The sequence below is a fragment of the Triticum urartu genome, chromosome 6A (genome assembly GCF_056163025.1).
Source record: "Triticum urartu cultivar PI428250 chromosome 6A, HENAU_Tu73, whole genome shotgun sequence".
NCBI lineage: Eukaryota > Viridiplantae > Streptophyta > Magnoliopsida > Poales > Poaceae > Triticum > Triticum urartu.
The window spans coordinates 375,732,386-375,804,474 of NC_141878.1; the positions used below are offsets into that span (position 1 = coordinate 375,732,386).

The 72,089-nt window shown below is 48.2% G+C and overlaps 1 protein-coding gene across 1 annotated transcript; it reads right to left on the bottom strand.

The window, feature by feature from the left end:
- Nucleotides 1-30,405: 30,405 nt before the first annotated feature.
- On the bottom strand, nt 30,406-33,373 carry LOC147965311 (uncharacterized; the record flags this gene model as incomplete). The annotated part of the gene is made up of 1 exon (XM_087527657.1): nt 30,406-33,373. A coding segment is annotated over one exon (909 nt), but the record flags the coding sequence as incomplete, so codon positions are not given.
- Nucleotides 33,374-72,089: the final 38,716 nt, after the last annotated feature.

Sequence of the window (72,089 nt, forward strand, 5' to 3'; positions counted from 1 at the left end):
GCGGGGGCCGGATCTGGGCCTGGCGGGCTTCGGCGGCGTGCGGGACGGCGGCGGTGACGTGGTGATACGCGATACGCCGGTGGCGGCGGCGCGGACGTGTCCGGCGGTGGAGTGGGTAGATCTAGGGTTTCGAGACCCGAATTTGGAGGAGGGGTGCACATATTTATAGGTAGGAGGAGGTAGGAGTGTCCAAATGGGGTGTAGTTTTCGCCCACACGATCGTGATCCGACGATGGAGGACATGGAAGTGGTTTGGATGGGTTATTGGGCCATTTTGGAGGGGTGTTGGGTTGCAACACACAAGAGGCTTTCGCGGTTACCCGGTTAACCGTTGGAGTATCAAACGCACTCCAAATGGAACGAAATTTGATAGGAGGTCTACTGGTGGTGTACCAAGGCCAGTTGACAAATCTCGGTCCATTCCGAGAACGTTTAACACCCGCTCACGAAAAGAGACAAGAGGGGTGCGTCGATGCACGTAGGAGTGTCGGATTGCAAAACGGTCAACGGGGAAAAAGCTCGGATGCATGAGACAAACACGTATGCAAATGAGATGCACATGATGACATGATATGAAATGCATGACATGAACAAAATGCAAAACGAAGACAAAACCCAACCACGAATGGAATCTCATAACTTAAAGCCACAAATGGCAGAGTCGGAGTTACAAATATGGCAAGTTACATCCGGGGTGTTACAACACTCCACCGCTACGAAAAGATCTTGTCCCGAGATCTAGGACTGAAAGAACTCCGGATATTCGAAATAGAGGTGGTCCCCGCGTTCCCAGGTGGCTTCTCGGTCGGAATGGTGTGACCACTTCACTTTCAAGAATTTAATCGACTTGTTGCGAGTCTTGCGCTCGGTTTCTTCAAGAATAGAAACGGGATGCTCATGATAAGATAGGTCTTCTTGGAGATCAATCTCTTCAAATTTGATGGTGCGCTCAGGAGTCTTGACGCACTTGCGAAATTGTGACACGTGAAACACATCGTGCACATTTGCGAAGTTGGACGGAAGCTCAAGTTGATAGGCGAGATCGTCTCTTTTACCAATGATCTTAAAAGGACCCACCTATCTAGGGGCAAGCTTCCCTTTGATACCGAAGCGACAAGTGCCTTTCATTGGAGAGACGCGGAGGTAGACATGGTCTCCGATCTCGAAAGCCAATTCACGGTGTTTTCTATCATAGTAACTCTTCTGGCGTGATTGCGTGGCTTTGAGATTTTCACGGATGACTTTACACATTTCTTCAGCTTCTGTGATTAAGTCATTGCCAAGAAGTTGGCGTTCACCAGTCCCTAACCAATTAAGAGGAGTACGGCACTTTCTGCCATATAGAATCTCGAATGGGGCCTTGCCCGAGCTCGCTTGGAAGCTATTGTTGTAGGAGAACTCGGCATATGGAAGACAATCTTCCCACTTCATACCGAAGGAAATGACACAAGCCCTGAGCATATCTTCCAGTATTTGATTGACTCGCTCGACTTGGCCACTAGTTTGAGGATGGAAGGATGTGCTGAAGCGCATGTTGGTGCCCATGGCCTTCTGGAAGGAGTCCTAGAACTTAGAAGTGAAAATGCTTCCACGATCTGAAGATATAATTGCGGAATGTCGTGCAAAGAGACAATCCTGGAGGTGTATAGCTCTGCCAGCTGAGCTGCTGTGATAGATTCTTTGATTGGCAGGAAATGAGACACTTTAGTAAGCTTGTCGCTGACACCAAAGATAGCATCATTTCCACATTTGGACTTGGGAAATCCAGTCACAAAGTCCATCTCAATATGGTCAAACTTCCATTCTAGAATAGCAAGAGGTTGGAGGAGACCAGCTAGCCGTTGGCGTTCTGCTTTCACCCTTCTGCAGACATCACATTTGTTCACGAACTGAGCGATCTCTCCCTTCATTCGAGTCCACCAATACGACTACTTGAGATCATGGTACATCTTCGTACTTCCAGGATGAATGGATAGGAGGGAATTGTGCGCCTCGTTCATAATGACTTTCCTTAGATCACCTTTAGGAACCACAATTCGATCCTCGAATAAAAGAGTGTCTTTGTCATCAATGCGATAGCACTTGTACTTGGATTGGCTCTTGGCAATCCCATGTTTCACCTTCTTCACCATGGAATCCAGGAGTTATGCCTCACGAATTTGATCTTCCAAAGTAGGAGAGACTTGGAGGTTGGCAAGAAAGCCTTGAGGAACAACTTGGAGATTCAGTTTGCGGAAAGCTTCACAAAAGTCCGGTTGGAAGGGCTTGAGAATTAAGCTGTTGCAGTAAGCCTTCCTGCTCAAAGCATCTGCAATGACATTGGCCTTGCCTGGAGTATATTCTATACTCGGATTGTATTCTTGAATCATTTCGACCCAACGAGTCTTCCTGAGGTTGAGGTTGGGTTGAGTGAAGATGTACTTGAGGCTCTTATGATCTGTGAAGATGTCAACTTTCCTTCCCAACAAGAGATGTCTCCACGTTAATATTGCATGGACAACTGCCGCCAACCCAAGGTCGTGAGTGGGGTAGTTCCTTTCGTTGGTCTTCAACTGGCGAGAGGTATAGGCCACAACTTTCTTCTCTTGCATTAACACAACACCGATACCTTGCAGGGAAGCATCACAGAAAACTTTGAATGGTTTGGATTCATCAGGAGGAGTCAAGACATGAGCTGTGACTAACTTCTCTTTGAGGGTGTTGAAAGCAACGTCACATTCAGGCGTCCAGGCGTACTTGACGTGCTTCTGGAGGAGGTTGGAAAGAGGCTTTGCAATCTTAGAGAAATTCTCAATGGATCTTCGACAATAACTTGCAAGCCCAAGAAAACTGCGGAGCTGCTTGACATTCTGAGGCGGTTCCCAATTCACAATTGCAGACACCTTCTCAGGATTAACAGTGATGCCCTTGGCAGAGATGATATGACCAAGGTAGAGAACTTCGTCAAGCTAGAACTCACACTTGGAAAACTTCGCATAGAATTTATGCTCTCTGAGTTTATCGAGTACAAATCTCAAATGATTGGCATGATCCTCCTTATTCTTGGAAAAGACCAAAATATCATCGAGATACACCAAGACGAAATCATTTGTGTAAGGGTTGAAGATGAAGTTCATCATGCGAGAGAACGTTGGAGGAGCATTGACAAGGCCGAAAGACATGACAGTATATTCATAAGAACCATAGCTTGTTCTGAATGCTGTCTTGGGAATATCTTGTTCACGAATGCGAGTCTGATGATAACCCATACGGAGGTCAAGCTTGGAGAAAACTTGAGCACCTTTAAGTTGCTTGAATAGCTCATTGATGTTGGGAAGTGGATACTTGTTCTTTATTGTCTTCGTGTTCAATGGACGGTAGTCGACGCAGAGTCGTTCCGTTCCATCCTTCTTTTTGACAAAAAGAACACCACAACCCCATGGAGATGAACTCGGTCTGATCAGACCCATGCGCTCTTGTTCATCGAGTTGTTTCTTCAACTCCTTCAACTCCTCTGGTCCAAGCTTGTAAGGACGTTTGCAAACAGGTTCCGTGACAAGCTCAAGATCGATAACGAATTCAACTGGCTGGTGAGGAGGCATTCCTGGAAGCTCTTCTGGAAAGACGTCTTGATATTTGCAAACGACTGGAATCTGAGAGATGGCATTCAACTCGCCCTTCTCATTGAGAGAAACAGTAGAATGGTATCATCACGAGCGGCATAGATGATCACATCCTCAGAAGAGTGTGTCAATTGAATCTGCCTGGCAGCACAATCAAGTTGACCCTTGTGCTTAGAAAGCCAGTCCATGCCGAGAATTAGATCAATATCCGAATCACCAAGAGCAATTGGAGAAGACATAAATTTATAGTCACCCATCTTGATAGAAACATCCGGAACCATGGAGTTAGCGTTCATGCATTTACCCGGAGAGACAACTAATAACGGACTAGGAAAACTTGGAAAGCCAACTCATGCTTTGATGCAAATGGTCTTGAGATGAAACTAAGCGATGCACCAGTGTCAAAAAGAACTTTTGCAGGAAAATCATTAACAGGAAGATTACCCATGATTACTTCTGAAGAGTCCTCTGCTTGAGCTGCATTCATCATGTTGACCTTTGCAAACTTGGAATTATGCTTGACCACTGCATTGCTGGAAGATCTCATAGGGGGAGGAGGCAGAATGCGCCTTTGTTTGAAGCATTTGTTTGCATAGTGCCCTTTCTGCTGACACTTGTTGCAAGTAACCTCTGAGAGCGTAAAGTGATAAGGAGCACTTGACCTTGGAGTATGAGACTGAGCTTTATTTTAATAGCCTGGGTTGGGTGGGTGGGAAGATCCATTGCCACCTTTGCTCTTCTGCTGGTAGGGCTGACGAAACGGAGGAGGAGGCAACCAGAACTTTTGTTGCTTAGCTGCCACTTGTGAAGAAGAAGATTGAACTGCATCCCACCTCTTCTTAGATGCCTCACACTTGAGCTGAGCAGCTTCTTGCTTTAGTGCCATGTTGTAACGCCCCGAGACCGATGTGCCACGGGTCTTCCAGTTATTCGCTGTTGTTGCCTTGTCATTGCTTGCATGTCATGCATCATCATGTCATCATGTGCATTTCATTTGCATACATGTTCGTCTCATGCATCCGAGCATTCTCCCGTTGTCCGTTTTGCAATCCGGCGCTCTTATGTCATCCAGTGTCCCTTTCTACCTCTTTTCGTGTGCGGGTGTTAAACGTTTTCGGATTGGACCGAGACTTGTTATGCGGCCTTGGTTTACTACCGGTAGACCGCCTGTCAAGTTTCGTGCCATTTGGACTTCGTTTGATACTCCAGCGGTTAACCGAGGGACCGAAAAGGCCTCGTGTGTGTTGCAGCCCAACACCTCTCCAAAGTGGCCCAAAACCCACCTAAATCTCCTCCATCATCTCGGTCGTTCGATCATGATCGCGTGGCCGAAAACCGCACCTCATTTGGAGCTTCCTAGCTCCCTCTACCTATATAAATAGGGCACCCCCGAAATTTTCGGGCAAATCCTAGATATTTCCCTCTCCTCGCGCGCCGGACAAAAACCTCGCCGCCCGGACATGTCCGCCCGCCGCCGCGCGCCCAACCGCTGCGCGCCACGTGTCCGCCGCCGTCCCACCTCCACCGCGGCCCTCTGGGTCCAGATCTGGCCCGCGCGGCCCACACCGCGTCTGCCGCCCGCCGCTCCGCTCCCCGTTGCCCTCGCGATCCGGTCGCCGCTCTCCGCCGCCGCGGGCCGGCGTGCCCCAGATCTACGCCGCCCCAGGACCCGACCTGGCCGCCGCCACAGCTGCGCATGCCGAGGCGGGTGGCTCCTTCCCCGCTGCCAGGCCGGAGCGCCGGCGCCCCGTTCCTTCGTTCCGGCTCGACCCTCCTCAGGTGACCTCCCCGAGCTTCTCCGGCCGTCTTCCTCTACTCCGGCAAGAGATCCGGCGAACCTCGAAGTTTGCGCCCGGCTGGATCTGGATCTGGACGTTTTCGGTTGACTTTTTCCTCCCTAACCCTAATTTTTATGCCATTTTCATCATGCCATAACTCTGCATCCGTAGCTCCGATTCGTGCATGTAGCATATCAAAATGTTCGTCTTGACGAGTACATCATTTCATCTCATTGCATCATTTTCATTTGAGCTCATCTTGATGCCCGAAATGCTGTTGGAAGAGGGCTATGTGATGAATTTGTCAGATCTGTTTCAGCAAATAGCCTTTTGTCATTTTTGCCATGATTAATGTGTGCATGCTATGATCCTGAGCTCTACATGTGTTTTGTTATATGCCATGCCATCTTTACAGGGGTTTATGCCATGTATTTTTGTGATCTTTGTGGTGACTAGCACAAGCTTGCAAAGTAGCGTAATCGGTAATGCTGATTTCAGGGACTTAGAATTTCACTAAGTCCTTGTCCTGATTTTGTTGTTATGCCATATGTTCATGTTGTTTCCTAGTGATCCGTGCCTCTTTTGAGGATGATCAGTAAGGATGTTTCGTTAACATTGTGGTGCTCTATCCATCCATGTATTTGTTTGCATTTATGGAGCACCCTAGCTTGAGTTAATCGAGCTCTACTTTTGCTATAAAATGATCCTGGCAGATTGTTGACATGTTTAGCGATTTTGCCGAGGATGTTGTTATTGATCCGTGCATGCTATGCTATTGTTCTTAGCATGTCTAGCTTCTATGTCATATCTTATTGATGGGTGTATGCTTAGTTTGTCATGCCATGCTCTGTAGTGAGTGCATCGAGTTCGTAAACATGCCTACTCGTTAACTGTTTTGCATGCTCCAGTTTATCACTAAGTCTGAATCTGTTTATGTTTTTGCCATGTTCACATGCTTGCAATTGTATTTTATGATCCCTTTTGGCTCAAGGTCACTAAGGGACTTTTGTTAAGTGCTTTGAGTAGCTTCATGTCATGCCTTGCTTTGCCATGTTAAGTTCCTGTAGCATGTAGTTTTCATGCTCTAAAGATTGCTACCTGATGATAAATTCCAGACTTGTGTTAATTTCACCAAGTCTGAAACATGTTATCATTTGCACTTTTGCCATGCTTGTTTGAACCTGTTAATGGATGAATTAGCCGTAGCTCAGTGTTCATATTTTGTCAAGCATCTTTAGTGGATACCTGCCATGTATTTTGTTGTCATGTTTGAGTGCTGTAGCATATTTATCTTGTTGCATTTAGTTGGTCACTTGCTGATTATCGCAGACCGGTGCCATATTTGTTTTGCTTGCCATTTCCAAACCGTGCATCCGATTCCGGTGATCTTTATATCGATTTCAACCGAAATCATCTCACCTTTCCAGTGGAACTCTTGGATTTCCAAGTTGAGGTTAGGTTCAATCATTCCTTTGCAAATCATGCATATGCATCACATACCGCATCCCGCATATCATACCATGTTCGTGTGTTGGTTATATACTATGTTGTGTGCTTCTTTCCAGTGTTGCTTCTTCGGGTTGGTTCCGATAACGTCGTGATTATGAGGACCCGTTCGTCTACGTCCGTTTGTCTTCTTCATGGACTCGTTCTTCTTCCTTGCGGGATTTCAGGCAAGATGACCATACCCTCGAAATCACTTCTATCTTTGCTTGCTAGTTGCTCGCTCTTTTGCTATGCCTATGCTGCGATACCTACCACTTGCTTATCATGCCTCCCATATTGTTAAACCAAGCCTCTAACCCACCTTGTCCTAGCAAACCGTTGTTTGGCTATGTTACCGCTTTGCGCAGCCCCTCTTATAGCGTTGATAGTTGCAGGTGAAGATTGAAGTTTGTTCCTTGTTGGAACATGGATATGTTGTTCCTTGTTGGAACATGTTTACTTGTTGGGATATCATAATATCACTTATATAATTAATGCATCTATATACTTGGTAAAGGGTGGAAGGCTCGGCCTTATGCCTGGTGTTTTGTTCCACTTTTGCCGCCCTAGTTTCCCTCATATCGGTGTTATGTTCCTGGATTTTGCGTTCCTTACGCGGTTGGGTTATAATGGGAACCCCTTGACAGATCGCCTTGAATAAAACTCTTCCAGCAAGGCCCAACATTGGTTTTACCATTCGCCACCTAGCCTTTTCTTTCCCTTGGGTAGGCCTGCCCAAGGGTCATCTTTATTAAACCCCCGGGCCAGTGCTTCTCTAAGTGTTGGTCCAACCCAGAGCACCGTGCGGGGCCGTCCCTTGGCAACTTGGGTTACGTTGGCTCCCGTATGCTTAGCTTATCCGGTGTGCCCTGAGAACGAGATATGTGCAGCTCCTATCGGGATTTGTCGGCACAGCGGGTGGTCTTGCTGGACTTGTTTTACCATTGTCGAGGATGTCTTGTAACCGGGATTCCGAGCCTGATCGAGTCTTCCCGCTAGAAGGAATATCCTTCGTTGACCGTGAGAGCTTGTGATGGGCTAAGTTGGGACACCCCTGCAGGGTTTTGAACTTTCGAAAGCCGTGCTCGCGGTTATGGGCAGACGGGAATTTGTTAATGTCCGGTTGTAGAAAAACTGAAGTTGACCTTAATTAAAATACATCAACCGCATGTGTAACCATGATGGTCTCTTTCCGGCGGTGTCCGGGAAGGTGTTGGAGTTATGCTTGACGTAGGTTGTTCTAGGATCACTTCTTGATCATAGATTTCTCGAACATGCTTTGCCTTCTCTTCGCGCTCTCTTTTGCGAATATGTTAGCCACCATATATGCTAGTCGCTTGCTGCAGCTCCATCTCATACCTTTTACCTACCCATAAGCTTAAATAGTCTTGATCGCGAGGGTGTGAGATTGCTGAGTCCCCGTGACTCACAGATAGTTCCAAAACCAGCTTGCAGGTGCCGTTGAACCGTGCAGAGGACGCAGCCAAGCTCAAGGAGGAGCTCGAGGAAGATCTTGTCCTTTATGTTGTTTCATTCTAGTTGATCAGTAGTGGAGCCCAGTCGGGTCGATCGGGGATCTGTGTAGCATTTGGGGTAGTCTTCTTTTATTTTGGTTCCGTAGTCGGACCTTGATTGTATCTGGATGATGTAATGCTTTATTCATGTAATTGCGTGAAGTGGCGAGTGTGAGCCAACTATGTATCTCTTTCCCTTAGGTATTACATGGGTTGTGTGAAGATTACCTCACTTGCGACATTGCTTTCAATGCGGTTATGCCTCTAAGTCGTGCTTCGACACGTGGGAGATATAGCCGCATTGAGGGCGTTACACATGTTGTAGAATTCATCAAACTTGGTCGGTTCAAGAAGCATGAGAGCTAATTGCAGATCTTCTCTGAGGCCACCTCTGAATTGATAAATCATACTCTTTTCATCAGGGACGTCTTGTTTAGCAAAGCAAGCAAGTTTCTGAAACTGGATATTGTATTGATACACGGACATGCTGCCTTGCTTGGGATTGCGGAACTCCTCACGCTTTCTCTCAGCAACACTTTGTGAAATGTGATGAGCTTTGAAGTCTCGTCGAAAATCATCCCAGGTAATCACACGACCTCCTATGGAATCTATGTATTGTTGAAACCACTTAGCAGCTTGGTCCTTGAGTTGAAACGAAGCAAACTTGACAAAGTCCTCAGGCCTGACATTGCTACACTCAAAATGTTTGCAGATATCCATGAGCCAGTCATCGGTGTCTGTGGCCTCGACACAGTTGCTGAAGGACTTCGGCTGGTTTGCGAGGAACTAGTTGAGGGTAGTAAACTGAGGCTGATTGTTGCCTTGGCCTTGATTTCCTTGGTTGCCTTGCCCTTGGTTGCGCTCTTGCAAGAGTTGCAAAAGCATCTGATTGTTGGCGTTGGTGGCTGCCATGACAGCTTGCCATGCCTCCGGAGGTGGAGGTGGTGGCGGAGGGTCCGGATTCTGACGCGTTAGAGGAGCCATCCTGAAGAGGTTGACATCAGTTAGCATCTTGAAAAAATAGATATTCAATCTGAATCAATGGATCGAAATTGCAACATAAAGTCTTAACATTCGAACAAGGATGAACAAATGAATTCCAAAGTAAATCATCACACTTCCATTAAGGTTGAGAAGCCACTTAGATAAAGGAAGATGAAATAAAGCAACAAGGTACAGATATGAACAAATAAGTGGTAAGGATTACCCAATCACAAACCATATATCTGCGGGAAGAAATACTAGAGCTACATGAATTCCCACCTATAAAACTCCCGAAACTTTCTGGTTACGCAATCAGGTGTTGGGGATACAGGGGAAGCATAATATCTCACCCAAAACTTGCAAATCCTACATCCAGCTGTATCCATCCTTCAACACATAACCAAGAAACCTTTGGAAATCATTTAACTCAACCTTCGAAAAGCATCCGTTATACGAGTTATGGCAATACTCCCGAACTCCCGCCCCAGTACTGGGTGGCGTCGAGGTTATCTCACCAACAACTGCATAAAAGAGATTTTCGATGTCGGCGAACTCAGGTATTCCAGAACTGCAACGATAAAATTGTGATGACAACACCTCGGAGCTCAACTCCCCGGGACACTGCCACAACCCCTAAATGTTAGGAGGCACCAAGAACAATGTTCTCGTCACAAGACTATCGGAACGATTCCAAGATACCCGCGTGATCCTAAATTTTTTTCGTGAAATTTGAGGAGAGAAGGGTAAAAACTCTACGTCAGGAGGCCTCACCAGAGTGACGAAGGGACCAAGGAGTAAAAAGAACCCTACTCTCCGATATATATAATCCTAAGACGCAAAACATTTTGTTCTAGACACAACAACGTCAGCGATTCGATCAAGCAGGGGGCACCTAAGTCGAGGAAGGCTCTGATTACCAACTTGTAACACCCACAATGCGGCTATATATCCCACGTGTCGGGGCACGACTTAGAGGCATAGCCGCATGGTAGGCATGTCGCAACAGGGGTAATCTTTACACATCCCATGTACGGAATAAGAAAGGGATAAAGAGTCGGCTTACAATCGCCACTTCACAAAATACATAAATAATCCATACATCATCCAAGGTACAAACAAAGGTCCGACTACAGAACCAAAATAAAGAAAGACCACCCCAAATGCTAGATCCCCGATCGTCCCAACTGGGCTCCACTACTGATCATCAGGAAAGGAAACATAATAGCGACCCAAGTCTTCGTCGAACTCCCACTTGAGTTCAGTAGCGTCCCCAGCACTGGCATCATCGGCACCTGCATCTGTTTGGAAGTATCTATGAGTCATGAGGACTCGGCAATCTCACACCCGCGAGATCAAGACTATTTAAGCTTAAGGGTAGGAAAAGGTAGTGAGGTGGAGCTGCAGCATGCACTAGCTTATATGGTGGCTTACATACGCCAAAGAGAGCGAGAAGAGAAGCAAAGCACGGACGAGAAGCTATAAGTGATCAAGATGTGATCCTGAAACTACTTACGTTCAAGCATAACACAAGACCGTGTTCTCTTCCCGGACTCCGCCGAAAAGAGACCATCACGGCTACACATGCGGTTGATTCATTTTAATTAAGTTAAGTGTCAAGTTTTCTACAACCGGATATTAACAAATTCCCATCTGCCCATAACCGCGGGCACGGCTTTCGAAAGTTCAAACCCTGCAGGGGTGTCCCAACTTAGCCCATCACAAGCTCTCACGGTCAACAAAGGATATTCCTTCTCCTAGGAAGACCCGGTTAGACTCGGAATCCCGGTTACAAGACATTTCGACAATGGTAAAACAAGACCAGCAAAGCCGCTCGAATGTGCCGACAAATCCCGATAGGAGCTGCACATATCTCGTTCTCAGGGCACACCGGATTGTCCAAGCTTCCGGTAGGCCAACCCAGAGTTGCCCCTGGTGGCCACCGGCGGCTGACAGGTAGGAACAACATTCACAGGAGCAGTCGCCCGGGGGTTTAAAATAAAGATGACCCTTGAGTCCGCGGAACCCAAGGGAAAAAGGCTTACGTGGCAAATGGTAAAACCAAGGTTGGGCCTTGCTGGAGGAGTTTTATTCAAGGCGAACTGTCAAGGGGTTCCCATAACACCCAACCGCGTAAGGAACGCAAAAATCAAGGAACATACCACCGGTATGACGGAAACTAGGGCTGCAAGAGTGGAACAAAACACCAGGCATAAGGCCGAGCCTTCCACCCTTTACCAAGTATATAGATGCATTAAATTAAAAAGATATAATAATGATATCCCAACAATATCCATGTTCCAACAAGGAACAAACTTCATCTTCACCTGCAACTAGCAACGCTATAAGAGGGGCTGAGCAAAGCGGTAACATAGCCAAACAACGGTTTGCTAGGAAGGTGGGTTAGAGGCTTGACATGGCAATATGGGAGGCATGATAAACAAGTGGTAGGTAGCGCGGCATAGCAAGCAAAGATAGAAGTGATTTCGAGGGTATGGTCATCTTGCCTGCAAAGTTCTCAGAGTTGTCGAAAGCTTGATCCTCGTTAGCGTACTCAACAGGTTCCTCGATCACGTACTCGTCTCCCGGCTCTACCTAAAGCAAGAACACAAGCAAAGGACCAACAATAAATCACGGTGCAATGCACAAGCAACATGATGCAAAACATGGCATGATATGCAAGACATGATATGCAATGCATATGCGTGCTACAGAAGGGAAAGAATGATCAAGGCATCAACTTGGCAAAGCAAGTTTGCCGCTGGAAAGATGAGATGATTTAAGTCGAAATAGATATAAAGATCGCCGGAAACGGACGCACGGTTTGCAAATGGCAAGCAAAACAAGAAGGGCACAATCCTACGATTAACAGCACGATGCCATCTAGAATGCAACAAGAAACTAAGGTACTGCACTCCAACATAGCAACAAAGCATATGGCAGTGATGTACAAGTGATGCTTGACAAAACATGAACACTGAGCTATGGCTAAATCATAGAGAATATATGATGGCACCCATGTAAACATAGCAAGTTTTATTAACAGGTTCAGACTTAGCAGAAAACAGAGCATGGCATAAACAGAATTATGAAGGCATCTTTGCGAGCTCAAATCCTCACCACAAGGCATTGCATGACAAAACAAGCATAGCATCAGCAAGAGGACATGTTCATGAAGCTAACCATGGCAAGATCAAGTTCATAGCATGCATGGATCACTAGCAACAACCATGGCAAAATTGATTAACATGTAAACAATCTGCCAGGAACATTTTATAGCAAAAGTAGAGCAAGATTAAGACATTCTAGGGCACTCCTTAATTGCAAAGAGGGGCATGGCTGGATATAGCATAACCATGTGTTCAAAACACCCTTACTTAAGATAATCAAAACAAGCGTGGATATCACTATAGCATCAAGTTTACATGGCATAAAAATAACAGCAGGCACAAGACTTAGCAAAATCCTAAGTCTCTGAAAACAGCAATATCACGAAGGCTAGTTTGCATGATTGTGCTAGTCACCACATTGATCACAAAAATACATGGCAATCACCCCTGCAAAGATGGCATGACATAGATCAAAACACATGTAGAGATCATGCCCATATGATGCACACAACCAATATGACAAAAATGACAAATCATCATAATCTGATAAGTAGCAGCAGTAAACATTTTATAGCACTCTCGCATCAATGATTAGGGCATCAATATGAACTCAAACAAGCATGCCACAATGGAATGAAATGAAGAGCACCTCACAATGAACATTTCGATATCTCATATGCATGAAACGGAGCTACGGTCATGGAGTTATGGGGCAATGAACAGGGCATGAAAATGTTTGGGACTTAGAAGAAAAGCAACCTTCCAGATCTAGGGTTCTTCGTGGCGCGCGAACCGAGGTTCGCCGGAGTACTCGCTGGGGAGGGAGAGGACAGCAGCCGGATCCCGAGTGGAGGAGGGAGTCACCGGAGTGGAGAGGTGGCCGGGGAGACGCGGGCGGTCGGCTTGGAGCGATGCGGTGGCGCGCCCCGACGTCGGGCGGCGGCGGACGAGGGTGGTCGGCGACTATCGTGGAATCGTCACGGCAGATGTCCTAGTGTGAGGACTTAGTCATGAGGCCAACGCATCTATGCGGTAGCTTGAAGGGGTTGGTCGGAATCGAGAGACGCGAAGCGGATCAACACACAAGACAAGGATTTAGACAGCTTCGAGCCCCGGGAAGCATCGTCCGGTAATAGATCTACATGTTGTTTGTGGCTAGATCTCATTATGCTCATGAGAGAGTCGCCGCATAAGCCGGCTCCCCCTTTGTGTCTAGCCCTAGAGATTGTTTCTTGTGGCCTCTCCCTCTTTGGGTGCCCCGCCCCTCCTTATATATGTTGAAGGGGCGGGTTACATGACTAGTCCTAGTTGGATTATGATTACTTTATTACAAGTGGAGTCCTAGTTTTGCTTCCTTTGTAGGAGAATATTCCTTGTGCTTTCCTCATAAACCAGCCCACCATTAACATGAACCGGCCTTCTAGGCCTTGGGCCTTGTCATCCGTCTAACCCGCCCACTGGGTTACCAGTGAGTCATAATGTTCAGGTGGGTTGCTTGTAAACCGCCAGATCTGAGCGGGGTGCCAGTGAGTCGCCAAGCTCCAGCCAGGTCTCTGGTGAGTCGCCAAGTCCGGTCGGGTCATAATTTCGGCCGGGTCATACCGTGGGGTATATCCCCGACATTAGCCCCCCAGTTTAGCTTGGATTTATCCATGGTAAACTTATGCTGCAAAATAAACACAAGAAACAAAATTGACAGGTTGGGCTCCGGGTTAAGAATTCTTGTAAACCGGCACCTGATCATCCTTAAGTCCTTGTCATTTCCTCCTTCTAGAAAATCTGGGTCAATAAGCCAGCTTCAGAGTCGATTTGCTGACATTGGTCTCTCGTAGAGAAATATTGTAAGAAATAATCCACTTGAGTCGCCTTCCAAAGTGCCGGCTTAAAAAATATTGGTCTTGAAATACTCATCAGACTTTCAGCCGGCTTGAAGAAGTAAAGCTTGCCAACTTAATATTACCAAAATTGCCGGTTTGTAAATATTAATAGTACCGAGCCATAGTTGTTGTCGACGTCGGGTTATGATTGTTGCAGACACCGGGTCATAATGATTAGTGACGCCTGGTCAATCTGGTTTGCTCAAAAACTGAGATTTTGAAAATATTTCTCTTATATCCGTGTTATCTGTGGCCCCCAAGTCTTGAGCAGAGAATAAAATGATATCTTTAAGACTTGCTTCAATATAAATGCTGCAACTTTGGAGAAATCCAGTTTGTTCATCTCACTCACTAGTCAAACTGAATATTCCACATATGTAGCCCCCAAGTGCTGGGTTGCCATGCTTGCATCAACCTGGGACTTGTAATTGTCTTATGCTCATAAAAACTTCAACCGGCATAGCCCCCAAGGGCTGGGTCATTATTGAATAATGAGCAGGGACTTTGTATGTATGATCATATAGATTCAAGCAGCAATGTGTAGCCCCCAAGGGCCGGCTTAGTAAGATAATATTGAGCTGGGACCTTATATAAACTTTGTTGAAAATAACCTTACATGATGTAACCCCCATCATGGGGCTTGAACCCATGTCCACAAGGTTTAAGAGCTTTGTGCTTTACCAACTGAGCAGTGGATTCTTCACTATAATGGAATAAGGCTTGTGTACCTTGAATTTTTGACAAGAGCAATTCGTAGCCCCCAAGGGCCGGCTCATTACAGTGTGATGAGTCGGGTCTTCAATAAAGTGAGCAAAAAATGACTTTGCGTTATCCCCCAAGTGTCATGGTGCATGCTTGCAGCGACATGAGACTTGCATATTTGATGTAATCCCAATTTGAATAATGTAGCCCCCAAGTGTCGGGTCGTAAGCTTGCAGCGACTCGGGACTATTCCTTACATTATAGAATAAATCATATCCATTGATAATATAATATCCATTGCGCTAAAGTGACTTTTGAAAATATTATCTGTTGATAAGTAAATCCGGAGTTTAAATACCCGACGGCTCTTGGCCGATGGCGACTTAATATGCCTCCATTGTAAGCCGGAATTTTTATAACCCGACGGCTTATAGCCTTTGAGAAAATCCAGAACGGATAATCATTTTGAAGCATCAATTTTAATGGATAGCTTGGACTTAAGCATTTATATAAGTCATCGTTCTGCAAATCCTGCACAGAGTTTAAACAACATACGCCCTGGCGACTTAACGTCAAAAGCCAGGGCGGGTAACAACCCAAACATAATATAGTCTTTACGCAAGTATGGAAAAGACTAGAATTAAGGCCATTCAATCCTAAACATACTGGCGATTTAACGCCAAAAGCCAGGGCGGGTTAATCGAAACCACATATATATGCTTCAAATGTGAGTAAAATATCTCAAGACAAACCCAAAAGACTCTTTTCAAAAACTTAAGTCAAACAGAGAGAAAAATTTGAGGCTTCTGATTCGAATACGATCAGTAAAGCGGACCAAAGGGGTTAAGGTAGGATTTGAATACGATCATGTAGCCCCTATCGGTGTTCTGGGAACGAGGGTCCCCAGACTTGCCTGCCTGCGGCCTGTGGCGTGGCTCAAGTGGGTGCCCAGTGCGACCCATCTTCATCAGCTCAAGCTCAAGACCCTCGCGAGGGGCCAAGCCTCGCGGGGCGGACGACAGGAAGCTTCCTCAGAGGCAGCCTCATCAGGCAGGCTCGCGAGGAGGCAGAGAGATCAAGGCAGGGGTACCTTGCGAGGAACCCGTGACGCAAGCCATGACGATCGAGACCAGGCGGGCGCCGGCCTGCGCAGTGTCCTTGTTTCCCCTTTGGTGCAAAGGGGGGAAGCACATGCCAAGACATCAGGCAAAGGTTGCCATTTCGGTGCAACGAGACCAAGACCAGCAGAGCGGTAGGACGGAGGTCACCATGGAGCCCAAGACGGCGTCATCACCAGTACTTTTGGCAGCCGAAGACCACCTTTGGTCAGGATAACTTGTACTACTTGTTCCCCTCCAAAATGGCCATTTGTTGGCGCCCTTCCCGCTCATTATTTGGGGAGAGGCCCAGGGCCACTATAAGTAGAGCTAGCCACCACAGAGTAGTGGGGGCCATCTAGGGAGAAGACATCTAGAAATCTGGTAGAACCCTAGTAGAGAGAGAGGGAGAGGCGACTGAACTCACCCTAGCAGTTCATCGCCCCAGCTCAAGAACACCTCTCGCGAGGTTGTTCTTCCTTTGTACTGATCCTCAATAGCCCCTGAGGCAATCCACCACACCACACACTGGAGTAGGGTATTACACCACAACGGTGGCCCGAACCAGTATAAACCTTGTGTCCCTTGTGTTGTTCGTTGTTTCCAGCTCAAATCACGCGAGGGGATCGGGCGTAGATCGGTAGGGGAGAGACCTCCGCGCGCACCCCAGTGTTCGAACCTCAAGGGTCTGCCGGAACCCAAAATCCGACATTTGGCGCGCCAGGTAGGTGTGTGCCGGAATCTTTCTTCCTCCGCATCACGTTCCGTCGCCTCGCCGTTCGGATGTCAGGCGACCCGACTGCCACCGCCGACCGCTGGGCAGCATGACCCGCCCACGCCATGGCACCAGCCCAGGGCGACCTCAACCTTGCGCCTCAGGCAGCCTGCGCTCCGCAAGGCGCTACGTGGCGCGGGCGACGCAGCCAGACGCCGCCTGCCCTCACACCACGGCAGGTGCGGGCCGTAGCAAGGGCCTCAGACCACGCCGCGGCCACAGCACCTTACTCCCGACGGGAGCAAGCAAACTCCAGGGCCGAGCTCACGGTGGCCCGAGAGCTGCTACGGTGCCGACTGCTGGAAGGCGGCCGCGACGTGTTGTTGGAGCGAGTAGCCGAGCTCCTGGACGCCGCCGCCTCAGGAACACCTCCTTTCTGCGTCCAGTTGCCACCCCAGACCCAAGGCGGGCCGCATGGTGGCATCGTGCGCATGCGCGCAACTTCCAGCGGACTCCAGGGCCCGTCAAACGCCAACACCTCCGCCGGCACCGGGCGGCAAGTCATGCCAGCCCACTCTCAGGCCGGCGAGGGGGTGCACGCCGCATCCTTCGGCCTCGGCGGACCGCCTCGCCATCACCCCCAAGACGGCGCTCCAAGCCAGGCTGCATGGCATACGGGATGCTACGGCAAGGCGCACGGGGCGGTGACCCCAGAAGCTTATGTGCCCCGCATGGTGGATCAGGGGTGCGCGCTGGAAGAAGATCATGGCTCATTCCTCGGGCCAGGCTGGGGCAAGGAGACGCCAAGAGCTGAGCTCTTTCAAGAACCCCAGGAGAACCTCGACGACCGCACCGTCGCCGGCAACTATCGGGTACCACTCATCCCTTCGGAGCAAGCTTATGCTAACCATGGGTCGCAGGAGATACAGGTCTCCGCAGCAGGTGGCTGCCCCAATTCTGCAGCCTCATACCCCTCAGGAGGAGGGCGCAGGAGGCTGCAGGAGAGGGGCCGAGATTCGGGTTCGTCACCATGGCGGTCGGAGCAAGGCGTTCTCAGGAGGTAGGCCCCCTGTCGGGGAGGTGCCCCAAGGCCTGCCCCCGGCAGGGGACCCGTGGTCCTCGGGGGAACCACTGGCGACCGCTCTGCCTCATTGGCATCGTCCTGGTTTCCGGTCGCCGTCGATGGTGGCAGAGTGTGGCGCAAGGCGGGGCCCTCGTCTGGCAATATGAAGCAAGGCCAGTACCTATGAAGAAGGCCCAGTGCCTGTGAAGCTCGCCGCCCTGTGACACTCTCACATAATAATGAGTGGGGCTGTACACGCCCCGGAGTCTCCGGAGAGCCTCCCTCGAGCCTCGAGGGCTCCCGCCCACGCCCAGTGGCAGCACTTAGCTCGGCGCTGGTGAGAAGACGTCGAAGACTAGACTAGGTGCTGGACGCGGCCTTTTGCTTTTGACTTTCCTTGTTGACGAAGTTCTTCGATTTGGACTTGAGTTGGATTTGAGATCGGTGCTTGCGTGTGTTTGGGGGAAGGGGTGTTTAGTCTCGTTCGAGCAATCTCTCGCGTTCTGGTTTTGGCTTTGCGTCCAAGGTTAACATCGGCTGCCCCCCTCGCGAGCCGGGTCGGGCCAGGCACGTTCACAACCAGGACCATTGTTACCGCACCCTTTTGCGGAGGTTTTCATCGCGGGATCCACAAGTTAATCAGAAGACACCCGAGGTGCAGCGGCCCCCGCAGGCCCGCTCGGGACTCGTCGGGGTCGGAAGGTACACAAGTCAGCTGACCCATCACCGCGCCAGCGGCTACGTTCACACACAACATTATGCTTACCAGAGTACTAATTGCAAACCTTTACATGAGGGGCTTCCCCTCCCAAAATGCTCTTACATCCTTCAGGGCCAAGCCCGAACTTTCTTCGTGCAGGTTAATCGGCAGTAATGCGCGGTCAGTCGGACATATCACTCACCGCATCTTGGGCATCCTCAGAGGCATCACTGGCATCGTCGGCATTGTCACCACCGCCGCCAGCATCTCCATCAGCGCCAGGCACGTCCATAACGTCGCCTTCATTGGCGCCCACGACCACGCCGTCGTCATCAGACGCAAAGGCCCTGATGAGGGCGTCCATGTTGTCCTCCACCCACCGCGCCAGGTCGCCCCGGACGGCAATGGGCACGGGTGCGATGGCAGCGTCGAAGTCGAAGTGGGGGTCCTTGTCCTGCAGATGGCTGAAGACGCGGGAGAAGGCATGCCCGAGCAAGGCTGGGCTCCTCTCTTCGACAAGCCAACGGGACCTCTTGGACCGGTTCTCCAGAAGCGTCACCACATCGGTGAAAAATTGGAGGTTGCTGGCGTAGTTGACCTCGTGCGGCTCCCTAGCGGCAGCCTCACAGACATAGCCCAAAGCTGTGTTGGCCCTCTCTCGGAGCGTTTGAAGCATGGGGGCATGCACATGCTCCAGAACCGCCGCCGACGGAGCTCGTCCTCACTCCGCTGCGCGACGGCCTCGGCGTCATTGACCCTCTGTTGAAGAAGAAGCTGCTCGGCCCGGGAAGAGGACAGCTCCGCCTGCGCCGCGCTGAGGGCGGCTGCGAAGGAGTCCGCACGCCGCGTCGATTCGGTCAGTTTGGCCCTGAGGGCTGCGGTCCTGCCCTCGGCCTTGACCTTGATCAGCCCCAACCTCGTCCCGTATTCGCGCTCGAAGGCCAAGCGAGCTTCCGCCACGCGGCGATCGATTTCTTCCTGGGCTCGGGCTTCGCGCGCGGCAACGTCATCGTCCGCCCGGGCCACCAGGCGCTCCCTCGTCTCCAACCGCTCAAGGTCAAGGTTGCGCTCGGCGGCCTCCAGCGTCAGCACCTCCTCGCGCTTCAGAAGCTCCGCCCAGTCAACAGAGGCCACCCCATCGACTCAAGGGCCGCCTGGCGCAATTCCACTTGCTGCTCCAGGGAGTTGCTCCAGGCTTGGAGCTCTCGTGCGCGCTCCTCCGCATCCTTGCACCGTTGGTCTGCCTCCCGAGCCTCCTCAACGGCCAGGGAGCAGGCCTCCCGCGAAGCTGCCAGCGATGCTTCAGCCTTCGCATTGTCAAGATCACATTGATGATGCGTGAGGGCGACGACTACCTTTAGTTTGCACCTCTCCTCAGCAAGGCGCAAACCTTCGGCCTCGAGGCGTGCATCCTCGTCAGCAAGCTCTGCCCCGATCCAGCTCACCGCATCCGCCGCCCCCTGGAGGAACTCTTTGCGAAGGGCGCGCCGCTCCCGAGCGCGCCTGAGCACGTCTTCTACATCACCCTCTTCCACCGGAGCATGCGGAGGGCCCCAGGGCGGCTGGCCTCCTCTCGGCGCGGGGCTGGGGGCTGGCGCCCTAGCCATCGCCAAACTAACCTCTTTGGGAATCTGGCCCGGTGTCGGCCCGCCCACGGAGGAGGAGCCGAAGATGGACTTCAGCCATTCACGATCAATGATCAGAGGAGGAACGCGGGGCAAGCCAGATGTGCCCAGGAGGATTCATGAAGAAAGGACAGCGGGCGCGCAGGCTCGAGGTGCCCTATGGAATGGACTACTCCACCAACTGGTCCGGCAGTAGGGGTGCCGCTCGAGCTCGGCGAGCCCAGAGCCAGCGGAGAAGGCGAAGCTTGGGGGGATGGCTCCCGGGCTGGCTCGACAGGTTCCACAGGGCAGGGCCTGAAAGGGCCACAATCAGTCGCAGGGATAGCAAAGCGAACAAGTAAGGGAAGAAGAAGACTTACTCGTCCATGGCAAAGTACTTCCTGCGCTTCAACAAGCGACAAGGGCGGTCGTTGCCACCCAAGGCCTCCTTCCTCTTGCGGAGGGCCTCGAAGTCTACGCGGAACCGACCCAAGTGCTCGGCGCAAGGGTCGGCCCCTGGTGCGGAAGAAGCGCCAAGGTGATCAGCGCTGGAGGAGTCATCCTGGGGGGCGTCCTTAGGCGTCGCCTCGCGAGGAACGGCTGGGGGCTCGGGAGCCCCGGCCTCAGGAACCACAGGCCGCAACTCCGCACCCACCGCCGCTCCAGGGCGGGCCTGGGAGACGCTGCCTTCAAGACTTCTCGCGGCGTCAGCGCCTCGACATCGGACGCCTCAACTCTCGCCAGTTCTCGTCTCCCCGCCCTGTCGCCCGAGGAAGGACCGCTGTGGGCGGCAGGCGAAGCAACCATGGCGGCTGGGTTCTCGCGGGGCCCCATGAAGCCAGCAGGGCGCAGTCCCCACTCGTCGAAGCTGGGCATCTGCCTCACAAAATCGGCCCTGCCGGAGCAAAGATACAAGAGGATGCCATTACTCCGAAGGCTGCCTGGGGAAGGATCGCCAGTCAAGACCTTGAGCACCGTTTGCAGCACTTCAGGTGCCAAGTCCTCCTCCTAAAGCCGCATGCGGTCTCTATGCCCCGCAAAGTCCCACATACGGCGAGAGTGGTGCTGAAGAGGAGCAATGCGACATTGGAGGAACTCCTTCACCACCTTGGGCGCAGTCACATTGAGCGCCCTCAAACTCTGGAAGCGGCGCCAGACGAAGGCGAGCCAGGGGCTCGCGAGCACCTCGTGGTCCCAACCCTCGTGAGGAGCAGCAGGCGAGGTCGGGTGCGAGAGCAGAAGGTTGGGCACTCCAACGTCCACGTATAGCCACCGCTCTCTGAACCTGGCCTTAGGAGGAGGAAGGCCGAAGTTGATCCCTGAAGTGGCCGTCTCTGGCACGGCGAAGAAGCTCACGCACCCTGAGCACTAAGTGGGGTCGCTCATGCGCAAGGAAAATAAGTGGCGCAGCAGGGCAACGGAAGGAGGTATGCCTATCATCGCCTCGCAAACAAAAGCAAAGCAACCAGAAGGGTAATGGACTCTGGCCCGAGGTGCATCATATGGATCTGATAATGGGAGAGCACCGCACTGAAGAAGGCGGAAAAGGGGGGAACCAGACCCACCCATAGAGCATCGGCGAAGAATCGGACCTCCGTGACGACACTATCAAGGGAGGCATGGGACGCAGGCCAGGCCGTGGTCCTTCCGCACTCATTGAAGATAGTTGCAAGGGTGGAGCGGACCTTGTCCAAAGCTTCTGGATTGAGTATGATCGACCGGGCGACGGCGGGGGTCGAGGCTGGAGGTGTGTGGGGCGAAGGCGCGGGCTTCTTTCCCCTTCCCTTCTTCGTCGGTGCCATGGCGGTGAAGAGGAGGAAGAACTCGGGCCGGATTGGCGGCGGAGGCTGGAGCTCAAAGAAGAAGGAAAGATAGGAGGCGGGCGAGCAGCGGAAAGGAGGAACGACTGTGTGCAACTGCGGGTCCGCTTAGCCGGGCGCGCAACAAGGCGTCATGGGGAAGCGCAGATGCCCACGTCCAATCAATCGCCACGCGGCGCCCAAGGCTGCAGGCTTTTGGGGCCCACGGTGCTTTGCGCTCGCCCCTTCGCTTTCCTACCAGGCCAACCCCGGGCGCGCCTTGGGCTCGGGGGCTACTGTCGGCATTCTGGGAACGGGGGTCCCCAGACTTGCCTGCCTGCGGCCTGCGGCGTGGCTCAAGTAGGGGCCCAGCGTGACCCATCTTCATCAGCTCAAGCTCAAGACCCTCGCGAGGGGTCAAGCCTCGCGGGGCGGACGACGGGAAGCTTCCTCAGAGGTAGCCTCATCAGGCAGGCTCGCGAGGAGGCGGAGAGATCAAGGCAGGGGTACCTCGCGAGGAACCTGTGATGCAAGCCATGACGATCGAGACCAGGCGGGCGCCGGCCTGCGCAGTGTCCTTATTTCCCCTTTGGTGTAAAGGGGGCAAGCACGGGCCAAGGTATCAGGCAAAGGTTGCCATTCCGGTGCAACGAGACCAAGACCAGCAGAGCGGCAGGATGGAGGTCACCGTGGAGCCCAAGACGGCGTCATCACCAGTACTTTTGGCAGCCGAAGACCACCTTTGGTCAGGATAACTTGTACTACATGTTCCCCTTCAAAATGGCCAATTGTTGGCGCCCTTGCTGCTCATTATTTGGGAAGAGGCACAGGGCCACTATAAATAGAGCTAGCCACCACAGAGTAGAGGGGGGACATCTAGGGAGAAGACATCTAGAAATCTGGTAGAACCCTAGCAGAGAGAGGGAGAGGCGACTGAACTCACCCTAGCAGTTCATTGCCCCAGCTCAAGAACACCTCTCGCGAGGCTGTTCTTCCTTTGTACTGATCCTCAACAGCCCCTAAGGCAATCCACCACACCACACACTGGAGTAGGGTATTACACCACAACGGTGGCCCGAACCAGTATAAACCTTGTGTCCCTTGTGTTGTTCGTTGTTTCCAGCTCAAATCACGCGAGGGGATCGGGCGTAGATCGGTAGGGGAGAGACCTCTGCGCGCACCCAGTGTTCGAACCTCAAGGGTCTGCCAGAATCCGAAATCCGACAGCCCCCAATGGCTTTGGCGTTGCGCCGATCAAGAGGGTACCGACAGCTATGTTCTCTTTGGTTCGAATACGACCTATGTTTGAACAGGAAGCCCCCAAATGACCTTGAGAGTTTTTTCTAACGACTCTGATTCGAATACGATCAAAGTCGGACCCAAAAGGGGTTAAGCTATGATTCGAATATGATCAAGAAGCCCCCTGGTGGGTTTGGCATTGCGCCGATCAAGAGGGTACCGACAGCTATGTTCTCTTTGGTTCGAATATGACCTATGTTTGAACAAGAAGCCCCCAAATGACCTTGAGAGTTTTTTTAACGACTCTGATTCAAATACGATCAAAGTCAGACCCAAAGGGGTTAAGCTAGATTCAAATACAATCAGCCCCCAATGGTCTTTTGAAGCAGGGTACCTATGTTTGAGTTGTGTCTTGCAACAGACTCTATTTGGTCCCTTTAATTTTTTCTGAGAACTCGAGCTTTGCAAGAGATAAATTCGTCTTGAACCGAGATTTTGAACCGGATACTGAGACTTTCAAAGCTTTGTGGGAGACAGGTTTACCTTGAGCCGGATTTTAAACCGGATATTGAGAGCTTCAGCGCTTTGTGGGAGACAGATTTCTCTTGAACTGGAATCCTTCTTTTTAAGCCGGAAATTTTCCGACGACCTTAATATTCACCAATAAGGCAGTAGCCTCTGGGGACGGGTTATTTTTCCCTCCAATGATCTGGAGTTCTTGAATCTTCTTTAAATTGGCAGTCATTTACTGAGTCATGTCATCGTAGCCCCCGAGTCTCAAGGCGACTCGAGAAGTTGTCTTGAGATTCTCCATATTTGACTGTGATATAATCTGGTATGAATCATTCAACAGCTCAGTGATATAACTTGCCCTACATTGGAGAACTTGCAAGCCAGAGTAATTGCTCTTTTAAATAAAAGCAATATATAATATAAAAATATACTGGATGGATTTCACCTAATATGTCGGGCCAGTAATTATCTACCGCGGAGTTGATGATCACCATGTTGAAGTTAAAATCAATCACGGGTGAGTCGGCCGCGGGAGCAGATGAGCCGGTCGCGACATTACAAGCCAGTGCAGACGAACGAATCAATCACATGTGTGATAAGCCGCGCGGACGGGCGAGTCAGCCGCGACTTTGGAAACGGCACAGACACGGGCGAGTCGGTCGCGGGTGCGGATAGCTAGTCAGCCGCGTGTATTGATGTAGCAGGGGCGGCGACTTGCGCATGTATCCGTCCAGCAGCACGACACGAACGCGCTAGTGCAAAAATAATATTAGCACATGCCCCTTTACGACACCGTTGTAATGAATAATAGTCCTGCGAAACAATACCACATAGGAGAGTAGTTTGTTTGTCCTCAAATAATTTAAATTGTGTTGATAAGGCACATAAACAGAAAGGATATCACCTGGTATTTTCGTCGCATGAGCGACATATAGCCTTATCCTCACGTGGAGTAGTAGCAGTCGGCTCACAATGATGCCGCGGTAACGACAGTAACACGGGGTTCACGTGGAGTAGTAGCAGCCTTATGCTTATGGCGGGTCTGAGGAGCGAGGCCTTCAGTGAGATGGAGCACGGCGGTTTGGGCAAGGTGACGGGGCTGCGGGTAACGACAGCGTCCGGCGGTTCAATCGAGGCCGAACAATGGACCGCTCAAGGCTATGCAAGCAGCGGTGGAAATCCGGTGGAGCACGGGCGGGTCATGGTGGTCGGCGGTTCTATCCGCAGCTGCAACCATATAGCAGTAGTAGAGGAGTCCAAGCTCTGCATCATGACTGCATCCGTCTCCACGTCGTGGTGGATTTGGAAAACCCACGTCCGCGTATCCTGACCCCCTCTTTTTTTAAATAAGGCTGGTCATAGTGGAGAGTAACTTATAATAGTGTCATGCATATGACATTAGTCTAAGTTACTACCTTCATAGTGCAAAGTAACATAGTAGTAGTGTCATAGAGGACTTCATTAATTAGCTTGTAGACTCATCTTGTCTTGAAAAACGCTATGTTACAGTAACATATTATGTTATCACTTCTCATTAACTACATGCCACATAAGCAAAAATTTCTCGGAGTACGCTATGTTACTTGCTAAGTTACTCCCACTATGACTAGCCTAATGATTGCCCTTTGAATGCCTTTAAGAGTGGTGTTGACGGGCTTGTTGCACATAAATACTACTTGATGCATGTAGACTGCGTTGCTGCCATCACCACTGAATAATGTTTTTCTTTTGCCTGTACATGGACTTTGATGCACGACCGCAGTCGCGTGTACTAATCTGACCTTTGTCCATAATTGCATCGGCCTGTGTTGCATCGAATAGATTGATTTTGGTAAAGAAGATAGCAGCAATGGCTGGCCAAATTGTATAGGGACCCGGTTCCCTTCCTTTCTTTTCTTTGTTTTTCCTCCTCTCTCCCCCTGCGACCCGATGAGTCTACAGGACTGCAGTTTTTGCTTTCGCACGGAGTTTGATTTGACGGGAGCAGAGGCAACAGTTTGCATCAGGCACATCTGTCCCAATATATGTGCGGCTGTGATGCGTCCTGCGTCCTTGTTTTTGTTTTCCTTTTCTTTTTCACGCGCCGCCGTTTGGTCCTCTGATTCTTTCCGATCTTGATTGTAGTTAGAGTCCTTCACATATACAGATAGCACCTCGAGAATAGCAGTCTCTCTGAATTTGATCTGCAGCGGCAACTGAAATTAACCCGGCCTCGTCAGACCATCTGGTCATGTACGCTGGTCTATCGACGCAACCCTAACTTTCCCTTGATCTTAAATCTTGTATATCTCGCTTTGACTTTTCGTCGACGATGTTATCTTCTGCGCCGGCTCTTTTTCATTCGGCGCATCACGAACTTCTCAATCCCTGAAGAAATTCCTCCAAAAACTCAACACCACCGTGCGCAGGCCCCACGGTGGGCGCCAATTGTTATGGAATCGTCACGGCAGATGTCCTAGTGTGAGGACTTAGTCGTGAGGCCAACGCATCAATGCGGTAGCTTGAAGGGGTTGGTTGGAATCGAGAGACACGAAGCGAATCAACACACAAGACAAGGATTTAAACAGCTTCGGGCCCCGGGAAACATCGTCCGGTAATAGCCCTACATGGTGTTTGTGGCTAGATCTCATTATGCTCATGAAAGAGTCGCCGCATAAGCCGGCTCCCCCTTTGTGTCTAGCCCTAGAGATTGTTTCTTGTGGCCTCTCCCTCTTTGGGTGCCCCGCCCCTCCTTATATATGTTGAAGGGGCGGGTTACATGACTAGTCCTAGTTGGATTATGATTACTTTATTACAAGTGGAGTCCTAGTTTTGCTTTCTTTGTAGGAGAATATTCCTTGTGCTTTCCTCATAAACCGGCCCACCGTTAACATGAACCGGCCTTCTGGGCCTTGGGCCTTGTCATCCGTCTGACCCACCCACCGGGTTACCAGTGAGTCATAATGTTCAGGCGGGTTGCTTGTAAACCGCCAGATCCGGGCGGGTTGCCAATGAGTCGCCAAGCTCCAGCCAGGTCTCTAGTGAGTCGCCAAGTCCGGCCGGGTCATAATTCCGGCTGGATCATACCGCGGGGTATATCCCCGACAGCAACGGAGGCGGCGGCCGGCATGGAGAAGACGAACGGCGGCGACCGGGCGCGGGCGCCAGGCGGCAGGGTCGGTCGACGCGGGCGGCGGGGAGACGTGACGCGGGGGCCGGATCCAGGCCTAGCAGGCTTCGGCAGCACGCGGGACGGCGGCGGTGACATGGCGATACGCAATTCGCCGATGGCGGCGGCGCGGACGCGTTCGACTTGGGCGGACGTGTCAGGCGGCGGAGAGGGTGGATCTAGGGTTTCGGGACTCGAATTTGGAGGAGGGTGCGCATATTTATAGGTAGGAGGAGGTAGGAGTGTCCAAATGGGGTGTAGTTTTCACCCACACGATCGTGATCTGATGATGGAGGACATGGAAGTGGTTTGGATGGGTTATTGGGTCGTTTTGGAGGGGTGTTGGGTTGCAGCACACAAGAGGCTTTCGCGGTTACCCGGTTAACCGTTGGAGTATCAAACGGACTCCAAATGGAACGAAATTTGACAGGCGGTCTACCGGTGGTGTACCAAGGCCACTTGACAAATCTCGGTCCATTCTGAAAATGTTTAACACCCGATCACGAAAAGAGACAAGAGGGGTGCGCCGGTGCACGTAGGAGTGTCGGATTGCAAAATGGTCAACGGGGAAAAAGTTCGGATGCATGAGACGAACACGTATGCAAATGAGATGCATATGGTGACATGATATGAAATGCATGACATGAACAAAATGCAAAACGAAGACAAAACCCAACCACGAAGGGAATCTCATAACTTAAAGCCGAAAATGGCAGAGTCGGAGTTACAAATATGGCAAGTTACATCCGGGGTGTTACACGTGTCCTCAACCGGATCCTTCCTGCCATCGCCGTCATCCTCTTTGGGTGTGTCCCCCATATACACGTCATATGTGGAGGTGGCCGTCCAACGTCCGGTAAACGGTGGGTCTTGTCCTTGTTCGTCTCCGGCATCGTCATCCACGCCGTCGATGTCTTCGAAGGCGTAGTCCAGCATGTTGGTTAAATCTTCGATAGTGGCTATGAAGTGGGTGGTGGGTGGGGCATAAAATTCCTCGCTTTCAGCCCCTAGTCCGGGCTGGGCGTAATTCGGGGGTGATTCCTCTATGATGGCGAGGGATCGCATTAAGTCCAGCAACTCGTTTAAGAGCGAGGTTTGGACGGGGAAACAAGAGTCCATAGAGCTAGATTCCGGGGGCGAGTCCGGCCTTTCAGTGATAGGAGGAAACCGGTCTGAATCCGAGTTCTATGTGGAAACAATCGCCTCCGGATCTTCGATAGCGCGGTTGGCAGCGAAGAGTCCGATGGGCTCCAAACTCCCATCTTCGGACTTGGAAGTTTGCTCCAGATCTAAGGCCAGAGCGGTGGTTGAGGCCGCGAACCCTTTGAAGATCAAGTCTCCTCGGATATCGGCGACATAATTTAGGTTCGCGAAACTGATCTGATAACCAGGTGCATAGCTATCAATCTATTCGAGGTGACCAATCGAGTTGGCACGCAGAACGAAGCCGCCGAACATGAAAATTTAGCCGGGGAGGAAAGCTTCCCCGGAAACGACATCATTGCTAACGATTGAATGAGCCATCGACCCTTCCGTTGACGGCACAGTGGAACTCTCAATGAAAAGCACCAATGTTGGTGTCAAAACCGGTCGATCTCGGGTAGGGAGTCCCGAACTGTGCGTCTGAGGATCGAAGGAAACAGGAGAAAAGGGTGACACGATATTTACCCAGGTTCAGGCCCTCTTAATGGAGGTAAAACCCTACGTCCTGCTTGATTGTATTTGATGAGCATAGGGGTTACAAGAGTCGATCTACCTCGAGATTGTAATGGCTAAACCCTAGATGTCTAGCCTTTGTGATTTGTTCTAACCCTCTATGGACTAAACCCTCTGGTTTATATAGACACCGGAGGGGCCTAAGGTTGTACAGAGTCGATTTACAGAGAAAGAAAATAATGCAACCGAATGCTAAGCTTGCCATCCACACAAAGGAGAGTCCCATCCAAACACGGGGAAAGGTCTTCTGCCTTGTATCTTCACGGCCCACCAGTCCGGCCCATATCAATTTGTCCGGACACCCGAGGGCCCCTAAACCAGTCTTCAATGACAATGTATACGGCTCGTTGATTTTCTTCGGCATTGCTTGAAGATCTCACAGGAGGAGGAGGCGGAAGGCACCTTTGGTTGAAGCACTTATTTGCATAGTGACCTTTCAGCTGACACTTGTTGCAAGTAACTTCTGAGAGTGGACGATGATAAAAAGGAGGACCACTTAACCTTGGAGCTTGAGTCTGATACTTGTTCTGATAGCCTGGGTTGGGTGGGTTGGAAGATCCATGGCCACCTTTGTTCTTCTGCTGGTAGGGCTGGCGAAACGGAGGAGGTGGAAGCCAGAACTTATGTTGCTTAGCTACCACTTGTGAGGAAGAACAAGGGTGAACTGCATCCTTGATTCTCTTCTTTGAAGCCTCCCACTTGAGCTCAGCACCTTCTTGCTTGAGGGCCATGTTATAGAACTGATCGAACTGAGTAGGCTCAACAAGAACGAGAGCTAACTGCAGATCCTCTCTAAGGCCACCCCTGAAGTGATAGATCGTGCTCTTTTCGTCAGGAACGTCCTGCCTTGCGAAGCGAGCAAGTTTCTGAAAGTGGATGTTGTATTGATACACGGACATGCTTCCTTGCTTGAGATTGCGGAATTCCTCACGCTTGCTCTCGACAACACTTGTAGGAATGTGATGACCTTTAAAATCCCCGCGGAAGTCATCCCAGGTAATCACTCGACCTCCTATGGAATCTTTGTATTATTGATACCAATCGGCTGCTTGGTCCTTGAGCTGAAAAGAAGCAAACTTGACATAGCCCTCAGGCCTAACATTGCTACATTAAAAATGCTTGTTGATGTCCACGAGCCAATCATCGGCGTCCATGGCCTCGACACAGTTACTGAAAGACTTTGGCTGATTTGCAAGGAACTGGTTGAGGGTAGCAAACTGAGGTTGATTGTTGAACTGCCCTTCACCTTGATTCCCTTGGTTGCCTTGACCTTGGATGCGCTCTTGCAAGAGTTGCAAAAGCATCTGGGTGTTGGCGTTGGTGGCTGCCATGACAGCTTGCCATGCCTCCGGAGGCGGAGAAGGTGGCGGAGGTGGAGGGTTCGCTTGATCCCCACCATTGCGTTGCGGATTCAGACGCATTGGAGGAGCCATCCTGAAGAGGGTGACATCCGTTAGAACCAAAATAGACATATAGACAAGCCGAATCAACAGATAGAAATTGCAACATATAGTCTTCACAATAAACATTTGAACAGAGATTGAACGAATGAATTTGAAAGTTAATATTACACGACCATTAAGGTGAGAAGCCACTTAGATAAAGGTTGATGAATGAAACAACAAGGTGCGGTTGGAACAATGTCGTGGTGGGAGCACGGCAGATTCCAAGGGATGGCTAAAGATAGGAGGAGGCTCGAGGGCACTGGTGCGCTCCAGAGGCGAAGTCGGCATGAGCGAGCACGGGACGCAAGACATACCTAGATTCGGGGCTCTCCGGAGAGATAATACCCCTAGTCCTGCCGAGTGTAGTTGATGTGTATCAGTACAGAATTGCTCCTAGAGATGTATGGAGGAAGAAGGAAGGCAGGCCAAGGCCTAGGCTGCTCCCTCTCCTTGGGTGTTGCTTGCTACGTGTGTGTTCTACTGATCAGTCTCTCTGTGTTCGCCTGAGGGCTCCTGGGGGGTTTTATAGGACAACCCCTAGGGGTACAATGTAATGTTACAAGGCCGTGGGGCCGGGTTGTTATCGTCCGGGAAGGAGGCGGGAACGAGCATCCGCGGGCATGATCGAGCGAGAGGAGTCCCTGGGGTCTTTATCAACAGACGCACAGGGACAAGATACACTATGGATGATGGATGAGCAGTGCACTATAGATGATAGTGTAGCACTGTAGATGATGATGATGATGATGATGATGATGATGATGATGACGATGGATGCATAGTGTCCGCTTATACAGCAACAATAACCAGGGTACGGCCATCACGTCCGTGCGTGTCGATGGGACGTCGTAGTTTACTTCGGGTAGCCGGCTTGCTGGAGAAGCCGGCCGCGGGCGTGAGTCGGAGCAGCCGACCCGAACAGGTGGGCACCCTGTCCGGCTCGCCGTCTTGGGACTACCCGGGGGTTATCCCCCCGATAGTAGCCTTCGGGAAACTTGAAAAGTTGGGCGGAGGGTTTGTGCTGATGTTGATGTAGACGATGTTGTTGAAGACAGCCAGCTGCGGGTTGCAGCTGGCGCGGCCTACTTCCTGTGGGGGCGCTCGAGCGCACCCACTGGATGTAGCCTCTGAGCCTCCGGGCAACTTTGGAAAAGTTGGGCGGAGGGTCTCGCTGTTGATGATGAAGCCGACGGCAACGTCGAGGGTGCTGGGTGCGGACGCGGAGTCCGCCGGTCGAGTGGGGCGCGCGAGCGCGCCCACTGGGTGTAGCCTCCGAGCCTTCGGGCAACTTTGGAAAAGTTGGGCTGAGGGTCTTGTTGTTGATGATGCGGACAGTGGTGTCGAAAGTGCCGGTTGCAGCTGGCGTCGGGCCTGCAACCAGCGCAGCGTCTTCCCAGCGGGGCACGCCGGCTCACCCGCTGGATGTAGCCTTCGAGCCTTCGGGCGAGGAGGGGAGTTCCCCGCAGAGATGATCGTGCAAAATACAAGGTTAGTCCGCGCAGATATATCAAAATTTTGCTTTTAGCATTGTAGGTCTTATGCAGAGGGTGCCGACTCGGTTTCGTCCGAGCTCCCTTCAATCTTTTTCATGTCCCCTCCGCTCTTTGGCTTTGCCTCTTGTAGCTGTTATGAAGAGTGGCCGCGGAGTGGAGCATACAATAATCAGACTACAGGAGCGGATTCAACCGAGTAGATACTCATAAAGGAAACGGCCAGGTTGCCCAAGTCGTCTTCTCTCGAACGTTTTTCGCGTGGGGTGACCTTCAGCTTTTGCTCTCGCTTGCCGGATAGCCGCGCTGCAGTCTGTGGCTGAGAGTGGACCTTCGGTACAGTATGCGCTACTAAGTCGTCTGCAGGAGCAAACGTATCGGGCCCAGACTAGCTGGCGTCGGGGCGAACAGGAGTGCAACCGTAAAGAAGCGGATGTGGTCCCCGAGTGTTACCCGGGGTTATCCGGTTTTGTGTGCACGGTGCGAAAATATACGGGTGAGGAGCTCATATTGGTTTTCGTGTAGACGAGGAGGATGTTGTTGATGATGGCCGGCTGCCGACTTGCAGTCGGCGGATCCCAGTCGGCGGATCCCACCCACTGAATGTAGCCTTTGAGCCTCCGGGTGGCTCGAGGGGTGCCCCCAGCCGGTCGGACCCGACCGGCCAGGCGTCGAAGAGGATCGGCTCGCCAGCCGGCCAGGCGTTGGCAGGCGTTGGCACAGGCGACCGAAGACGTCCATCACACATTTTTCGGCTGGCGTCTATTTTTTAATCCGGCATCACTTTCCAGCTGGCAACTCCTTTTTTACACAGCCGGGTTCTTTTTCTTTCTTCTCTGCATGAGCAGCATGCAAGAGCAGGACGCGGCGGAAAACGGCAGCCGGGTCACGACAGAAGCCGGCGCCGGGTTGCGGGGAAGCCAGCGGCCGGGGCGCTGCAGAAGCCGGCAGGCCGGATTGCGGGGAAGCGGGCGAGCTGGCAGGAGGCCGGGTCGCGGAGAAGCCGGTGCGGGCGAAACCGGCAGGCCGGGTTGCGGGGAATCCGGTGCAGGCAAAGCCGGCAGGCGGGGTTGCGGGGAATCCAGCGAGCGCAGGAGCCGGCCCGGCGGCGCGGGGGCATGAGTCCCGCGGGCGCGCGGCTGCAGGCGCGGTTTGGGCCAACGAAGTTTGGTGCGGGACGGGGACGGGCGTCACCGGCGCAGGTACCGCGGAACAACGCAGCGACGCGGCGGTGCGGGCGGAGTGGGCGCGCAGGAGGTGGAGCCGACGTGTGCGGACGCGGAGCAGAGGATGCGCGCATGATGAAGCAGAGCAGGTGACGCAAGGGCGAGCCCGCAACGGGCGGAGCGGCGACAGGTGGGGCGAGCCGCAGCGGAGGCGTCGGCGACGGAGGCCGAGCTCGGGCGGGCGGACGCCCGCACGGGCGTGGAGCAGAGGCTCGGCGCGGGTGGAGTGGCGGGGGAGCCCGAGCGGAGGGTGGGCGCGCGGGGCTCCTGTTCGGGGTCGGGAGTGCGCGGAGACGGGGAGGAGGAGCTCGTGCTCCTGGGAGCCGCGGGAGGCTTGAGGCGGAGCAGGGCGCGGCCGGAGGCGGCCAGGCGACGCGTGGGGCACGCGAGTGGGGGCATGGTTGCCGAAGCTGAGCAGCGGCAGATGGCGGGAGGACGAGTCCGGCGGCGAGAGCGGCGGGCGGAGGCGGCGGCGGGCCACCGGCAGGGGAGCCGGCAGGATGGAGACGGTCTGCGAGGCTGGGGATCCATGGCCGGTCTTGGCCGTGCAGCGTCCATGGCCTTGGCTGTCATGCCCGCGTGCATGGGAGCGCCACGACGGAAGCCGAGGGCGGCCAGGATGGAGGAGGCCCGGGGGAGCGGGTTGGAGCAGCGCCTGGGGCCGTCGGCGCGCGGCCGCGGACGAGAGACCCAGGGAGCAACGCGCGCGTAAGGGGGCTAAGATGAGGTGTGGAGGCCGGTGCTCCAGCTCGGGGTCGCGCGGGGCGGAGGAGGCCCGGGGGAGCGGGTTGGAGCAGCGCCTGGGGCCGTCGGCGCGCGGCCGCGGACGAGAGCCCCAGGGAGCAACGCGCGCGTAAGGGGGCTAAGATGAGGTGTGGAGGCCGGTGCTCCAGCTTGGGGTCGCGCGGGGCGGAGGAGGCCGAGCGCGGAGGAGCGAGTGTGCAGGGGCACCCACTGGTTGTGGACGGCGCCGGGATGGCACCGGGACGGCGCGTCGGGGCCGAAGACGACGAGGACGTCGCCGGGACGGTGGCTGGGCACACGGCAGCCACGGCGCGGTGGAATGGTGACGGGTGCCGCACTCGGTGTTTCCATTCTTCACCGGAAATTTTACTCTCCATTTTTTGTACTACTACGCCAAACGAGAAAACAATCGAGAGAAAGAGATCGAACTTGAGCTGCATCCTTGGGTGGCTATCTCGGTGGCCTAACTCGCCGGAGATGCCGGGAGAGCGGATGGCAGGGCCGTGATAGCAGAGGAGAGGAAAATAGGCAGGAACTAGCGGAGGCGAGCATGACCGAGCGAGAGGAATCCCTGGGGTCTTTATCAATAGACGCCCAGGCACAAGATACACTGTGGATGATGGATGAGCAGAGCATCGTAGATGATGGTGTAGCACTGTAGATGATGATGATGATGGATGCACAGTGTCCGCCTATGCAGCAATAGTGACCAGGGTACGGCCGTCACGTCGTGCGTGTCGAAGGGACGTCGTAGTTGACTTCGGGCAGCCGGCTTGCTGGAGAAGCCGGCCCCGGGCGCGAGTCAGAGCAGCCAACCCGGACAGGCGGGCACCCCGTCCAGCTCGCCGTCTTGGGACTACCCGGGGGTCATCCCCCCGACAAACAAATAAGTGGTAAGGATCACCCAATCACATACCAAATATCTGCGGGAAGAATAACTAAGAGCTATTTGAATTCTCACCTATAAACTCCTGAAACTTTTTGATTATGCAATCTGGTGTTGGGGATACAGGGAGGCACAATTTATATCACACAACTAATAAGCCCTACGCTCCAGCTGTATTCATCTGTCAACACATAATCAAGAAAACTTCGAAAATCGTGTACCTCAACCTTCGAAAAGCATCCATTATACGAGCTGTGGCAATACTCCCGAACTCCCTCCCCAGTACTGGGCGGCGTCGAGGTTATCTCACCACTAACTACATAAAAGAGATTTTCGATGTCGGCGAACTCAGGTATTCCAGAACTGCAATGATAAAATTGTGACGACAACACCTCGGAGCTCAACTCCCTGGGACATTGGCACAACCCCTAAATGTCAGGAGGCACCAAGAACAATGTTCTTGTCACAGGAATATCGGAACGATCCCAAGATACCCGCGTGATCCTAAAAAAATAGTGAAAATGGGGAGAGGAAAATCAAAACATCTATGTCAGGAGACCTCACCAGAGCGACGAAGAGGGCCGAAGAGTAAAAAGAATCCTACTCTCCGATATATATAATCCTAAGACTCAAAACATTTTTGTTCTAGACTCAACAACGTAAGTGATTCGATCAAGCAGGGGGCTCCTAAGTCGGGAATGGCTTTGATTACCAACTTGTAACGCCCAAGATGCGGCTATATCTCCCACGTGTCGGGGCACGACTTAGAGGCATAACCGCATTTTGGTTTTGTCGCAACAAGGGTCATCTTCACACAATCACATGTAATGAACAAGGAAGGGATAAATAGTTGGCTTACAACCGCCACATCACACAATGATCAAATAATTCATACAACATTCATAGTACACACATAGTCCGACTATGGATGAATCCAAAAGAAAAGAAGACAACCCCAAATGCTAAATCCTGATCGTCCCAACTGGGTGCCACTACTGATCATCAGGAAACGAAGCATAGTAACGACCAAGGTCCTCGTCGAACTCCCACTTGAGCTCGGTTGCGTCACCTGCACTGGTATCATCGGCACCTGCAGCTGTTTTGGTAGTATCTGTGAGTCACGAGGACTCAGCAATCTCAGAACCCACGAGATCAAGACTGTTTAAGCTTATGGGTAGGATGTGGTTATGGGGTGGAGTTGCAGCAAGCACTCAGCAAATATGGTGGCTAACATACGAGTACAAGAGAAAGATGAGAAACTACGCAACAAACATAAAGTTAGAAGTGACCAAGAAGTGATCTTGAACTACTTACGTTCATACATAACCCAACCGTGTTCACTTCCCGGACTCTGCCGAAAAGAGACCATCATGGATACACACGCGGTTGATTCATTTTAGTTAAGTTAAGTGTCAAGTTCTCTACAACCGGATATTAACAAATTCCCATCTGCCACATAACCGCGGGCACGGCTCTCGAAAGTTTATACCCTACATGGGTGTCCCAACTTAGCCCATCACAAGCTCTCACGATCAACGAAGGATATTCCTTCTCCCTGGACAAACCGATCAAACGCGGAATCCCGGTTACAAGACATTTTGACAAAGGTAAAACAAGACCAGCAAGACCGCCCGATGTGCCGACAAATCCCGATAGGAGTCACACGTATCTCGTTCTCAAGGCACACCGGATGGGACAAGCTACGAGTAAAACCAACCCTCAAGTTTCCCCGAGGTGACCCCGCAGGCTGCCTGGTTCGGACCAACACTCAAAGGAGCACTGGCCCAGGGGGTTGAATTAAGATGATCCTCGGGTTAATTAGTCCCAAGGCAAAATTTTAGTTGTTATTAGGCAAATGTTAAAACCAAAGTTGGGCCTTGCTGGAGGAGTTTTATTCAAAGCGAAGTGTCAAGGGGGTCCCATAACCCCAACCGTGTAAGGAACGCAAAATCAAGGAACATAACACCAATATGATGGAAACTAGGGCGGCAAGAGTGGAACAAAACATCGAGCAAAAGGCCAAGCCTTCCACCCTTTGCCACGTATATAGATGCATTAATTAAATAAGAGATATTGTGATATCCCAACATATCCATGTTTCAACATGGAACAATCTGCAAGGCACCTACAACTAGCAACGTTATAAGAGGGGCTGAGCAAAAGCGGTAACATAGCCAAACAACGGTTTGCTACGAAGGTGGGTTAGAGGCTTGACATGGAAATATGGGAGGCATGGTAAAAAAAGTGATAGGTAGCGTGACATAGCGATAGAACGAACAACTAGCAAGCAAAGATAGAAGTGATATCGAGAGTAATGGTCATCTTGCCTGCAAAGTTCTCAGAGTTGTCGAAAGCTTGCTCCTCGTAAACGTACCCAATAGGATCATCGTTCACGAACTCGTCTCCCGGCTCTACCCAAGGCAAGAACACAAGCAAAGGAACTACAATCAATCATGGTGCAACAAGAAACTATGCTACAGTACTCCAATATAGTAACAAAGCAAATGGAAGTGAAGTACAATTGAAGCTCTACAAATCATGAACAATGAGATCCTGCTAGAACTCTCTAGAACAAGCCTAAAACAGCATGGCAAAAATGCAAATGATAACAGCTTCACAGACTTAGTGAAAATACTAAACATGGTATAAACAGCATCAGGTAGCAATGTTTAGAGCTAGAAAACAACATGCTACAGAAACATATCATGGCAAACAAAGGCATGGCATGCTAGTACTAAAGGCAAAGAACAAAACTATCTTACTGAACTTTAGCCAAAGATGCATAGAGAAGATGGTAGCATCAATGCAAACATGGCAAGTGACATGATTAGTTTTAGATTTAGTAGAAAACCATAGCATGGCAGGAACAGATTCATGATAGCAACTTTGCAAGCTCATGCCACTCACCACAAAGCATTTCATGACATAACAAGGTATCCAACGGTAGGTAGACACATTTATAAAGCTAAACATGGCAAGAGCAAGTTCATAGGGTGCATGGATCACTAGCAAAACACATGGCAAAAATGTATTTCATGTAAACAATCTGCCAGCAACAAGATTTAGCAAAAGTGGAGCATGGCAATGACAAGCTACACTACTCCATAATTACAACCAGTGGCATGAATGGATAGAGCATAATCATATGTTCAAAACACTCTTAATGAACTACCTCAAAATGTGCATGGATCTACTTGTGGCAACAAGACAACGTAGCAACATAATGTAACAGGAAAAGACTTAGCCAAAAAACTATGTGTCTGAAAACAACAACATCATGTGGCCTACTTTGCATGCTTTTGCTAGTCACCAAAGAGCTCATAAAAATAAAAGGCTTGCAGCACTGTAAAGATGGCATGGATATCCTCCTAAAACATGTAGACATGATGCTCATAGGATGCACACACAAAATGCAATTAAAATGACAAATCAGCAAGTTCTGATGAATTCCAGCAGACAACATCATATAGCACTTTTGCAACGAAGAATAGGGCATCAATATGGATAGTAAAATGCATGCAAACGACACTAACATGAATAGCATCACGAGACAAACATTTCGATATATCATATGCGGAAATCGGGGTTATGAGCATGGAGATATGACATGTCAAAGAGGTGCACATGATGTAGAAAAATCTCAGGACTTAGAAGATTTTGCAACCTCCAGATCTAAGATTTCCGATGCGGATTTCGAGGCGAGGCGGATCTCGCCGGAGTTGTTGAGGAGGCGACGGCCGGAGTAGGAGGAAGAGGTCGCCGGCGGTCGGGGTAGCTGGATCCGGTCGGCCCGCGGCCGGATCTGGCTGGAGCGTGAGCCGACGACGAGGAGGCAGCGTCCCGCGGTGGTGGCGGCTGACGCGGGCGTTGGAGGCGGCAGCGTGGGCGTCGGCGCCGGCCGGCGAGGGTGCGGCGGGTGGCGGAGCAACGAGGCGCGCGGCGAAGAAAAGGTGGCGGCGCGGGTGAGCAGGAGGCGGCGGCGGCGGGGATGCAGGCTCACGATGGGCCGGCGGCGGGTGGCGGTGGCCGGCTACCACGTGGCTCTTTGCGGTTCGTCGAGCGCGGCGGCAGACACATCCGATGCCATCCGGACGTGTCCGGCGCGGAGGAGGAGGGTGGAGCTAGGGTTTGGACGCGAATTTGGAAGGGGGAGGTGTTTATATAGGTCGAAGGAGTTAGGAGTGTCCAAATGAGATGCGGTTTTCGCCCACACGATCATGATCCAACTGCGGAGTGCATGGAGGGAGTTTAGATGGGCTAGTGGGCTGTTATGGAGGGGTGCTGGGCTGCAATGAGAGAGGGCCTTTTGCGGTTACCCGGTTAACCGCTGGGGCATCAAACGACCTCCAAATGGAACAAAATTTGGCAGGCGGCCTACCGGTGATGTACCAAGGACACTCGACAAATCTCGACCCATTCCGAGAACGTTTTTCTCCTGCTCACCAAACGAGATCTGAGGGGTGCAACGGGTGCATGTGTGAGTGTCGGAAACCGAAACGGACAACGGGGAAAATGACCGGACGCATGAGACGAACACGAATGCAAATGAGATGCGCATGATTACATGAGATGAAATGCATGACATGAACAAAATGCAAAACGGAAGACAAAAACCCAACCACGAAGGATATAGCATATCACATAGCCGGAAATGGCAAGAGTTGGAGTTACAATTATGGAATGTTCCATCTGGGGATTACAACTCTCCACCACTATAAGAGGATCTCGACCCGAGATCTAGGACTGAAAGAACTCCGGATATTCGAATGGAGGTGATCCTCGCGCTCCCAGGTGGCTTCTCGACCGAAATGGTGAGACCACTTAACTTTCAGGAATTTGATCGACTTGTTGCGAGTTTTGTTCTCGGTTTCTTCAAGAATGGCAAAAAGATGCTCGTGATAAGACAAACCTTCTTGGAGATAAATCTCTTTGAAGTTGATAGTGCACTCAGGCGTCTTGAAGGACTTGCGAAGCTGTGACACGTGAGACACATCATGCACATTTGCGAAGTTGGACGGAAGTTCAAGTTGATAGGCGAGGTCGCCTCTTTTGCCAATGATCTTGAAAGGACCCACATATATAGGGGCAAGCTTCCCTTTGATACCGAAGCGTTGAGTGCCTTTCATTGGAGAGACGCGGAGATAGACATGGTCTCCGATCTCGAATTCCAAGTCATGATGCTTGCTATCATAGTAACTCTTTTGGCGTGATTGCGCGGCTTTGAGATTTACACGGATGAATTTACACATTTCTTCAGCTTCTATGATCAAGTCATTGCCAAGAAGTTGGTGTTCACCAGTCTCTGACCAATTGAGAGGAGTACGACACTTTCGGCCATATATAATTTCAAATGGGGCCTTGCCCGAACTTGCTTGGAAGCTATTGTTGTGGGAGAACTCGGCATATGGGAGACAATCTTCCCACTTCATACCAAAAGAGATGACACAAGATCTAAGCATGTCTTCGAGGATTTGATTAACTCGCTCGACTTGGCCACTTGTTTGAGGATGGAAAGCAGTGCTGAAGCGAATGTTCGTGCCCATGGCCTTTTGGAAGGAGTCCCAGAACTTAGAAGTGAAAATGATTCTGCAGTATGAAGAGATCAATTGCAGAATACCGCGCAATGAGGCAATTCTGGAGGTGTATAGCTCTGCCAACTGAGCTGCCGTGATAGATTCTTTGATAGGAAGGAAATGGGCCACTTTTGTAAGGTTGTCAATGACAATGAAGATAACATCATTCCCACGCTTGGACTTTGGGAAGCCAGTGACAAAGTCCATATCGATATGATCAAACTTCCATTCTGGAATAGCAAGAGGTTGGAGGAGACTAGTTGATCGTTGATGTTCTGCTTTCACCCTTCGACAGACATCACATTCATTCATGAATTGAGAAATCTCTTGCTTCATTCAAGTCCACCAATACGACTGCTTGAGGTCATGGTACATCTTTGAACTGCCTGGATGAATGGACAAAAGAGAATTGTGTGCTTCATTCATTATGACCTTCCTTAGATCACCTTTAGGGACCACAATCATGTCCTCGAAGAATAAGGTGTCCTTGTCATCAATGTGATAGCACTTGTATTTGGGTAAGCCCTTGGCAATACCGTGTTTCACCCTCTTCACCATGGTATCAAGGAGTTGTGCCTCACGAATTTGGTCTTCCAAAGTAGGAATGACTTGAAGGTTGGCAAGAAAACCTTGCGGAAAACTTGGAGGTTAAGCTTACGGAAAGCTTCACAAAGATCCAGTTGGAATGGCTTGAGAATTAAGCTGTTGCAATAATCCTTTCTACTCAAAGCATGTGCAATCACATTGGCCTTGCCTGGAGTATATTCAATACTTGGATTGTACTCTTGAATTATTTCGACCCAACGAGTTTGGCGAAGGTTGAGGTTAGGTTGAGTGAAGATATATTTGAGGCTCTTGTGATCGGTGAAAATGTCCACTTGCCTTCCCAACAAGAGGTGTCTCCATGTTATTAATGCATGGACAACTGCCACCAACTCAAGATCGTGAGTGGGGTAGTTCCTTTCGTTGGGCTTCAACTGACGAGAAGTATAGGCCACAACTTTCTTCTCTTACATTAACATAGCGCCGAGACCTTGCAACGAGGCATCATAGAAAACTTACAAATGGCATGGATTCATCAGGAGGAGTTAGGACAGGAGCTGAGATGAGTTTCTCTTTGATAGTGTTGTAAGCAACGTCACACTCAGGCGTCCATTTATACTTGACATGCTTCTGGAGTAGGTTGGAAATAGGCTTCACAATCTTTGAGAAATTCTCAACGAATCTTCGGCAATAGCTTGCAAGCCCAAGGAAACTTCGGAGTTGCTTGACATTCTGAGGAGGTTCCCAGTTCACAATTGCAGAAACCTTCTCCGGACTAACAGCAATGCCTTTGGCGGAGATGATGTGACCAAGGTAAAGAACTTCATCAAGCCAAAACTCACATTTGGAAAACTTCATGTAGAATTAATGCTCTCTGAGCTTGTCGAGCACCAATCGCAAATGTTTGGCATGATTAATTCTTCTTATTCTTGGAGAACACCAAGATATCATCGAGATACACCAGGACGAAATCATTTGTGTAGGGGTTGAAGATGAAGTTCATCATGCGAGAGAATGTTGGAGGGGCATTGACAAGGCCGAAAGACATGACAGTATATTCATAAGAAGCAAAACTTCTTCTGAATGTTGTCTTGGAGATATCTTCTTCATGAATGCGAATCTGATGATAACCCATATGGAGGTCAAGCTGGGAAAATACTTTGCACCTTTAAGTTGCTCGAATAACTCATTAATATTGGGAAGTGGATACTTGTTCTTAATTGTCCTCTTGTTCAATGGATGGTAATCGACGCAAAGTCGGTCCGTGCCATCCTTCTTCTGGACAAAAAGAACACCACAACCCCACGGAGATGAACTCGGTCTGATCAGACCCAGACGCTCTTGTTCATCGAGTTGTTTCTTCAATTGCTTCGGCTCCTTTGGACTAAGCTTGTATGGACACTTGCAAACGGGTTCAGTACCGGGCTCAAGATCGATAACAAACTCAACTGGCCGGTGAGGAGGCATACCCGGAAGCTCTTATGGAAAGACATCTTGGTACTCACAAACAACTGGAATCTAAGAAATTGCATCGATCTCGCCATTCTCATTGAGAGAGAACAACCGAATAGTTTCATCAAGAGCGGCAAAGATGATGACATCCCCAGAAGGATGCATCAAATTGATCTCCTTGGCAGCACAATCAAGAAAGGCATTGTGTTTAGAGAGCCAATCCATGTCTACAATTAGATCAATATCCGAGTCACCGAGAACAATTGGGGAAACCAGGAATTTATACTTGCTCATCTTGATACTGACATTCGGAACCAACATAAAAGAGCTCAAACACTTAGCCGGAGAAACAACTTGCCAATGCTTTAGGTAATGCCTCTGTGTCAAAATTGTGCTTCGATGCAAATGGATATGATATGAATGAATGCGATGCACAAGAATCAAATAAGACTTTTGCAGGAATATCATTAACTGGAAGATTGCCCAAGATCACTTCTAAAGAATCCTCTGCTTGAGCTGAATTCACCATGTTCACCCTTGCAGACTTGGGATTATGCTTGACCACTGCATTGCTTTAAGACCTCATAGGAGGAGGAGGCGGAAGGCGCCTTTGGTTGAAGCACTTGTTTGCATAGTGACCTTTCTGCTGACACTTGTTGCAAGTAACTTCTGAGAGCGGACGATGATAATAAGGAGGAGCACTTAACCTTGGAGCTTGAGTCTGAGACTTGTTCTGATAGCCTGGGTTGGGTGGTGGGAGATCCATGGCCACCTTTGTTCTTCTGCTGGTAGGGCTGGCGAAACGGAGGAGGAGGAAGCCAGAACTTTTGTTGCTTAGCTGCCACTTGTGAGGAAGAAGAAGGCTGAACTGCATCCCTGATTCTCTTCTTTGAAGCCTCCCACTTGAGGTGAGAACCTTCTTGCTTGAGGGCCATGTTATAGAACTGGTCGAACTGAGTAGGCTCAACAAGAACGAGAGCTAACTACAGATCTTCTCTAAGGCCACCCATGAAGTGATAGATCATGCTCTTTTCATTAGGAATGTCCTGCCTTGCGAAGCGAGCAAGTTTCTGAAATTGGATGTTGTATTGATACACAGACATGCTTCCTTGGTTGAGATTGCGGAATTCCTCACGCTTGCTCTCGACAACACTTGTAGGAATATGATGATATTTAAAATCCTGGTAGAAGTGATCCCAGGTAATCACACGACCTCCTCTAGCATCTTTGTATTGCTGATACCAAATGGCTGCTTGGTCCTTGAGCTGAAAAGAAGCGAACTTGACATAGCCCTCAGGTCTGACATTGCTACATTAAAAATGCTTGCTGATGTCCATGAGCCAATCATCGGCGTCCATGGCCTCGGCACAGTTGCTGAAAGACTTTGGCTGATTTGCAAGGAACTGGTTGAGGGTAGCAAACTAAGGCTGATTGTTGAACTGCCCTTGACCTTGATTCCCTTGGTTGCCTTGACCTTGGTTGCGCTCTTGCAAGAGTTGCAAAAGCATCTGGGTGTTGGCATTGGTGGCTGCCATGACAGCTTGCCATGCCTTCGGAGGCGGAGGAGGTGGTGGAGGTGGAGGGTTCGCATGATCCCTATCGCTGCGTTGCGGATTCAGACGCGTTGGAGGAGCCATCCTGAAGAGGGTGACATTTGTTAGAACCAAGATAGACAGATAGACAAGCTGAATCAACGGATATAAATTGCAACACATAGTCTTCACAATAAACATTCGAACAGAGATTGAACGAATGAATTCCAAAGTTAATCTTACACGACCCTTAAGGTGAGAAGCCACTTAGATAAAGGTTGATGAATGAAACAACAAGGTATGATTGGAACAAATAAGTGGTAAGCATCACTCAATCACATACCAAATATCTGCAGGAAGAATAACTAAGAGCTACTTGAATTCCCACCTATAAACTCCCGAAACTTTTTGGTTATGCAATCTGGTGTTGGGGATACAGGGAGGCACAATATATATCACACAACTAACAAGCCCTACGCTCCAACTGTATCCATCCGTCAACACATAACCAAGAAAACTCTGGAAATCGTGTACCTCAACCTTCGAAAAGCATTTGTTATACGAGCGATGGCAATACTCCCGAACTCCCTCCCTAGTACTGGGTGGTGTCGAGGTTATGTCAACACTAACTGCATAAAAGAGATTTTCGATGTCAGCGAACTCAGCTATTATAGAACTGCAACGATAAAATTGTGATGACAACACCTCGGAGCTCAACTCCCCGGGACACTGGCACAATCCCTAAATGTCAGGAGGCACCAAGAACAATGTTCTCGTCACAAGAATATTGGAACGATCTCAAGATACCCGCGTGATCCTAAAAAAATAGTGAAAGGAGAGGAAAGTCAAAACATCTATGTCAGGAGACCTCAGTAGAGCGACGAAGGGGGCTGAGGAGTAAAAAGAATCCTACTCTCCGATATATATAATCCTAAGACTCAAAATATTTTTGTTCTAGACTCAACAACGTCAATGATTCAATCAAGCAGGGGGCTCCTAAGTCGGGGAAGGCTCTGATTACCAACTTGTAACACCCAAGATGCGGTTATATCTCCCACATGTCGGGGCACGACTTAGAGGCATAACCGCATTTTGGTTTTGTCACAACAAGGGTCATCTTCACACAATCACATGTAATGAACAAGGAAGGGATAAATAGTTGGCTTACAATCGCCACGTCACACAAAGATCAAATAATTCATACAACATGCATAGTACACACATAGTCTGAATATGGACGAATCCCAAAGAAAAGAAGACAATCCCAAATGCTAAATCACGATCGTCCCAACTGGGCGCCACTACTGATCATCAGGAAACGAAACATAGTAACGACCAAGGTCCTCGTGAACTCCCACCAGTGCTCGGTTGCGTCACCTGCACTGGTATCATCGGCACCTGCAGCTGTTTTGGTAGTATCTGTGAGTCACGAGGACTCAGCAATCTCAGAACCCATGAGATCAAGACTGTTTAAGCTTATGGGTAGGATGTGGTTATAGTTGCAGCAAGCACTCAGCAAATATGGTGGCTAACATACGAGTACAAGAGAAAGATGAGAAACTACGCAACAGACGTAAAGCTAGAAGTGACCAAGAAGTGATCCTGAAATACTTACGTTCATACATAACCCAACCGTGTTCACTTCCCGGACTCCTCTGAAAAGAGACCATCACGGCTACACACGCGTTGATTCATTTTATTTAAGTTAAGTGTCAAGTTCTCTACAACCGAATATTAACAAATTCCCATCTGCCACATAACCGCGGGCACGGCTCTCGAAAGTTTATACCCTGCAGGGGTGTCCCAACTTAGCCCATCACAAGCTCTCACAATCAACGAAGGATATTCCTTCTCCCTGGACATACCAATCAAACGCGGAATCCCGGTTACAAGACATTTCGACAAAGGTAAAACAAGACCAGCAAGACCGCCCGATGTGCCGAAAAATCCCGATGGGAGTCAAACGTATCTCGTTCTCAGGGCACACCGGATGGGACAAGCTACAAGTAAAACCAACCCTCAAGTTTCCCCGAGGTGGCCCCACAGGCTGCCCGGTTCGGACCAACACTCAAAGGAGCACTGGCCCAGGGGGTTGAATTAAGATGATCCTCTGGTTAATTACTCCCAAGGCAAAATTTTAGTTGTTATTAGGAAATGTTAAAACCAAGGTTGGGCCTTGCTGGAGGAGTTTTATTCAAAGCGAACTGTCAAGGGGGTCCCATAACCCCAACCGTGTAAGGAACGCAAAATCAAGGAACATAACGCCGGTATGATGGAAACTAGGGCGGCAAGAGTGGAACAAAATACCGAGCAAAAGGCCAAGCCTTCCACCCTTTGCCACATATATAGATGCATTAATTAAATAAGAGATATTGTGATATCCCAACATATCCATGTTTCAACATGGAACAACCTGCAAGGCACCTGCAACTAGCAACGCTATAAGAGGGGCTGAGAAAAAGCGGTAACATAGCCAAACAACGGTTTTCTAGGAAGGTGGGTTAGAGGCTTGACATGGCAATATGGGAGGCATAATAAACAAGTGGTAGGTAGCGTGACATAGCGATAGAACGAACAACTAGCAAGCAAAGATAGAAGTGATATCGAGGGTAATGGTCATCTTGCCTGCAAAGTTCTCAGAGTTGTCGAAAGCTTGCTCCTCATAAACGTACTCAATAGGATCCTCGTTCACCAACTTGTCTCCCGGCTCTACCCAAGTCAAGAACACAAGCAACTGAACTACAATCAATCACGGTGCAATGCACAAGCAACATGATGCAGGACATGGCATGGAATGCAAGGTATAACGTGCAATGCATATGGGTACTCCGGAAGGGAAAGGATGATCAAGGCATCAACTTGGCAAACCAAGTATGCCACTAGAAAGAGTGAGTGATTTCGGTCAAACCCGATATAAGGATCACCAGAAATGGATGCATGGTTTGCAAATGACGAGCAAAACAAGAACGATGCAAAACTGCGCTCAACAACATCATAGCACTTAAGATGCAACAAGAAACTATGCTACAACACTCCAACATAGTAACAAAGCATATGGAAGTGAATTACAGTTGAAGCTCTACAAATCATGAACACTGAGCTCCTGCTAGAACTCACTAGAACAAGCCTAAAACAGCATGGCAAAAATGCAAATGATAACAGCTTCACAGACTTAGTGAAAATACTAAACATGGTATAAACAGCATCATGTAGCAATGTTTAGAGCTAGCAAACAACATGCTACAGGAACATGTCATGCAAAACAAAGGCATGGCATGCTAGTACTAAAGGCAAAGAACAAAACTCTCTTACTGAACTTTAGCCAAAGATGCATCGAGAAGATGGTATCATCAATGCAAACATGGCAAGTGATATGATCAGTTTCAGACTTAGTAGAAAAACATAGCATGGCAGAAACAGATTCATGATAGCAACTTTGCAAGCTAATGCCACTCACCACAAAGCATTTCATGGCATAACAAGTTAACCAACAGTAAGTAGACACATTTATGAAGCTAAAGATGGCAAGAGGAAGTCCATAGGGTGCATGGATCACTACCAAAACACATGGCAAAAATGAACTTCATGTTAACAATCTGCCAACAACAAGATTTAGCAAAGGTAGAGCATGGAAATGACAAGCTACACTACTCCATAATTACAACCAGAGGCATGAATAGATAGAGCATAACCATATCTTCAAAACACTCTTACTAAACTACCTCAAAATGTGCATGGATCTACTTGTGGCAACAAGACAACATAGCAACATAATGTAACAGGAAAAGACTTGGCAAAAATACTAATTGTCTGAAAACAGCAACATCATGTGGCCTACTTTGCATGCTTGTGCTAGTCACCACAAAGCTCATAAAAATACAAGGCTTGCACCGCTGTAAATATGGCATGTATATGCTCCTAAAACATGTAGACATGATGCTCATAGGATGCACACACAAAATGTAATGAAAATGACAAATCGGCAAGTTATGATGAATTCCAGCAGACAACATCATATAGAACTTTTGCAACAAAGATTAGGGCATCAATATTGACAGTAAAATGCATTAAAACGACACTAACATGAAGAGAATCATGAGACGAACAATTTGATATATCATATGCGCAAATCGGAGCTATGAGCATGGGGATATGACATGTCAAAGAGGTGCACATGATGTATAAAAATCTCAGGACTTGAAAGATTTTGCAACCTCCAGATCTGGGTTTCCGCCGCGGATTTCGAGGCAAGGCAGATCTCGCCGGAGTTGTCAAGGAGGTGGCGGTCGGAGTAGGAGGAAGAGGTCGCCAGCGGCCGGGGTAGCCGGATCCGGTCGGCCCACGGCCGGATCCGGTTGGAGCGTGAGCCAACAAGGAGGAGGCGGCGTCCCGCGGTGGCGATGGCCGACGCGAGCACGGGAGGCGTCGGCGGCGGCCGGCGAGGGTGTGGCGGGCGGCGGAGCGGCGAGGCACGTGGCGAAGCGGAGGCGGCGGCGCGGCCGAGCGGGTGGCGGCGGCGGGGGGGGATCCGGGCCGGGAGGGCCAGATGCGGGCTCACGGTGGGCCGGCGGCGGGTGGCGGTGGCCGGCTGCCACATGGCACTCTATGATTCATCAGGCGTGGCGGCGGACGCGTCCGGTGCCGTCCGGACGTGTCCGGCACGAAGGAGGAGGGTGGAGCTAGGGTTTGGGCGTGAATTTGGAAGGGGGTGTTTATATAGGTAGAGGGAGCTAGGAGTGTCCAGATGAGGTGCGGTTTTCACCCACACGATCGTGATCCAACGACGAAGAGCATGGAGGGGGCTTAGATGGGCTAGTGGGCTGTTATGGAGGAGTGTTGGGCTGCAATGAGAGAGGGGCTTTTGCGGTTACCCGGTTGACCATTGGGGCATCAAACGACCTCCAAATGGAATGAAATTTGGCAGGCGGCCTACCGGTGATGTACCAAGGCCACTCGACAAATCTCGACCCATTCCGAGAACGTTTTTCTCCCGCTCATGAAACGAGATCTGAGCGGTGCAATGGGTGCATGTGTGAGTGTCGGAATCCGAAACGGAGAACGGGGAAAATGACCTGACGCATGAGACGAACACGAATGCAAATGATATGCGCATGATGACATGAGATGAAATGCATGACATGAACAAAATGCAAAACGAAAGATAAAAACCCAACCACGAAGGATATAGCATATCACATAGTCAGAAATGGCAAGAGTTGGAGTTACAATTATGGAATGTTACATCCGGGGCATTACACTCCCTCACCTGGGGGGTGCCCCGAGGGGGCACAACCCACCAGGGTGCGTCTGGGCCCCCGGGCATGCCCAGGTGGATTATGCCCACCTCGGTGGCCTCCCGCACACCCTGTTTACCCTATAAATTCACAAATATTCCAAAACCCTTCGGGGTTAACCTAGATCAGAAGTTCCACCGCCGGAAGGCTCTGTAGCCACCGAAAGCCTATCTAGACCCTTTCCGGCACCCTGTCAGAGGGGGGAATCATCTCCAGTGGCCATCTTCATCATCCTGGCGGCCACCACGATGAGGAGGGAGTAGTCCACCCTCGGGGCTGAGGGTTGTACCAGTAACTATGTGTTTAATCTCTCTCTCTCTCGTGTTCTTGAGATGTCACGGTCTTGATGTATCGCGGGCTTTGTTAATATAGTCGGATCATATGGTGTTTTCCCCCCTCTATCTTGTTGTGATGAATTGAGTTTTTCCCTTTGAGATTTCGTTGTTATCGAATTGAATACTTTTATGGATTTGAGAACACTTGATATATGTCTTGCAATTAAATACTCGTGGTGACAATGGGGTATCGTATTGATTCACTTTATATATGTTTTGGCACTTAACTCGTGGATTCCCGAGGTGACATTAGGGTAATATATGCATATGGGTTGATGCACATTCTTGTCTTTGTTTCTCCGGTAGAAATCTTGGGGCACTCTTTGAATTTCTTTGTGTTGGATTGAATATTATGAATCTGAATTTGCTTTGGTGTTATTTTAGTACGAACTCTGAGTTAGATAGATCAGAAAGAATAGCTTTGAGGTGGTTTCGTACCCTACAAACAATTCCGTCTTATGTTCTCTGCTGGATAGGAACTTTGGAGTGATTCTTCGTTGCATGTTGAGGGACAGTTATATGATCCAATTATATTAGCACTGTTGGGAGATTGCACTAGCGAAAGTACTGACCCTAGGCCTCATTTTCAAGCATTGCAATACTTTTTTTGTGCACGTTTACTATTTGCTACCTTGCTGTTTTTATTTATTCAGATTATAAAAATATATTTCTACCATCAATATTACACTTTTATCACCATCTCTTCGCCGAACTATTGCACCTATACAATTTGCCATTGTATTGGGTGTGTTGGGGATACAAAATATTTCTTGTATTTGGTTGCAGGTTTGTTTGAGAGAGACCGTCTTCATCCTACACCTCCCACGGATTGATAAACCTTAGGTCAGCCACTTGAGGGAAAATTGCTACTGTCCTACAAAACTCTGCGCTTGGAGGCCCAACACGAGTCTACAAGAATAAACTTGCGTAGTAGATATCAACTACCATGGTGAACCCCAACTCCACCGGTTAGTACACCTATTCCTGTGGAGGAAGCACAACCAGCCATTCGCAGTTTAGCATCTATCATATTTGATGTTATTAAATCCTATGTGTGTATCTTCCCATCATGGAAATATTATACTGAAGATGAAGGAAAATGCCAGTTGCAGGTGTTTGTCCAGGAGTTATGTGTAAGTAATGTTATTCATGGTAATTACTTTGCTTTGTCCCATACATTCTACCTCCATGATGGTTATAATACAGCAAATTCTCCCATTTTTCTCTATAGAGAAGGGCCGATTTGGAAACTCTAGATGACATAACCTGTGCTAATACCTCTTCTATCTTCAAGAATGCTTGGTGGCAGTATCAGAATTACTTGAAGAAAGCATACTTCACAAGCAAAGAAACTCATCAAATTCCCTTACGTTCTCCTGAGACACATTTACTGGACGATGACTGGGAACGCCTTGTTCTATACTAGTCCCAAACCAAGAATGTGGTAAGGTCTATGAGCTCATTTTTTTAAGTACTATATGCTTGCGTCTTACTGTACTCTGTTCATGTAGAACAAGTGCTTAAACCTAAAGAACAACTATTCTCATTTAAGATTCCGTTGCTATCATGCATACTGCTTTGCTCTTGTATCACTATATTTACTCATACAAACTTATTTTTAAATTGAAGGATCCAATCGAAACTCCAATGGCACAACAATTATGTTTACGCATATTTCTTTAACAGGTTTTCTCTTATAAATAGCTCTGTTGATTTCAATTTCAATTGTGTATACAGTTGACTTCTCATATCATGCACATTACTAGCATCACAACAGAGCCAATAGTGTTGTTGTACATGTAGACCCGTGGTACCCATCTGAAATCTTGTTGTGCCGTGTAGTTTCCCACGCTTTGTATTCTCTCAGTGCTGCTTTCTCTTGAACTGATATGATTTAAACCGTGTCTCTATTTCGATTTGGCAAGACAATGCAGTGACCATAGGACATAGATATATGTTTGTTTGATGCTTTTATAATGTACTACTTGGCAATAGAAGACTTGGTAGTTTAATCTTGTCCACCTTACTAATGAACTGGTTCACCGAAATGAGTTTCATATACTAGTACATGCTAAACATGTTATGTGTCTGCTTGTTTCTTATTTTAGAATGTTGACGGGATATTGGGAAGAGTGCCTTATTAAGCAATGGTAAAGGAAGTAATGCAGATAAGGTTCAGGATAGTGAGACATCCTCGTTGGTCTCCAACAAAGCTAATAAAACAGCTAAGGAAAACTATCTTGAAGACAATGAGACAACCCCAAAGTCATGTCTTGGTTTAGTGTTCGAGTTGCTAGCCACTACCGCTGGCACAAGATATTCAAACTCATTGTCTGAATCAGTTTGGTATCTTGAGTCTTAACTACCAGCTGAAAGACATCGATCAGCTGTGCTGCGACAAGAAGCGAAAGGACTACGGAAGTCCCTGGAGCATTCAGATGCATACTTTCTGGTGCAACAGCAAGCGTTGGAGGATTTTAGCGCCAAATAGGACAAAGCTAATAAGCTTGCTAAGCTTATTGCCAGCATGGTCTATACCCATGATAACGTTTCTTGAGCTCTTCTGAAGTTGTTTCAGTTATGGACTTGTTTTGCTGTTGCGTTTATTTACACTGGTGGCCAATTTAGACGAGTGTATGTAATATGATGCTTTGTTCCCTATATTTGCACTGTTGGCGAACTTTGATGCCCAATGGATGTAATATGTGTAATAGTCGTAATTGCCTAGCATTAGTTGCTTGCTTATTTATTTCCTTATTGTCTTGTTTAGTTATTTGCTTGTAGTCACTGCAGTTCTTTTTCCGCGTTTTTCTAGTGGCCACAATAACCTATTTTTGGCAACTAAGCCACAATAACCATGGCAACACACGGATTGTTGTAACCATAGGCCTCCTGCGGGCTGTAGGATCCATGGGTCTTCTACGGGCCGTAGGATCCATGGGCCTTCTACGGGTCATATGATCCATGGGCCTTCTATGGGCCATAGGATCCATTGGCCTTCTACGGGCCGTAGGATCCATGGGCCTTCTACGGGGCGTATAATCATTTTGCCAAACATGGGACGTACTATTCATGGACCATAATGGGCCGTTAATAGGTCGTATTTGATAACGCTATGAAAACAGCGCAATGGGCTAACGGGCCACAAACGGGCCGAATGTAACCATGGGCTGAATTTGGCCCACAAATGGAATAGGCCAGTAACGGACCGTAACTAACCGAATTCTAGAAATGAGCCCAAGAATAAATGGGCCCTTAGAAGGCTGAAAGTAAACACGGGCTGGAAACGGCCGATGGAATAATGGGTAATTAATGGTTATAAAGTGATACACTGTTCATTATGGGCCAGCTTCATCTCGGGCCTTTAATGGGCCCAGAGTTACAAAGGGCCTCCTATGGGCCAAAAGACGTCATGGGGCATACATGGGCCGAAAGTTACAATGGGCTGGTATCATATTGGACGGCCTAGATGACGCTTGTAACACCCCGGATGTAATTTACCTAATATGTAATCCAACTCTTGCCGTTTCCGGCGTTAAGTTATTTTATTTTCTCGGGTTCGGGTTTTTGTCTCCATGTGTTGTTATCGTTGTCATGCATCTCATATCATTTCATTATGTGCATTGCATTTGCATACGTGTTCACCTCATGCATCCGAGCACTTTCCCCGTTGTCCGTTTTGCATTCTGGCGCTTCGTTCTCCTTCGGTGGTCATTTCTACCTTTCTTTCGTGTGTGGGGATTAAACATTTCTGGATTGGACCGAGACTTGCCAAGCGGCCTTGGGTTACTACCGGTAGACCGCCTGTCAAGTTTCGTACCATTTGGACTTCGTTTGATGCTCCAACGGTTAACTGAGGGACCGAAAAGGCCTCGTGTGTGTTGCAGCCCAACACCCCTCCAAGTTGGCCCAAAACCCACCAAAACCCTCTCCATCATCTAGAGCGTTCGATCACGATCGCGTGGCCGAAAACCGCACCTCATTTGGACTCTCCTAGCTCCCTCTATGCCTATATATACACCTCCCCCTCCAAAATTCGTGGTGCAAACCTACCCTAACTCTCCCCGCCGCCGCCGGACATATTCGCCACCGACGGACACGTCCGGATCCGCCGGCCCGCGCCAATCGACGTCCGCCACGTGGCGCCGCGCCCACATCGCCGTCCCGCGCCCCGCCGTCTCCTTCCTCCTCGCCGGCCGCCGCCCGGTGCGCCTCATCGCCCCTCCGCCGTGCCGCCCAACTCCGGCGAGGCTCAGTGCCCGAGCTCCGGCAGGACGCCGCGCGCCGCACTCCGACCGGCCGCCGCCTCCCCAAGACCTCGCCGGTGACGGCGCCTGCTTCTCCGGCCTCTCCTTCCTCAACTCCGAACTCCGACGAGCAAGTCCACTCCGGCGAACAGTGATTCCGGTGATCCTCGGGAACCGTGCTGCTACAGTACCCCCAGATCCAGATCTGGATCTCGGGTTGACTTTTATCCCTAACCCTAATTATTTTGGCTATGTCCATCGCATCGTAACTTTGCATCCGTAGCTCCGTTTTGGGCATATAGCATATCAAAATGTTCGTCTCAGAGAGTACATCATTTCATCTCATTGCATCATTTTCATTTGAGTTCATCTTGATGCCCGAAATGCTGTTGGAAGAATGCTATTTGAGATAATTGTCAGATCTGCTGCTCCAATTAGATATTTTTCATTTTTGCCATGATTATTGTGTGCATGATATGCCCCTGAGCTCTACATGTGTTTTGTTATATGTTTTGCCATCTTTCCAGAGGTGCAACCCATGTATTTTTGTGATGTGTGTGGTGACTAGCACAAGCTTGCAAAGTGGAGCATTCGTTAATGCTGTTTTCAGGGACTTAGCATTTCCACTAAGTCCTTGGACTGTTCATCTCAATATGCCATATGTTCATGTTGTTTCCTAGTGATCTGTGCCTCTTTTGAGGATGATCAGTAAGGATGATTTGTTAATCTTGTAGTGCTCTATCCATCCATGTCTTTGTTTGCAAAGATGGAGCACCCTAGCTTGAGTCAATCGAGCTCTACTTTTGCCATTTCATGAAGCTGGGCAGATTGTCTACTTGTTAGCGATTTTGCCGAGGATGTTGTAGTTGATCCGTGCATGCTATGTTATTGTTATTGCCATGTCTAGCTTGTAATTTGTGTATTCTTGATGGTTGTATGCTTAGATTTCCATGACATGCTCTGTAGTGAGTGCATCGAGCTCGTAAACATGCCTACTTGATATCTGTTTCAGCATGCTCCAGTTTTCACCAAGTCTGAGAACTGATTATGTTTTTGCCATGTTCACATGCTTGCAAATGTATTTTCTGATCCCTTTTGGCTCAAGGTCACTAAGGGACTTTTGTTAAGCTCTTTGAGTAGCTCCATGCCATGCTTTACTTTGTCATGTTCAGGTCCTGTAGCATATAGTTTTCATGCTCCAAAGTGTGCTATCTAATCTGAAATTTCAGACAAGTGTTAATTTCACTAAGTCTGAAATCTGTTTACCAAATGCATTTTTGCCATGCTTGTTTGAACCTGTTAATGGATGAATTGGCCCGTATCTCAGTGTTCATCTTTTGTTAAGCATCATGAATGGATCCCTGCCATGTATATTGTTGCCATGATTGGGTGATGTAGCATGTTCATCTTGTTGCATTTAGATGGCTACTTGCTGTAAATCGCAGACCGGTGCCATATTTGAATTGCTTGCCATTTCCAAACCGTAACTCCGATTCCGGCGATCTTTATATCATTTTCAATCGATTTCATCTCACCTTTCCAGTGGCACACTTGGATTTCCAAGTTGAGGCCAGGATCATTCATTCCTTGTCAAATCTTGCATATGCATCACATATTGCATCCCGCATAGCATACCATATTCGCACCATTTTGTTTGAGCTTTGCACGTGGTTGATTGTGTCCTTGTTGCTTGTTTGTCTTGTTTGGGTAGAGCCGAGATACGAGTTCGCTAACGAGGAGCCCGTTGAGTTTGCTTTCGGGGATCCAGTCAACTCTGACAACTTTGCAGGAAAGATGATCATACCCTCGAAATCACTACTATCTTTGCTTTGCTAGATGCTCGCTCTTTTGCTATGCCTATGCTACGATGCCTACCACTTGCTTATCATGCTTCCCAAATTGCCATGTCAAACCTCTAACCCACCATGTCCTAGCAAAGCGTTGATTGGCTATGTTACCGCTTTGCTCAGCCCCTCTTATAGCATTGCTAGTTGCAGGTGAAGATTGGAGACCGTTCCTTGTTGGAACATTATTTACTTGTTGGGATATCATTATATTGCCATGTTATCTTAATGCATCTATATACTTGGTAAAGGGTGGAAGGCTCGGCCTCTCGCCTAGTGTTTTGTTCCACTCTTGCCGCCCTAGTTTCCGTCATATCGGTGTTATGTTCCCGGATTTTGCGTTCCTTACGCGGTTGGGTTATAATGGGAACCCCTTGATAGTTCGCCTTGATTAAAGCTTTTCCAGCAATGCCCAACCTAGCCTCTTTTTCCCTTGGGTTTCCGGAGCCCGAGGGTCATCTTATTTTAAACCCCCCCCCCCCCCCGGGCCAGTGCTCCTCTGAGTGTTGGTCCGAACCAGGCAGCCTGCGGGGCCACCTCAGGGAAACTCGAGGGTTGGTTTTACTCGTAGCTTGACCTATCTGAGTGTGCCCTGAGAACGAGATATGTGCAGCTCCTATCGGGATTTGTCGGCACATTCGGGCGGTGTTGCTGGATTTGTTTTAACTTGTCGAAGTGTCTTGTAGAACCGGGATACCGAGTCTGATCGGAATGTCTCAGGAGGAGGTCTATTCCTTCGTTGACCGTGAGAGCTTGTCATGGGCTAAGTTGGGACTCCCCTGCAGGGATTTGAACTTTCGAAAGTCGTGCCCGTGGTTATAGGCAGATGGGAATTTGTTAATGTCCGGTTGTAGATAACTTGAACCTTAACTCAATTAAAATGAATCAACTGAGTGTGTTACCGTGATGGTCTCTTCTCGGTGGAGTCCGAGAAGTGAACACGGTGTTGGAGTAATGCTTGCGCAGGTTGTCCTCTAGTTATTCGTTCGTGCTTTGCCTCCTCTTCTCGCTCTCTTTTGCGATAGGTTAGCCACCATATATGCTAGTCGCTTGCTGCAGCTCCACTTACTTACCTTGCCTTACCCATTAGCGTAAATAGTCTTGATCGCGAGGGTGCGAGATTGCTGAGTCCCTGTGGCTCACAGATTACTTCCAAACCAGATGCAGGACCCGATGACTCCGTTCCAGATGACGCGCTTGAGCTCAAGTGGGAGTTCGACGAGGACTCACGCCTATACTACGTGTCTTTCCCTGATGATCAGTAGTGGTGCCCAGTTGGGGCGATCGGGACCGTGTCGCATGTTGGGTTGTTCTTTTATTTTGGCGCCGTAGTCGGGCCATTAGTGTTTGGATGATGTAATGTTATTTATGTACTTTGATTGACGTGGCGAGTGTAAGCCAACTATGTATCTCCCTTTTTATTATCTATATTACATGGAATGTTGTAATGATTGCCTAACTTGCGACTTTGCTTTCAATGCGGTTATGTCTCTAAGTCGTGCCTCGACACGTAGGAGCTATAGTCGCATCGAGGGCGTTACAACGCTACTGGGACAAATTCCGGTAGGACGTGAGTTAGCGGGCTGTAAATGGGCTATATGCAAATAGACCGTTAACAGGCTTTCCGTTGGTCGGCCCGCTACCTTTTGACCAAGTCAAACAGGTCGGCCTTTTCACTAGAATGGGCATCTATTGGGTCGTGCCACGTGTCGATGAATCATAGGCGCCTTCGGTCCAATGAGTGGATGACATCTGTCCCAACGGTGAGCCGACACGTGGTTACTCTATCCATTGAGAATTTTACACATGGAAAATCCTAATTGGTCTGGGCTGTTAACGGGTTATCAGATCCAAACCGGGACCCGATAGCTTAACGGTGACCCATTACGGTGGATGCCACGTGTTGGTCACCCTTGATGAAAGCACTTCTGTGATGCGCGATTTATCGTCATGGAAGTGGACACTTCCGTGATGATAATTTTGGTAATGTCATGGAACACTTCTACGACAACACAGGTATGACTATCTTGATTCTGTCATAAAATCATCATGGATGTACATGCATGACAGAAAACGTGACCTACCGTGACAAACACGTATCATCACGGAAGTGTATTTTTTTGTAGTGTAACATACCGATGGACAAAGGGAATTACGTATGTTGTCATAATGGTTCGACCAATAAAGATCTTCATAGAATATGTAGGAGCCAATATGGGCATCCAGGTTCCTCTATTGGTTATTGACTAGAGAGGTGTATCAGTCATGTCTACATAGTTCTCAAACCCGTAGGGTCCGCACGCTTAACGTTCGATAATGATATAGTATTATATGAGTTATGTGATTTGGTGACCTAATGTTGTTAGGAGTCCTAGATGAGATCACATACATGATGAGGAGTCTCTAAGTGGTCAAGAGGTAAAGATTGATATATAGGATGATGGTATTCGGACACCGAAAGTGTTTCGGGGGGTACCTAGTACTTATCTGGTCACCGGAAGGGGTTCCGGGCAACCCCCGCAGAAGATATGGGTTTTATGGGCCAAGAGGGGAAACGCACCAGCCACAAGGGGCTGGTGCGCCCCTCATATGGGCTGGCCAGGGCGGAGAAGGAAAGGATAAGGAGGAAAGGAAAGAAACGGAATAAGATCCCCCCTTCCTTTCCCCCTCCCCCTCTTTCCTTCCCCCTCCAATAGATATGGCATGGGGCGCGCGGCTAGGGAGGAGCCCAAGTAGGATTCGGTCCTACTTGGGGCGCCTCCTGGCCTCTCCCCTCCCCCTCCCACCACTATATATGTGGGAGGGGCGCCTAGCACATCCCATACAATTGTTTAGCCGTGTGCGGCGCCCCCCTCCACCGTTTACAGCCACGGTCATATTTTCGTAGTGCTTAGGCAAAGCCCTGCGAGGATCACTTCACCATCACCGTCACCACGCCGTCGTGCTGACGGAACTCATCTACTACCTCGACGTCTTGCTGGATCAAGAAGGCAAGGGACGTCACCGAGCTGAACGTGTGCAGAACGCAGAGGTTCGGTACTTGATCGGTTGAAGCGCGAAGAAGTTCGACTACATCAACCGCGTTGAGAAACGCTTTCGCTTATAGTCTATGAGGGTATGTAGACACACTCTCCCCCTCGTTGCTATGCATCTTCATGGATAGATCATTGCGTGTGCGTAGATTTTTTTTGTTTTCCATGAACGATTCCCGACAGTGGCATCCAGAGCCAGGTCTATGTGTAGATGATATGCACGAGTAGAACACAAAGAGTTGTGGGCAGTGATAGTCATACTGCTTACCACCAACGTCTTATTTTGATTCGGCGGTATTGTGGGATGAAGCAGCCCGGACCAACCTTACATGTCCAAGCACATGAGACCGATTCCACCGACAGACATGCAAGTAGTTTTGCATAAAGATGGCTGGCGGGTGTCTGTTTCTCCTACTTTAGTTGAATCAAATTTGACTACGGACGGTCCTTGAAGAAGGTTTAAACAACAAACTTGATGAAACACCATTGTGGTTATATGCGTAGGTAAGAATGGTTCTTGCTAGAAGCCCGTAGCAGCCACGTAAAACTTGCAAACAAAGTAGAGGACGTCTAACTTGTTTTTGTAGGGTATGTTGTGATGTGATATGGTCAAGACATGATGTGATAAACATTATTGTATGAGATGATCATGTTTTGTAAGATTCCTGACAACCGGCAGGAGCCTTATGGTTGTCTCTTTATTGTATGAAATGCAAACGCCATTTAATTTCCTTACTTTATCACTATGCGTTAGCGATAGTTGTAAAATCAATAGTTGGCGAGACGACCACGATGCAACGATGGAGATCAAGGTGTCGAGCCGGTGACGATTGAGATCATGACGATGCTGTGGAGATGGAGATCAAAAGCACAAGATGATGATGGCCATATCATGTCACATATTTTGATTGCATGTGATGTTTATCTTTTATGCATCTTATTTTGCTTAGTACGGCGGTAGCATTATAAGATGATCCCTTCACTAAATTTCAAGGTAAAAGTGTTCTCCCTGAGTATGCACCATTGCTACAGTTCGTCGTTTTGAGACACCATGTGATGATCGGGTGTAATAGACTCTACATTCACATACAACGGGTGCAAGACAGTTTTGCACATGCGGAATACTTGGGTTAAACTTGACGAGCCTAGCATGTACAAACATGGCCTCGGTGTAGGGAATCGTTCCATGGAAAAACAAAAAAATTCTACGCACACGCAATGATCTATCCATGGAGATGCATAGCAATGAGGGGAGAGTGTGTCTATGTACCCTCGTAGACCGTAAACGGAAGCGTTTCACAATGCGGTTGATGTAGTCGAACTTCTTCATGCTTCAACCGATCAAGTACCGAACGCACGTGCTACCTCTTGAGCTTGTGTTGATTTTCCTTGAAGAGGAAAGGGTGATGCAGCACAGTAGCGTAAGTATTTCCCTCAGTTTTGAGAACCAAGGTATCAATCTAGTAGGAGGTAACACACAAGTCCCCTAGTACCTGCACAAAAAAACAAGAACCTCGCAACCAACGTGATAAAGGGGTTGTCAATCCCTTCACGGTCACTTACGAAAGTGAGATCTGATACAGATAATAAGATAAATATTTTTGGTATTTTTGTTGTATAGATTGGAAAATAAAGATTGCAAAATAGAAACAGCAAATTGATAGGAAAATAATATGATGGAAGATAGACCCGGGGGCCATAGCTTTCACTAGTGGCTTCTCTCAACATAGCAAATTCTACGATGGGTGAACGAATTACTATTGAGAAATTGATAGAAAAGCGCATAGTTATGAGAATATCTAGGCATGATCATGTATATAGGCATCACGTCCGCGACAAGTAGACCGAAACGATTCTGCATCTACTACTATTACTCCACACATCGACTGCTATCCAGCATGCATCTAGAGTATTAAGTTCATAAGAACAGAGTAACGCATTAGGCAATATGACATGATGTAGAGGGATAAACTCAAGCAATATGATATAAATCCCATCTTTTTATACTCGATGGCAACAATACAATACGTGCCTTGCTGCCCCTGCTGTCACTGGGAAAGGACACCGCAAGATTGAACCCAAAGCTAAGCACTTCTCCCATTGCAAGAAAGATCAATCTAGTAGGCCAAACCAAACTGATAATTCGAAGAGACTTGCAAAGATTTTTAAATCAAGCATAAAAGATTTCAGAGAAGAATCAAATATTGTTCATAGATAATCTTGATCATAAACCCACAATTCATCGTATCTCGACAAACACACCGCAAAAAGAATTACATCGAATAGATCTCCAAGAGAATCGAGGAGAACTTTGTATTGAGATCCAAAGAGAGAGAAGAAGCCATCTAGCTAATAACTATGGACCCGAAGGTCTGTGGTAAACTACTCACACATCATCGGAGAGGCTATGATGTTGATGTAGAAGCCCTCCGTGATCGATTCCCCCTCCGCCGGAGTGCCGGAAAAGACCCCAAGATGGGATCTCACGGGTACAGAAGGTTGCGGCGGTGGAAATAGGGTTTTGTGGTGCTCCTGGATGTTTTCTGGGTATATGGGTATATATAGGAGGAAGAAGTACGTCGGTGGAGCTGTGAGGGGCCCACGAGCGTGGGGGGCGCGCCTACCCCCTTGGGCGCGCCTCCCTGCCTCGTGGCCTCCTCGCTTCTTTCTTGACGTCCACTCCAAGTCTCCTAGATTACTTTTTTTCCAAAAATTCTCCCGAAGTTTTCATTCCATTTGGATTCCGTTTGATATTCCTTTTCTGCGGAACACTGAAATAGGAAAAAAAACAGCACTTTGCACTGGGCCTTTGGTTACTAGGCTAGTCCCAGAAATAATATAAAAAGTTAAATTAAAGCCCATTAGACATCCAAAACAGATTATATAATAGCATGGAACAATCAAAAATTATAGATACGTTGGAGACGTATCAAGCATCCCCAAGCTTAATTCCTGCTCGTCCTCGAGTAGGTAAATGATAAAAACAGAATTTTTGATGTGGAATGCTACCTAGCATAATTCTCAATGTAATTTTGTTTATTGTGGCATGAATGTTCAGATCCGAAAGATTCAAGACAAAAGTTTAATATTGACATAAAAACAATAATACTTCAAGCATACTAACAAAGCAATCATGTCTTCTCAAAATAACATGGCCAAAGAAAGTTATCCGTACATATAGTCTGGCTATGCTCCATCCCCAATCATATAGTCTGGCTATGCTCCATCCTCACTTAAATCATGCACAACCCCGATGACAAGCCAAGCAATTGTTTCATACTTTTGATGTTCTCAAACTTTTTCAATCTCCATGCAATATATGAGCGTGAGCCATGGACATAGCACTATAGGTGGAATAGAATGGAGGTTGTGGAGAAGACCAAATAGGAGAAGATAGTCTCACATCAACTAGGCGTATCAACGGGCTATGGAGATGCCCATCAATAGATGTCAATGTGAGTGAGTAGGGATTGCCATGCAACAGATGCACTAGAGCTATAAGTGTACGAAAGCTCAACAAAGGAAACTAAGTGGGTGTGCATCCAACTCGCTTGCTCACAAAGACCTAAGGCATTTTGAGGGAGCCCATCATTGGAATATACAAGCCAAGTTCTATAATGTAAAATTCCCACTAGTATATGAAAGTGACAACATAGGAGACTCTCTATCATGAACATCATGGTGCTACTTTGAAGCACAAGTGTGGTAAAAGGGTAGTAACATTGTCCCTTCTCTCTTTTTCTCTCTTTTTTGGGCCTTCTCTTTTTTATGGCCTTTCTCTTTTTTTCGTCCGGAGTCTCATCCCGACTTGTGGGGGAATCATAGTCTCCATCATCCTTTCCTCACATGGGACAATGCTCTAATAATGATGATCATCACACTTTTATTTACTTACAACTCGATACTTAGAACAAAATATGACTCTATGTGAATGCCTCCGGCGGTGTACTGGATGTGCAATGACTCATGAGTGACATGTATGAAAGAATTATGAACGGTGGCTTTGCCACAAATACAATGGCAACTACATGATCATGCAAAGCGATATGACAATGATGAAACATGTCATAATAAATGGAACGGTGGTAAGTTGCATGGAAATATAGCTCGGAATGGCTATGGAAATGCCATAATAGGTAGGTATGGTGGCTGTTTTGAGGAAGGTATATGGTGGGCTTATGGTACCGGCGAAAGTTGCGCGGTACTAGAGAGGCTAGCAATGGTGGAAGGGTGAGAGTGTGTATAATCCATGTACTCAACATTAGTCATAAAGAACTCACATACTTATTGCAAAACCTATTAATTATTGAAACAAATTACTACGCGCATGCTCCTACGGGTATAGATTGGTAGGAAGAGACCATCGCTCGTCCCCGACCGCCACTCATAAGGAAGACAATCAATAAATAAATCATGCTCCGACTACATCACATAACGGTTCACCATACGTGCATGCTACGGGAATCACAAACTTTAGAACAAGTATTTCTCAAATTCACAACTACTCAGCTAGCATGACTCTAATATCACCATCTTCATATCTCAAAGCAATCATCAAGTATCAAACTTCTCATAGTATTCAATGCACTTTTTATGGTAGTTTTTATTATACCCATCTTGGATGCCTATTATATTAGGACTAATTTTATAGCCAAAGAAAATTACCATGATGTTCTAGAGGAATCTAAAAATGATATAAGTGAAGCATGAGAGAACAATAATTTCTATAAAATAAAACCACCACCGTGCTCTTAAAGATACAAGTGAAGCACATAGAGCAAAATTATCTAGCTCAAAAGATATAAGTGAAGCACATAGAGTATTCTAATAAATTCCGATTCATGTGTGTCTCTCCAAAAGGTGTGTACAGCAAGGATGATTGTGATAAACTAAAGAGCAAAGATTCAAATCATACAAGACGCTCCAATCAAAACACATATCATGTGGTGAATAAAAATATAGCCTCAAGTAAAGTTACCGATGGACGAAGACGAAAGAGGGGATGCCTTCCGGGGCATCCCCAAGCTTAGGAGCTTTTGGTTGTCCTTGAATTTTACCTTGGGGTGCCTTGGTCATCCCCAAGCTTAGGCTCTTGCTACTCCTTGTTCCAAAATCCATCAAATCTTTACCCAAAACTTGAAAAGTTCACAACACAAAACTCAACAGAAAATCTCATGAGCTCCGTTAGTATAAGAAAACAAACCACCACTTCAAGGTAATGTAATGAACTCATTCTTTATTCATATTTGTGTTAAACCTACTTTATTCCAACTTCTATATGGTTCATACCCCCCGATACTAGCCATAGATTCATCAAAATAAGCAAACTACACACGAAAAACAGAATCTGTCAAAAACAGAACAGTCTGTAGTAATCTGTAGGTTTAGAATACTTATGTAAACCCAAAAATTCTGAAATAAATTTGTGGAAGTGAGGAATTTGTCTATTAATCATCTTCAAAAAGAATCAACCTAATCTCACTCTCCATTAGAAAACGGCAGCAAATCTCGTGAGCGCTAAAGTTTCTGTTTTTTACAGCAAGATCAGAAAGACTTCCCCCAAGTCTTCCACAGGTTCTACTTGGCACAAACACTAATTAAAAACATAAAACGACATCTAAACAGAAGCTAGATGAATTATTTATTACTAAACAAAACCAAAAACAAGAAACAAAAATAAAATTGGGTTGCCTCCCAACAAGCGCTATCGTTTAACGCCCCTAGCTAGGCATAAAAACAAGAATAGATCTAGGTATTGTCATCTTTGGTAGGCAATTCTTCAATAAAACACTTATAACCCTTAGGAGTTTCCTTATTTTTATTAATGATCAAACTCCTAGGCAAGAAGTCAAGAAATTCATTCGTAGCATAAGGTTCCTTAATGATAGCGAAATAGTTGGGGTGAACACTTATTGATTTGAGATCCGCATTTTCCTTAGAAGATTCACCCCCTTTAATTTTAGGCACATACATAAGCTTGGCAACTCTAGTAGTAGGAGGATTTGGAGTATTTTTTTACGGAAGAAAAGGTAGAACCTAAGTTGGTAATAATGTCCTCAAGTTTATAAATTCTTGTGGGATCTTGATCTATCTTTTCGTTAACTATGGGTTCTTTTTATTTAAAAAAATTCAAAGTAACTCCAACCTTAGATACATATTGGGTAATCTGGTTGTGGATCTTTTTATCCAAATTATCAATCGACTCTACAGTGGCAACTTTATTTTCAGTAATTTCTAGCCTTTGCATCACATGTTCCAAAGTTAAAATAGTTCCATTAACCAAGAGGGGTGGTTGCCCAAACAAATCTATCATAGCATTATAAGAATCAAAAGTATGGCTACCCAAGAAATTCCCTCCGGTAATGGCATCAAGAATATATCTATTCCAAGGGGTGATGCCTACATAAAAATTGCGAAGAAGAACGGAAGTGGATTGCTTCCTAGTGGATCTATTCTGAGCATTGCAAATTCTATACCAAGCATCCTTTCAATTTTCTCCCTCCCTTTGTTTAAAATTGAGAACTTTATGATCGGGAGTACTAACAATGATAGAAGGACTATCCATAATAGCAAACCACACGGACACACAAAAATCAAGCAACAAGAGACGGACGAAAAAGAGGGCGAATAAAACGGCAAGGGTGAAGTGGGGGAGAGGAAAATGAGAGGCAAATGGAAAATAATGTAATGCGAGGGATAAGAGTTTGTGATGGGTACTTCGTATCGGTGCCAGAAATCCGCACGTTGGTGGGAGATCAAAGATTGACTTGACTTGGTGTAAACCTCCCCGGCAACGGCGCCAGAAATCCTTCTTGCTACCTCTTGAGCTTGCGTTGGTTTTCCCTTGAAGAGGAAAGGGTGATGCAGCACAGTAGCATAAGTATTTCCCTCAGTTTTGAGAACCAAGGTATCAATCCAGTAGGAGGTAACACACAAGTCCCCTAGTACCTGCACAAACAAACAAGAACCTCGCAACCAACGCGATAAAGGGGTTGTCAATCCCTTCACGTTCACTTACGAAAGTGAGATCTGATAGAGATAATAAGATAAATATTTTTGGTATTTTTGTTGTATAGATTGGAAAATAAAGATTGCAAAATAGAAATAGCAAATTGATAGGAAAATAATATGATGGAAGATAGACCTGGGGGCCATAGGTTTCACTAGTGGCTTCTCTCAAGTTGGCAAATTCTACGGTGGGTGGACGAATTACTGTCGAGCAATTGATAGAAAAGAGCATAGTTATGAGAATATCTAGGCATGATCATGTATATAGGCATCACGTCTGCGACAAGTAGACCAAAACGATTCTGCATCTACTACTATTACTCCAATCATCGACCGCTATCCAGCATGCATCTAGAGTATTAAGTTCATAAGAATAGAGTAACGCATTAGGCAAGATGACATGATGTAGAGGGATAAACTCAAGCAATATGATATAAGCCCCATCTTTTTATCCTCGATGGCAACAATACAATACATGCCTTGCTGCCCCTGCTGTCACTAGGAAAGGACACCGCAATATTGAACCCAAAGCTAAGCACTTCTCCCATTGCAAGAAAGATCAATCTAGTAGGCCAAACCAAACTGATAATTCGAAGAGACTTGCAAAGATATTTAAATCATGCATAAAAGATTTCAGAGAAGAATCAAATACTGTTCATAGATAATCTTGATCATAAACCCACAATTCATCGGATCTCGACAAACACACCGCAAAAAGAATTACATCGAATAGATCTCCAAGAGAATCGAGGAGAACTTTGTATTGAGATCCAAAGAGAGAGAAGAAGCCATCTAGATAATAACTATGGACTCGAAGGTCTGTGGTAAACTACTCACACATCATCGAAGAGGCTATGGTGTTGATGTAGAAGCCCTCCGTGATCGATTCCCCCTCCGTCGGAGCGCCAGAAAAGCCCCAAGATGGGATCTCACGGGTACAGAAGGTTGCGGCGGTGGAAATAGGGTTTCGTGGTGCTCCTGGATGTTTTCTAGGTATATGGGTATATATAGGAGGAAGAAGTACGTCCTTGGAGCTGCGAGGGGCCCAGGGCGCGGCTCCCTGCCTCGTGGCCTCCTCGCTTCTTTCTTGACGTCCACTCCAAGTCTCGTGGATCATGTTTGTTCCAAAAATAACTCTCCCGAAGGTTTCCTTCAGTTTGGATTCCGTTTGATATTCCTTTTCTGCGAAACACTGAAATAGGCAAAAAAAATAGCAATTTGCACTGGGCCTTTGGTTAGTAGGTTAGTCCCAAAAATAATATAAAAAGGTAAATTAAAGCCCATTAAACATCCAAAACAGATAATATAATAGCATGGAACAATCAAAAAGTATAGATACGTTGGAGACGTATCAGCACGGCACCTCCGTGTTTTGCACACATTCAGCTTGGTGACGTCCCTTGCCTTCTTGATCCAGCAAGACGTTGAGGTAGTAGATGAGTTCCATCAGCACGACAGCGTGGTGACGGTGATGGTGAAGTGATCCTTGCAGGGCTTCGCCTAAGCACTACAAAGATATGACCGGGGGTGTAAACTGTGGAGGAGGGCGCCGCGCACGGCTAAAACTATTGTCTGGTGTGTGCTAGGGACTCCCCCCCCCCCCACACACACATATATATATATAGGTGGGGGGAGCGAGTAGCCAGAAGGGAGCCCCAAGTAGGTCGAATCCTACTTGGGGTCCTCCCCAAGTGGCGCCCCCCTTTCCTTAATTGCCGGAGAAGAATGGAAAGGGGGAGATATAAGGAAGGGGAGGCCGAATCCTCCCCCCTTTCCTTCCCCACTTGGCCGGTTGCCATGGGGGGCACGCCAGCCCCTTGTGGGCTGGTCTGGTCCCCTCTTGTGGCCCAATAGGCCCAATATACTCCCGGGGGTGACCGGTACTCCGATGACTATCCGGTTTTCTCCGAAACACTTCCAGTGCCCGAATACCATCGTCCTATGTATCAATTTTTACCTCTCGACCATTTGGGGACTCCTCGTCATGTCCGTGATCTCATTCAGACTCCAAACAACATTCGGTCACCAAATCACATAACTCATATAATACTATATCGTCATCGGACGTTAAGCGTGTGAACCCTACGGGTTCGAAAACTATGTAGACATGACCGAGACACCTCTCTGGTCAATAACCAATAGCGGAACCTGGATGCTCATATTGGCTCCCACATATTCTACGAAGATCTTTATCGATCGAACCGTTATGACAACATACGTTATTCCCTTTGTCTATCGGTATGTTACTTGCACGAGATTCGATCATCGGTATATTCATAACTAGTTCAATCTCGTTACTGGCAAGTCTCTTTACTCGTTCCGTAATACATCAACTCGTGACTAACTCCTTAGTCGTTTTCTTGCAACCTTATGATGTGTATTACTGAGAGGGCCCAAAGATACCTCTCCAATACTCGGAGTGACAAATCCTAATCTCGATCTATGCCAACTCAACAGACACCTTCGGAGATACCTGTAGAGCATCTTTATAATCACCCAGTTACGTTGTGATGTTTGATAGCTGTGACGCCCGGATAATTAAGCTATAGTAATCCTCTGCTAATGATGCCACGTCACCACGACTACTGTTGATAAACTCATGTTGTTTCAAACCCTGTTCAAATTCAAATTTAAAATCTAGTCAAACTACAAAAGTTTTCAGTTGTCAAAACTAAAATGTTCAAAGTGTGGCAAATAATCCCTGGATATTTGTCATGTTGGAACCAACCTCTTTTGGATTCCCAAAGTGCCCCTGGAAATTTATTTAGTGTCGAGCAGCATTTAGAATTGGCCTTTTCAATTTCTAAAAATGGTTAGACAACTCCTTTTGGCCTCAAACTTCTTGTGACTCCTAGTAATAATGTGCTTCATTTATGTGACAAGTCTCATATCTAACAAAACTAATTTAGTTTACAATTTAATAGTAAAGAATAGCTAATTAAAAACCCAGAAGAGGAATTAAGAAAAGGAAAGAAAGAAAGAAAGAAAGAAAGAGAGAGAGAGGGAGGCCCAAGTGGGGCTGGGAGGCCCAGCCCACCTCCTCTCTCCTTCAAACTCCCGCTACAGTAGGAGGTAGGGGAGGCGGCCATCCCATGGCCATGGCTACATCTCAGCCATCCCCCGACCTCCTGGTTCCCTTAAAACGTTGCACACGCCCCCGGAAGAAACCCTAGCCCCTTTTCCATCTTCCTCACGCGTCGTTGCTCTCTTCCACACACACACCCAACACCAACATCATCGTCCCCTCATCGTTCCTGTGGCCACCGACTCCCCCATGCCACACCACCTTGTCCAAGAGGACGGTCGTGCTCCTCCCCTTCGACTACCTCTCTAGATCGAGGCCAGGGAGCCGCCCCAACATTGCTGGCTTCTTCCTCCTCCGTCGGCCACCACCGCCCTCTCGCCGTTGTTCCGCGAGCTCCGGTCCACCCCAACCTACTCAAGCACGTCCCCACCCCTCCTCTCTGTGAGACACACCGAATCCCCTACTCCTCCTCTCGATTCATCGCCATTTAGCTGCCGCACTCGTTCGTCATGGCCGCGGTCGGGGTTCGCTCCTACGTGTGTTGTGGCGCCTCTGGTTGCGCCTGTCCGCGCGCGTGCTATGCCGCGCCCTGCGAGCGCCTGCGTCGCTAGTGGCTGCTCCCGGGCACCACCCCGCCCGTTCTACATTTCTGCGGCTCGCTGCTGTTGCCGCTACCACTGCTGCCCACGATCCCCTACAACTCGCACCCGCTCCCGCATGCTCCCCGTTGCGCTCGGACGCGCCTGCGCCCCGCCTCACCCTCTTCCTGCCGCCCCCAACACCCGCACCGCCACCACCGAGGCTGCCTGCGCCACCTCTGCCTCGCTCGCCGATACGTCCATTTTGCATCATGCTTTTATATCGATATTTATTGCATTATGGGCTGTTATTACACATTATGTCACAACACTTATGCTTGTTCTCTCTTATTTTACAAGGTTTACATGAAAAGGGAGAATGCCGGCAGCTGGAATTCTGGGCTGGAAAAGAAGCAAATATTAGAGACCTATTCTACACAGCTCCAAAAGTCATGAAACTCCACGGGAGTCATTTTCAGAATATATAAAAAATATTGGGAGAAGGAAGCACCAGAGGGGGGCCACCCACCATCCATGAGGGTGGGGGCGCGCCCCCTGCCTCGTGGGCCCCCTGGCAGCCCTCTGGTGCCCATCTTCTGCTATATGAGGTCTTTCGTCCGGGAAAAAATCATAAGCAAGCTCATGTGACGAAACTCCGCCACCACGAGGAGGAACTAATCTAGGGTTGCGGCGGAGCTGTTCTGCCGGGGAAACATCCCTCCAGGAGGGAGAAATCATCACCATCGATCCTCTCATCGGGAGGGGGTCAATCTCCATCAACATCTTCACCAGCACCATCTCATCTCAAATCCTAGCTTATCTCTTATATCCAATCTTTGTCCCAAAGCCTCAGATTGGTACCTGTGGGTTGCTAGTAGTGTTCATTACTCCTTGCAGTTGACGCTAGTTGGTTTATTTGGTGGAAGATCATATGTTCAGATCCTTCATGCATATTAATACCCCTCTGATTATGAACATGAATATGCTTTGTGAGTAGTTACTTTTGTTCCTGAGGACATGGGAGAAGTCTTGCTATAAGTAGTCATGTGAATTTGGTATTCGTTCGATATTTTGATGAGATGTATGTTGTCTCACCTCTAGTGGTGTCATGTGAACGTCGACTACATGACACTTCACCATTGTTTGTGCCTATAGGAAGGCATTGGGAAGTAATAAGTAGATGATGGGTTGCTAGAGTGACAAAATCTAAAACCCTAGTTTATGAGTTGCTTTGTAAGGGGCTGATTTGGATCCATATGTTTCATGCTATGGTTAGGTTTACCTTAATACTTCTTTTGTAGTTGCGGATGCTTGCAAGAGGGGTTAATCATAAGTGGTATGCTTGTCCAAGGAAGGGCAGTACCCAAGCATCGGTCCACCCACATATCAAATTATCAAAGTACCGAACGCGAATCATATGAGCATGATGAAAACTAGCTTGCAATAATTCCCATGTGTCCTCGGGAGCACTTTCCTTTATATAAGAGTTTGTCCAGGCTTGTATTTTGCTACAAAAAGGATTGGGCCATCTTGTTGCACCTTATTTACTTTTGTTACTTGTTACCCGTTATGAATTACCTTATCACAAAACTATCTATTACCGATAATTTCAGTGCTTGCAGAGAATACCTTACTGAAAACTGCTTATCATTTCCTTCTGCTCCTCGTTGGGTTCGACACTCTTACTTATCGAAAGGACTACGATAGATCCCCTATACTTGTGGGTCATCAAGTCTCTTTTCTGGCATCATTGCCGGGGAGTGAAGCGCCTTTGGTAGGTGGAATTTGGTAAAGAAAAATTTATATAGTGTGCTGAAATTTACTGTCACTTTTTACTATGGAACATAATCCTTTGAGGGGCTTGTTCGGGGTATCTTCACCCCGACCAGTGGAGCAAAGAGTTGCTCCTCAACCTACTGAACCTACTGAAAAAGTTTACTTTGAAATTCCTTCGGGTATGATAGAGAAACTGCTAGCTAATACTTTAACAGGAGATGGAACATTGCATCCCGATTTGCACCTAATCTATGTGGATGAAGTTTGTGGATTATTTAAGCTTGCAGGTATGCCCGAGGATGTTATCAAGAATAAGGTCTTCCATTTATCTTTGAAGGGAAAGGCATTGACATGGTTTAGGCTATGTGATGATATGGGATCATGGAACTATGCTATGTCTTGAGCTTGCGTTGGTTTTCCCCGAAGAGGAAGAGATGATGCAGCAGAGTAGCGTAAGCATTTCCCTCAGTTTTTGAGAACCAAGGTATCAATCTAGTAGGAGCCCACGCTCAAGTCCCTCGTACCTGCACAAAGCGATAGCTACCCGCAACCAACGCGATTAGGGGTTGTCAAGCCCTTCAAGGTCACTTACGAGAGTGAGATCTGATAGATAGAATATTTTTGGTATTTTTGATATAAAGATGCAAAGTAAAAAGTAAAAGCAAAGTAAATAGAAAAACAATATAAAAGTGATGGAGATTGATATGATGAGAATAGACCCGGGGGCCATAGGTTTCACTAGTGGCTTCTCTCGAGAGCATAAGTTTTCTACGGTGGGTGAACAAATTACTATTGAGCAATTGACAGAACTGAGCATAGTTATGAGAATATCTAGGCATGATCATGTATATAGGCATCACGTCCGTGACAAGTAGATTGAAACGATTCTGCATCTACTACTATTACTCCACTCATCGACCGCTATCAAGCATGCATCTAGAGTATTAAGTTAAAAACAGGGTAACGCTTTAAGCAAGATGACATGATGTAGAGAGATAAATTCATGCAATATGAAATAAACCCCATCTTGTTATCCTCGATGGCAACGATACAATACGTGTCTTGCTGCCCCTTCTGTCACTGAGAAAGAACACCGCAAGATCGAACCCAAAGCTAAGCACTTCTCCCATGGCAAGAACTACCAATCTAGTTGCCAAACCAAACGGATAATTCGAAGAGACTTGCAAAGATAACCAATCATACATAAAAGAATTCAGAGAAGATTCAAATATTGTTCATAGATAGACTTGATCATAAACCCACAATTCATCAGTCTCAACAAACACACCGCAAAAGAAGAAGATTACATCGAATAGATCTCCACAAGAGAGGGGGAGAACATTGTATTGAGATCCAAAAAGAGAGAAGAAGCCATCTAGCTAATAACTATGGACCCGAAGGTCTGAGGTAAACTAC